Here is a 72,089-nt window from a genome sequence, read left to right as displayed (position 1 = left end):
TTAGATAAATTCTTGCTGTTCAGGGCGGAATCCCCATTATCAACATATATATATCTGATTTGAACACATTTGCGGTTACACATAGAAGTAGGAGAAATGATAATCACAACCTATTCTACCTTTTGCTTTCTCACTAGATTCTACTATTGAGATACAAAAACTTCCCATGCACAAATGATTAGCAACCTTGTGTCACTAAATCAATTTGCACATTTAAAGTTTGCTTGGCTTCTAACATTCAATGTATTCAAGAGCCCAGCCCAATAGTTTAAGAGGAAGAATGTGCAAGGTATAAAAGCTATTCAAGCTTACTTGAGAATGACAATGAATCACACAATATTTATTGTTATAAAGAAAACAGTAAAGAAATGTTCTTGATTGACCAGGTCCTTAAAACTTATGTTGGAGAAATGAAAAAGCACAACTTGCAAATCCCAGATGGGCCACACTGGTAGAGCATTATTGTTCCACGAAAACTGTCACAAGATTGAGGAGTACTTTGAGCAACATACAGCTTAGTTCCACAAACAATAAATCTGCATGCTAGATGTTCAACAATGAGAAGCCATAATGGCCCCGCCTAACTTTGCACCAGGGAGCACAAAAGTTTTCATTACCCATGTTCTAAACAACCCAATGGTCACTACTAAACTCTACTAAGATTCTTGAGTTGGATCACAGATTACAATGTGTTTCCCAAGTTGGGACCCAAATTTTACTGAGGTATAATATGGACATACAGCCTTGAAATTTTCCATGATTCTTTCATCCAAAACCACTATGATTCCACCTAATGAACCGAAAGCCAAAAAGCACATAATACTTCATTATCAAATAACATATTTCTTCCCATAAGAAACAACCCTTTCATTGAATAATAAAAAGGAATAAGGGTACAAGAAGCATGAGATGTTCTTCAAGCCAAAATCACAAACCTCAGACAAGGAATTGCAAATGGAGCTTCAGCATAATCTATATAATTACAAACCTAAAACACAGTAAATATTCTAAATATTACCAACTAGTGATCTAAAAAAAACATTCACGGGGAAGGAGTTCTCCAACTATCGTTCTCTGACAATGAAGATCCTTTCTTATCCAACTATCCACTACCTCATTGGTGAATCTTGCATATGGGAAAAGTTGCAACCCATTTTATTTTGAAAGATCTAAGATTTTCCATATCCATGCTTCCCTTCCAACTGGCAGTTACTGATCTCCATAGATCTTCCTCAACTGGCCTAAGTTCCCAACAAATAACTATTCCCATTTAATTTAAGACGTTATGAAGATTGTATTCCTTTTCTCCCCTTTCTTATAAGAAATTGTATTTGTATCATATGGGATAAAATTAAGAATTGATATAAAAGAAGTGGAGGTTCTCATACTCCCCAACCTAGTCTTATTACCAGCTTTAGCACTACATGCCTCTCTTCAATATGATATAAATCATGCCTAGAGGGATATCCAAGAACCATGTAGAATTAAGGCCCATAATGAAGTAAGGTAGTAAACAACCTCCAGGATTCGCTTGCACTCCAAAATCTCTAACCAAACCATCCACATCTGGTTTGGCTCATCTGAACAACATCCATGAGGGGAAGGCCCAAGGCAAGCCTGCCTCCTTGAGCAACATATTTCATGAACCACACAGGGCATAGTAGAAAGAAGTGGCCTGCTGTGTCACTGTTGTCTAAGCTGAGAACACAACCCTTAGGATTATGGGTAATGTAAGGCCTCTAGCCAACAACCATTCAATGGTATTAACCCTTTCATTGTGGCTAAACAAGGAAAAGCTCTAACTTCTGATGAACTTCAGAATTCTAAATGAAATTGGCCCCTGAAAAAGCACTGGAGAATCAATATTTGCAACAGCAGAAAACAAAGATTGAGAGGAAATAGACCAGGGGAAGATGTCCAAACCCTCTAATCAGAAAATGAGAGATGTAAACAAGGTATGACATGAGCAATGATAAGGATAGCTCATCAATTTCCTGCTCTAACAAATTAAGTCATAAATCAAAGTTGCAGGGAACACAGGGATTGAAAATTACTGATTATTCTTCTATCCACAGATCAATTTGATTCTTGAAACATACTGATCTTTGTGTTAATGGGCCCAAGAAAGAAGAAATAGCAAACCTCACAATATTAAATTTTAAATTTTCTACATTAAAATCAGAACTACAAAACAAAGAACAAAATTGTCAAAATAATTTTTCAAAGACTAATTGACCATTATAATTTGCTTAAAGTGGGAGATGAGACATCATACCAAGGTCCAACTACCATTATCATAGTGAAAGAAAATATTACCTTCAAACGTTGCAAACTGGTTGTAGGTGGATCTGAAATGGCTTTGAAAATCCTAGCCGATGATCCTTGTGTAGATGCCAGTTTCTGTAACACTTGTAGCTTGTCCATCCATGGTTTCTTCTCTGTAGGAAATAAATTTAGCTAATTATACTGCCACAGAAGAACTATTGAAGAGATAGCTGGTAATACTTTGCTTGAGATCAGTACAACAAACTCAAAAAACAAGATTTCATGTAAATCAAAATGAAAAACAGATTAGAAAGATTTGGTGAGTTGTTTAAGCTTCCCATACCTAAAAAAGAAAAGAAGCCACTAAGTACTCATACTTGTACAAGCAAGAGCTAATGCAAAAAATAATTAAAAAATTACAGAGGGTACTCAACCAGTACCCATGTGTAAGTGAAGCATACAGACTACAACCACCATACAAAAAGCTAAAATCTCTGGCCAATTCATCAACTACACATATCAAGCTGATTACCATTTAACAAGCAACACCAATCTGAACAGAAAAGCATCAAGAAAGTACCATTACTCGAGTGCAGATTGTACTTTCTGGTATTTCACAATTAAGCAATTACTGAAAGTTAATGTTCATTAACATAAGCATTCATCACTGTTCAAAAAGTAAAAAAGCTAACCTTCAAAGCAGGCACTGGGAGCAACAAAATCAAACCTGAAAAGTAGGAATACACCTCAAACAATTAATTGTTACCTTATCTGAGAAAAAAGAGAAGGATTCAAACAAAAGCAAACTTTTTTTACCTCAGTGCATCAAGGACAATGATAACAAGACGATCAACAACAGGCCTAGTCCAACATTGGAGTTGATGTAGATGGGTTTGGTTGAGATTTGAAGAATAGGAAGAAGGAGAAACACATGGAGAGTCGGAGATGTCAGAGCAAGTGCTGAAATGCGGAAGCTCCGTGCGAGTGAGGAGAAATCCTCTTGTGAACAGGAAAATGGCCATACCATGAAGTACCATTATCATCAAGAATGGCCATATCAAACTATTGTGCAATGCCACCATGTTCAGAGGCCTTTAACTCTGTAAGAATTAAAATAGTGATTACTATCGAAGAAGAATGGTGTTCCATCGGATCATGACGCTATATAAGAATCCTTAAAAACAAACTTCATCATGATACTCATGGAAGCTGAACCAAATTGATTACCTATGCAGTCCCTGTTTGGGTTGATTCACAATTTTCAATAATAACCCAATAAAAAGCAGGAACTGCAATACTTGATCACCTTGTTTTTAATCTGTTTTTCTCATCAACCAAACAAACGGCAAAAAACACTATGATCTTCTATCAAAAGAAAAGTAGAAGACCATAGCTTGAATGAAACAAAACTTGGCAAATGAGAATCAATATCAGATTTCCTTTTATTTCATCAGTTTTCCCAGCATCCAAATGCAGTGTAGTTATAATTCAACAATAACAAATAGCAAAAGAAACTGTTTCCAATTATGAGGGCATACCTTGGAGGAGGAAGCAACCACATACAACTTTCTCTAGCAGAATCTGAGATTGAATGAGCTTAGATTGTTTTTAGGAATGTGGCAAGTATAGAAAGAGAAACCCTAAGTTTTAGATCCATTTCCACAATAATTCTTCATTGCTCCAAATTGCGTTTTGGTTTCTTGAGGAATGTCCTTACATGGTAAATGTTTACATCATAAAAAAAAAATAATAAATAAATAAATAAGAAATTTTCATTTTTAAAACATATGTAAGTTTATCATAAAGTTTCAAATACAAAATCAATGTGATTACCGTATTTCACTGTCATGGGGTGCTCCCAACCCTTGGGACCAAGGATTGAAATGTCAAAAAATTTGGCGATATTTCCGAGAAATATCGCTTATCGGCCGGCTCCAACACAATATTCGTCACCGATTATCGGTCGACGGAAATTTCGGTAATTTTTTTAAAATATCGCCCATATTTCGGTATTTATCGGTATTTTTACCGATTTTTCGGGAAATTTCCCGATATTTCCTACCAGTCCAGCCCGCGCACAGGATACAAAATCTGTCCAATTTTTTTTTAAAAAAAAACAAAACATAAGATGCTATTTGGTAATCTGATCATGATTTGCAGGCAAAGGTTGTGCTTTTCAGCCTGGCTCAAAAATCGTGGATTTAGGGTTCGTGAAATTTAAATCCAATGGCACTACAGCAAAGAGACCCCTAGAACAGATCCAGAAAACACAGGGAGCAAAAGAAAAGCAATTTTTTTGGTTTTCCTTGAGATGAATTTTCCCGGAAATCGAATGGGGGATGGATTTTCTTGGGAATCAAACGGGGTTGCAAAAAAAATAATAATAATAACATGATTAGATTAGTACCTTGGAGGATTGATAGTGGCAGAGGAAAATAGGGCCTTTTAAGGGATTCTTTCGTCTGGAGGGCAACTTCAGACAGGGGCTTCTTAATGCCCGAGTGAGAGAAGTGGGTGGCACTTTTGATTTTTATATTTAGTAGAGATTAAAAAAAAAAAAAAATCATGAGAACAATTTTCCTCTCTTTATATAAATAATTATTAATTATCCATCTTAATTTTTATTAAATCACTACCATGGATTAAAATTTTGGTTTTATAAATTAAAATTAATTTGATAAAATAAATTATTAATAATTTTAATTATTTAAATAAATTAATATTAATTAAAAAAGTTATTACCACACATTTTTAATAAAATTTTAAAAATTAAATCTCAAATAAAATGTTTTATATAAATTAATTTAAATTTTTATTTAAAATGTAATAAAACATGTTTTAATAAAAATATTTTATAAATTTTTAAATAAATATTGTCTTCAAAGAGATGGACTCCCTTCATCTAACAAGAGTATTGCAATGTCATACGTATTATATTTATGTATAAATTATTTTTATTCAATAAAATCAAATATTTCTTAACTCAATTCTAACTTTATACACTTCCAAAATTCATATTTATTATTCTTAAAATTCAAATATTGAATCTAACGATGTTTTTCTTCTTGATCATATATATGTGAACTACACTTACAAAATAACTTTAAAATATGTATTCTTACTTATTTTATCATTTTTTTGGAATTTTTTCAAGTATTCCTATGGATTTTAAATAATTTTCACTCCATCAATATTTGTGAAAAAATATTCATCGATATTTCCGATATATCCGTAAAATTGAAGTACCGATATATTCGTAATTACCGATATTTTCACCATTAGAATGATTAGATTTCCAAAATTGGGTTTCAATAACCCTTTTAATCAAATAACCCTAAATAAATTTAGTGATTATTTGAATATATTTCTCATTTTTGGTTCTAAAAGCATAAATGAAGCTTCTATCTTTAAGAATTATTTTTAAAATTTGAGATTATAAAAAAAAAAATTAATACTCAATTTTTTAAAATAACTTTTAAAAATCATTATCTTTTATAATTAATTTCACAAAGTTTGTACATTTTATATAAGAATTACTATTATTTTTCTTTCTAAAAAATAGAAAATAAGAAATTATGGACCTCGTATTTCGGCTCATGCGCTTCCACTCGATAGCGAATTTGCTTTTTATTTGGAAATGATTTATTTATTTATTTAGAAAATGACTTGGAGTCGCCACTTTCTTTTTATTATTTTTTTTTAAAGGGAAAACAAAATAAGAAATAAAAACCCTAAGTGTAATTCCTTATTCGAAAAAATAGGTTTGTGAAAAACCAAGTCGGGGTTCAGGGTTAGATTACTTATTAGGAAGGTACGATAAAGACCATAACACCCCTCTAAGTCCCTAAAAACGGATCTCTACTAATGAGATGAAGTAAGCATAAGAATCAATAAGAAAATCAATGGATACCAAAATGAAATAATCAAATAATAAAGCGAATCATGCATCAGAATGAGCAAAGTGTGGGTGAGATCATACCTTAGCAACAAATAATAGTGTGCTTATTATGGAAATAATGTTAGCTTAAGTATAAAATTATCGCATACATGTCAAAGATTAGAACAAAAATCAAACAATATTCATTGAGCATAACAATTAACAATCAGAAGAGAAATCTTATATTTAGGGCCCCCACCAAAGCCCAATTGGTCTTGTATAAATTAATCTCACAAATTTCCTTATTTTAGAATTATGAAAATTGTCTTTATACTTATTAAAAATAGTGAAAAATGAGAAAATCATTAAAAATCGAAGAAAATCACAAGATGCATGCTTGAATGAAAAAATGGCAGCACGTTTATTAAAAATCAGGTTTTGAATAAACAAATTAAATGAATAAATTTAAAAAATCTTAAACCATCTGAAAGACAAATTTTTGGAAATCAAAATTTGAAACTAATTTGAAAATTGAAGCTTTAAGAATTAAATTAGAAAATTGGAATTCTAAAAAGATAATTTGAAACTGGAAGTCAAGAAAATCGCAACTTGGAAAAATTATTTGGGAATGAGATCTCTTAAAAATAAAATCTAAAAATTGGAATTTTGGAAATTTACTTGAAAATGGAGATTTCTAAAAGAATAAATTTGAAAATTGGAGTTTTGGAAAATTATTTGAGAATTAAAGTTTGAAAAATTAAATTATAAAAATTGGAATCTTGGAAATTACTTGAAGATGGAATTTTTAAAATAAATAAAATAATGATAATGATAATAATAAACAAATGTGAAATTTGGAATTTTGGAAATTGGAAATTAAATTAGGAAATTGGAATTTCAAAGAATTATTTAAAGATGGAATTTTAAAAATAAATAAATAAATAGAATAATAATAATAACGAAAATAATAATGATTAAATAAATAAATGTGAAAATTAAAATTTTGGAAATTGGGAATCAAATTTGGAAATCAAAATGTTGAAGAATTATTTAAAGATGGAATTTAAAAATCAATAAATAAATAAAATCATAATAGCGAAAATAATAATGATTAAATAAATAAATGTAAAAATTGTAATTTTGGAAATTACATTTGAAAATCAGAATTTTGAAGATTTGTTTAAAGATGAGAATTTTAAAAAAAATAAATAAATAAAATAATAATAATAAATAAAATACTGATGATTAAATAAATAAATGTGAAAATTGGGATTTTGAAAATTAGAAATTAAATTCGAAAATTGGAAAATTGGAATTTCGGAAATTGGGAATTAAATTTGGAAATCGGGATTTTAAAGAATTATTTAAAGGTGGAATTTTTAAAATAAATAAATAAATAAATAAAATAATAACAAAAAATAATAATGATTAGATAAATAAATGCGAAAATTGGAATTTTGGAAATTTGAAATTAAATTCGGAGATCGGAATTTTGAAAATTTGTTTAAAGATAGAATTTTAAAATAAATAAATAGAATAATAATAACGAAAATAAATAATTAAAGAAATGAACGTGAATATTAGAATTTTTGAAATTGAAAATTAAATTCGGAAGTCGGGATTTTGAAAAATTGTTTAAAGATGAAATTCTAAAATAAATGAATTAATAAATAAATAGAATAATAATAACGAAAACAAATGATCAAATAAATGAACATGTATATTAGAATTTTTAAAACGGAAAATTAAATTCGAAGGTCGGAATTTTGAAAATTTGTTTAATGATGGAATTTTAAAATAAATAAATAAATAAATAGAATAATAATAATGAAAATAAATAATTAAATAAATGAACATGAATATTAGAATTTTTGAAATGAGAAATTAAATTCGGAAGTAGGGATTTTGAAAAGTTGTTTAAAGATGAAATTTTAAAATAATTAAATGAATAAATAAATAGAATAATAATAATGAAAATAAATTATCAAAGAAATGAACGTGAATATTAGAATATTTGAAACGGGAAATTAAATTCGGAGGTTGGAATTTGAAAAATTGTTTAAAGATGAAATTTTAAAATAAATAAATGAATAAATAAATAGAATAATAATAACAAAAAATAAATAATTAAAGAAATGAACGTGAATATTAGAATTTTTGAAATGGGAAATTAAATTCGAAAGTCAGGATTTTGAAAAATTATTTAAAGAAGGAATTTTGAAATAAATAAATGAATAAATAAATAGAGTAATAATAGCCAAAATAAATAATTAAAGAAATGAACGTGAATATTAGAATTTTTGAAATACGAAATTAAATTCGAAGGTCGGAATTTTGAAAAATTGTTTAAAGATGAAATTTTAAAATAAATAAATAGAATAATAATAACGAAAATAAATATTAAATAAATGAACGTGAATATTCGAATTTTTGTTGTGCAATCTCATCATCTATATCAAATATCTATGATATGGGTGAATATGGTGCAGATAAAGTGATATCACAAGAGACAGGAAGATACTCGAAAATGCTCAAATCCATAAATGAAGTCATAAACATCATCAAAACGGAAGACAAATCCCGATAAAACATCAAATGAAAGAGGTAGGTCCACAAAGTCGGACGCTCTCTCAAATAGGCCAACAGGGCCATCATATAAGTCATCAACTACTATAACATCATCTGCAAACTCCAAAGGAGGAGTAGTCTAGATTTCCTTAGCAATCTCGATGACGGACACCCCAAATAGATCAAATGGTGAAGCAAGCTCAGGCTTAACTATCTTCTCGATCTGGCACATACTCATAGCAAGCATCTCGTTAACGTACTCGTCACGTGGCATAGCTTCGTCCACTATGTCTCTGATCTCGGCAAATGTCCCATGCTCGTCGATCTCATCCGGGAAATAGAACGTCATAAGGCTCACGCGATCAAGAGATGATGGAGCAGCCAATGCAAATATGGAAGTGCCCGGAGCTCCATCACTCAACTACAGTTGATGGACAAGACGTTGAAGCTCGACCTCTCGAACAGTGTTGAGCCCTTTAATGATCCCATCTGAAGGCATTTGTGGCCCCGACGCCCTCATGAAGTAATCTGTCAAGCTCATGGTGTACGGACGAATAGGATAATCAAACGGTGTATGAGTCAGTCGACCCCCCACCCGCTCCTTGCGCAATCGCGCCATAAATCTGTAATCGGCCTCAGTGGGGATGAACCCGAGTTTGAACGGTACATCGTGATTTGGGATAGTCATGAACTCACTGGGCCCGTGCTGACGCAACCCCAATCCCATGCAGGGAAGATAAGACATGCTCCTCATCATATCGAGCAAAGTGTATGTTCCTGCACGAATCTCAGCAATCACTTGTTCTGATCCACTGTGCTACCGTGCTGGTCGAACGACATGGCTACAAAGTCTCAACAAAAATCCTCCATCTCTAGAGTCTGTATCTTGTCAAATGTGAATCCAGTCAGAAGTAAGTTGTCATCACTGTGACTAATCTAAAGAACTGGCTCAAAAGAAATAAACATATCTCCATCAGACTGCACTGTGATGACCTGGCCATCGTGAATGAACTTCACCTTCTGATGAAGGGAAGAAGGAATAACCCCGGCTTTGTGGATCCAAGGTCGACCCAATAGTAGGTTAAATGATGTAGGAATCCTCAAAACCTGGAACAAAGTGGTAAATGTGGTCGGACCCATCAACAACTCAATCTCCAATGTGCTCATAACCTTCCTCCTGATGCTATTATATGCTTGGACTGTCTGAGTGGAGAGACTAAAGTCAGAGGGCACATAGCCGAGGGCGATGACAGTAGCTAGGGGACAGACGTTTAGGGCCGAGTCATTGTCCAAAAGGACAGATGGAACTTGGCGGCCTAAACAACCGATTGAGATATACAGTGGATGTGTATGGTCTGAACCATCGGGTGGCAAGTCGTCATCAGAGAATACTATGCACGTGGCTCTACTAGCCGTCACCATATGAATCAATCCCTTAGGAGTGGTGGTAGTCTCGACTCTGATCTGGCTCAAGGCTTGAATCAATGCATCTCGATGAGTACTAGAAGATGCCAACAAGCTCCAGATAGAAATGCGAGCCTGAGTGCTCTATAATTGCCTCAGAATCTCGTCATCCTCTCTCCGGACCTCCTCGGGAGCAAATGTCCCCTCTAAATGTCTAGTAGCTGTGGGAGGCGGCTGTCGCAATACTCTACCCCCTCGGAGAATATATTGCACATCAGGAGTCTGAGAAGCATCAATATACGGAGTCTGAACCTCCTCAACATCCGGGATCAAGACAAATGGTGTTTGAACACTATAATGTGGAAATGTTAGTGGCTCAACAATGGTTATCTGTACTTATGCCGCCTCGGGAACTAGTTTGAATGGAGTAGGCATCCGAGGTCCCAAAGTCACTCCGCCCATCTCATAAATCCCATCTGACACTATAGGCTCCTACTCTGTGTCATCCCAGATCAGCATATGGATGAAATTTATTTTGAGAATGGAATTTTGGGAAATTAGGTTTCGAAAATTAGAATGTTAGAAAATTATTTTGATATCCAAGTGTAAAGAAATAATAAAAAGAAAAGAAAAAAAAGGGTTGTTGTAATTCCCGTGTACGAATTACACGTCTCCAGTACAGTGGCAATAAACCTATTTTCTATCAACCAGCTCCATGCACTGCTAAAACCCATTTTCCATACCCTTTGTCCATCACCACCATCAAAACCCTTAAAAGTCTTATAACTAGTGCAGCCATGCATGGAACATTAAACCTATTTCCCATCCAAACTTTCTAAATCTTTCACTTCAAATTTTGGCATCACTGGTGCTAGCAAGCCATCATCCTTCCCATTAAGAAGCTCTTCCCTAGCCTGTTTGTCAACTTCAACAACTATGGCAGCAGAGATGTCACTGGCTGTCACAAGGGCATCCTGTTTGGCCAAAGGAAAAGAGAGACAGCCAGTGCCACACCTAGCGTCACATACAGTAACCCCTTCCAGCGACCTTTCGTCCGTCAACGTCTTCATCACATTTTCCACAGTCTTGGAGTGGCCTAGTCGAATATCCAGTTGACCTTGTTCACATCGTCGGTTTCTCCATAGATCTTCTTCCACCTCTGAAACCCCGAGTTGTTGAAATACTCCTTCACAACCTCCTCTTCACTAAACCCTTTTGATCGCCTCCAAATTCGTAAGAAACAAAACCAATACTATTGTCTTTTCCATTGCTAGTATTGATGACAGCCAAGAACAAACAAGCAAACCACTAAAGCTATAAAATAAGCAGCAGAGTGCGCCAGTCATTACCTTAAAAAATAATGAAACTAAGAGAGGATTGGAAGACTAGGAGCAGAGAGCTAAAGGTTCCAAAAAACAGAGCATCCATGATCCCAACCCAATTAACACCCCTGCTTCCTTCAAGTTGATAGTGGACTCCAGTTGTTTTATCAGTTACAAGAAGCCAATCTATATTTTCGGGTTTCCATTCATAGAAAGAAACTCAAGTACGGAAGCCAAAATAGAGACCCGGATTGGAACACCCACGTACAAAATAGAGAGAAATAGAGGATACAATGAAATGGAGCTTTAAAAGAGAATGAACATAGACCAAACACCCAATAAATATGAAGAGACCAGATTCATTTCTCTTTATATTTGGATTTAAAGGTTGGTAGATTGAACTAGGAAAATATCTTAAGAAAAAAAAAGAGGATGCAAAAAGGTTTTTTTTTTTTAAATATGAAATGACCAAACAAAGCACAATTAGATTATTCCAAAATGAAGTCAGAGAAACAGAAACTAACCGCCATGACCAACCAATGCGACCTCACGAACAATGCAAAATAATCACATGAAGAAGTAATAAGAGAATGTGATGATCATTAATAATCCATAAACTTGATCAATCTTACCAGGTAATGCATTCCTCCAACAGTAGTTTGTTTGGCTTCCGCTTCCCTTTTTCTCCTGACTTCCTTCAACTTTGCCAAAAGTCCTTTTTCTTTTGTTTCCTCCATATCTTACCCTAAAGAACCCCCATTTTCCCCACCCCGCTTTCTTTCCAAGCTGGTACCACCTTCTCCTACCTGCTCCATTGTTCCTGGTTCAACAAGTCTCCATCCATCATCTCTTGCTCAGAGATGTCTCTCTCATCAACCACCACCATAGGCAAGCTGCTGATGTCCGCCACACGTCCATGCATGGAGCTTCATGGGAGATGTCCCCCACTTCCAATGAAATGCTCCCCAACTCCTTAATAAAAGCAAATAAAAAAACTAATAGCATTTTGTTTTTTTAAAAAAAAAAGGTCTATAGAAATATATCCCAACAATACCTTAATTGTTTTATTTACATTTGTTAACATATCACTTGTATAATAAAATTTAATTAAATATCTTAAAAAATGATTTAAATCAATATCACTTCCCTCCGCATTACATTAAGTGGGCATGCTAAAGACATAAATAGTCATACATAATTATGAGATGAGATCCTTTCTAATGGGATAAAAGAATTCCTACTATTATTATTTATTTTATTAGTCTCTTTTGTTCTCTTAGTTCTTAATTGAAAAAATAATTCAAAAAATATAACGATAAGTACAAAAATGAGTAATAACCCTCAATAAAGACCAATACAATTCAATTCAACATTTTGTTTATTCGGGTTTGATTATTATTGATCTTAACCCCAAAAAAGAAATGGTAGGTACAACTAGTCCGTGAACAACCAACCATTGCACTATAAAAATTGGATAGGTTCGATCTATGGTCATTGGAGCCTCCTAAAAAAACCTACTAAATTCATCGAGTTGTTTCAAAGGATCAAAATGGTCGGTTATTAATGAAATTCCTTATCGACTCTTTGTAAAATACTCATTTGGTTGAGGACTTCATTATTAATTTATTTATTATCAAAGATATGTGAATAAGTATTTATTATTGAAATATTAATATTATGTAAACAATAAGATTAATAAATTTAAAATAGAACCTATATTTTTTTTAATTATTTCAAAGATATATGAATATGAATTTAATATTAATTTATATATTATAAAAAGAGGCATAAATATGTATTTATTATTAATTTATTAATATCTTTCCTATCAAAGAAGTATTAATATTATGTAAACAATAAGAGTAATAGATTTAAAATATAACCTATATTTTTAATCTTACATCCTAACAATAGTTCAACCTGATTTTTGAAATTAAATAAAGGTTGTAAAGCATCAGATTTATTTCTCAATAGACAATATCTAGATTTAAGTGAATCTCGAAGAGCATATAATATCTATAAACACCAGAAGATTGGGTGGGTGAAGGACCCTACAAATCTGAATGGAATAGTTGCAAAGTTGAGCATATTATGTTTCTAGAATTTTCATTTTACTTCATTTTCTCTGCATTCATTTCTCATTGAAAAGAACACAGGAAGAAACACTGAACCAGAAGGAAATTCAAAACAAAGATAAGAAAAAGATGGAAACCACACCCCATAGATATAAAGAACAAAAGGATAAATTTGACAACTTTTTCTTTTTCTTTTTCTTTATTTATTTATTTTTTCTAAAAATGACTTCTTCCTCCTTTTCCAAGAAGATCTTCAAGACATCAAATGGGAACAGAGAGCTTCTAGGGCTTCCAGGGTCTAATTTGTTTTGGATAGATTTTACTTAATCTTTTAAATTTTATAATATGTTCTCTAGTTGCGCCTTCACTCCTACTTAGACCTTTGAAGATTGGACACTATCCACAGGCCATCAAATATGTAAATCCTACTAATAATGACAAAGTATTTGAAAGAATTTTCCTAAAATCTAGTCAATAAGGTTGATATAAATAAATCCCTTATTTCAAATAGGTAAAATCTACAAAATATTCACTTGCTTGGAGGCAAACAACAATTCAAACAAAACACAAAAAGGGCTCTTGTGGTTTGGCAATGCTGTCATCAGTTCTCTGAAGCTGCTGCCTAGGCCCATCTTCACAGCCTTTTGAATGTGCTCCAAGTTAGGCTTCAACTGGCCAAAAGAAGAAAAACAGCATATTTACAATTTAGTCTCAGATGATAGAAGCAAGTGACCACCTGCTTAGGGTTAAACCACCTTTGTATAAATTTTGCAGTTACCAACTTACCACCTTTGTGCTGTACCACAATAAACCATATCTCTAAAAAAATTCCCAAGTATGCATGTCATTCTATGATTGCAAATTACAAGCATTGCACAAGAGAAAATACAAGAAAAAAAATATTGCAACAGTTTCAGATCTACAATAATGAATTCCAAATGCAATATGCAATGTAAGACCCTACTTTCTGTTTCATTTCCGGAACAATTATAAAAAACATTTTGCCATGGATCTACAGTACCCAACAGAAAGTCAAGGCAAAACTTCATCATCCAATTAAAATATTTGAATAATTTCTTCTTCTTTTTTTTCTTTTTTTTATATATTGTTCAACCACTTCATGCTACAGATTAAATAATGGCCGTTCAATCAACAATGATGAGTTGATGCAACCAAATAAATGATGAATGCAACAAGCTTCCTTTCCTTTTTTACCACTAATGATGCTATCCACATCAGCAGAGCCCATAGTTTGATAAGAGATTTTCCATGAACAACAAGGCTTGGTTTCAATTGAAACATGCACCAAGCATCTTTTCCAGTAGTTAGAATTTTTGATCAGATTGTTTTCTTATTAAGAACAAACTGAACTAACCAATTAAAAGACATTACCAAATAGAATTTCATGAATAAAAACATTTAAAAAAATCACCACAGCAAAGAGCAGAGGATTGTTAAACTTCTAGCTCATCATTCACAGATTTTCAGATATATGGATTTGAAAAAAAAAATTTACATTTAAATTAAAAAAAAAAAAAAAACACTGTTCTAGATAAAGTTTGAAGGAACTTTGGCATAATGGTGAATAAGATTTGATTAAGAAGCCTTCCTTAGTCAATTTACTAACTGACTATTGTCAGCTGATTGTTATCAAGTTATTTTAAGTATTGCCAGAAATTTAGCCAAATTACTCAACTATGGCACTTTTATTATAGAACACCAAACCAAGACATCTTAGACCAGTTGCTACTCATCCAAGATCTTAAACCTTTTATCAAAAGGAAACTTTCAAAAGGCCCTATATTTCTCGACTATCAGCACAAGACCCTTTACTAAATGTGCAATCTTGCCACCCAGGAATTAATTTTCATAACTAACAAGTGGGGTGGGGGTAGTGGGGTGTTGTAAGAAGAAAAAAGAAGCAGAGTATGCAGTGTTCATATGAATAGCTGGCCCTTTTTAGAAACAAGCTAGTATATCTGTCATCCATTAGCTTTATTGGACTATTGTGTCTTGCAGTAGAACTTAAGTCTACAAAAGTATCTTGAGGACTGGGTAATAGATATTTGTGCTTTCCACTTGATTGTTTGAGAGATGGCTTGTTGCACCAGATCTCATCTACCAGCTTTAGATCCCAAAGTTCAGATTCCCTCATTACTTCTGTTTCCAAACTTGTGTATAAGAGCTTAATTCAGGCTATCATCTCACCCTACCCAATAAGAATCTAGAGGGACTCAATGAATTGATATCCATAATTCCCCTAAAAAGGAGGCAGCTAAATTCCACTGAGCCAAGCAACCAGTTATGTCAAAAGTTGAGTATGACTATGTTACATGCAATATTATTTATGAGAACTATTGAACAAAATTATAGAGTTCAGTTCATTCAGGCTGTTTTGATCAAAACATTTTATGCCATCTTAAAAAGATATATTGAGAGCCTGTCTTGGGTCTCTAGGACGGTCCAAGACCACAATTTAAAAGCTTTAACAAGGGATTGTGCTCTGCAAAGTCTCTTCTTAGCCCCATATCTGAAGTATTCCTTTGTTTTTGTTCTTTTTTTTTTTTTTTTTGTCAATCAGAAACAAGAATGTATTAGGATGAACAAAGTGAATACATGAGAAGGATAAGGTATCCTTCCAAGATTTACAAAAGGGAAACAAAAGAGAAAACACAGTATAAAACCTTTCAATCAAATGAGGTTTTAAACATCTTAATCACCATGAGGCAATACAAAATCTCAATCAGATAGGATCATTATGAATCTCCTCTTCTCATTATTCAAACCCTCATGGCCTACACACTGAATATCAGTCGAGCTGAATAACACTGAGAGGAATGCCCTTGAATGCCATGATATAGGAGGCTGAAAAAGATAAATAGAAATGAATTAGACCTCAAATTGTCTTTGGATTCCTCCACTTGTCTTTGAAAATCCTAGTATTTCTTTCCCTCCACACAAGCCATATCAACAAAAGACAAGTTATTCGCCACAAGGCTTTGCCTCTAATGGAGCTCCTCAAAACCCTACATGAGATGGTCATCATATCATAAATGTTCCAAGGAGGAATGCAATCCAAACTAGCTAATCTGAATAGCCTTTTCCATAGGCTGAGAGTCACCAAGGAATATAAAAGAAGATGGCCGTCTGTTTCTCTACTCCTAGAGCACAAAATGCACCATTCAGGGCTTAAGGGTTTTGTAAGGTCTTCCTAATTGTGGCATGTCATTCATGTTCACCTTCTTATGTGTCATTAACCACGCAAAGGCTTTGGCCTTAGAAGGGACTTTAGATTTCCATATAAAATTAATTGCAAAGAAAGGAATTGTGTTTGAAGGATTGGACAAAAGCTAATTAAAAAGACTTTATCAAAAATAAACTAGTGAAAGACAATGACCAAGCTATTATGTCTAGAACAAATGATGATAAGTGTATACGAGTGAGACAAGACATTAGACTTTCAAGATCCTCAATCTCCAAGTTATTAAGGTTGTGGCAAAGAATTAGATTCCAAGGAAAAGGGGGAAAGGAACCAAGGATAGTTGAGATAGGACGATTTCTAATTGCAACAACTTTGAAAAGTCGATTAAATTGAGAGCATAATGGTTGGTCTCCCCACCACAAATCTTCCCAAGGACATTCTTGCCATCATAAAATGAGTACATATGGAAAAATCTTCAAAAACCAATACAATAGCTTTCCAAGGAGATCGATGTGACTACCTGACCAAAATATCAATGTCCTATCCATTGAAATAACCTGGTGGCAAAAGTAGAACTTTTGTTTGGAAACTTCCAAAGCCGCTTCCCTAAAAGAGTTCAATTCCTCAAAGAAAATCATCCTAAAGCCTAAAGCCCAAACCCCCTTCCATCTTTGGCTTGCATACTAGCTCCTAGTTAATGAGGTGATCTATCTTACACTCACCCACCCTTGACCAAAGAAAGTTCCTTTGTAATTTCTCAATCTTAGACTCATTTGAAAATGGAATCTTGAAAAGAGAGAAAATAGCTAGGAATGTAAGACAACTAGGACTAAATTAGAGTTATTCTTTCACTTAATGACAAAAAAGCCTTTTCCCACTCATCTAGTCTTCGTGAGATTCTACCAATCACTAAATCCCAAAAAGTGATGGTCTTTGGATTCCCACCTAATAGAAGGCCTAAGTACGATAAAGGCTAATGCCAACATAGAGATTTTGATCCTCATTCATGTTGATACTTGATAGAGTGCTTTTGTTTAAATTAATCTTAAGACTAGAAATCTGCCCAAAAACCAACAAGATTATATTAAGATTATGCAACTCTTCCATATAGGCTCTCGAAAAAAAGATGGTGTTGCCTGCAAATTGCAAATGAGAAATTCTAATGCTACTTCTACCCACCACTACGAAGCCTTCCAACAAAGTAGTCTCCTTTGCTCTTGACATCAACCTGCTTAAAACATCCATTGTTATAGTGAAAAGGAAAAGGGAAAGAGGATTTCTTTGTCCTAATCCCCTAGTTACATTAAAACAACCTTTAGCACTTCCATTCACTAAGACCATAAAATTTGTTGTAGACGAGCAACCCCTCATCTAAGACCTCCATCTCGTACTAAATCCCTTCTTTTTTAGTACATGATCCCAAACAACCTCATTCCGCATGATCTTAAGTCTTTTCAAAATCAATTTTGAAAACTACTCCTTCCTCTCCTAAGCTATTTTTCATATCTACCATTTCATAATTTGCCTCCCCTCAACAAAGACTCCTTGGGTTGTGTGGATGGTTTCATGAAGGACGCCTTGAAACCACTTTCTAACACTTTAGCTATGATCTTATACAAACTAGTGACTAAGCTAATGAGTCTAAAATCCAAGATTTTGTTAGCCCGACTATTTTTTAGCACAAGGTCAATTAAGGTAGCGTTGGTGCTTTGTTTATTACCTCATTATTATAAAACTCCAAGAACACCTGTACTAAGTGATCCTTGAACATCCCAACATTCCTAAAACACTACAAAAGTGAAGCCATTAAACCCGGGAGCTTTTTCCCCATCTAATTGAAAACAACTTTGTAAAATCTCCTCTTACATAAAGACGAGATGGTCTAGCCAATTACCACTCTCTACCAAGATTAGGGGCTAATCCAAGCCTTCTAACCTCCACAAATTTCCAAAGGGCCTAGAGGATAACTTTTCAAAAAAAAAAAATGCACAATCTCATCTAAAATGCTTTTAAAATTATCTAGAGTTGTCCCTTCTTCATTCACCAAGGTCTTGATGAACTTCCTATTCCTCCTTCCATTGGCCACCTTATGAAAATACTTAAGAGTTACCATCTGATTCTTTTACCCATCTCAACCTACCTCTTTGGACTCCAATGCATCTCATCCTGTAGCAATAGCTCCTCCAATTCCAACAATATCTTCAAGAATATTCTTCTTCCTCCCTTTTATATCTCCAAAAGACACCTTATTCCATTCTTTCAGTTTTGATTTAACAAATTGAAGCCTCTTCATGAATTTATGTCCTTCCTACCCTTCACTTTGAAACCCTCCACCAAAAGCTAAATTTTTCCTTCAAGTTTGGGCAGAGAAACCACATATGTTCAAACCTAGAATGGGTTAGAACCCACTTGAAAGGGCTGGCATCCAGAACAATCGGGCAATGATCAAAGGCCAACCAAGGGAACCAAGGGAGAACTTCTTGGAGACTTTGTGGGAAGCTTTGCTACCACTCATTTGAAAACACAAATCTACCCAATCTTTTGCATACAGGGGATCCTTGCGTGTTTGGCCAAGTACACGAAGCATTCCCTCATACTAAGGGTTAATCTAGAAACCCCTAACTTCTTTGAAATTCCTCTTATAACATTAAAATCCCCTCCCACACACCATTTCATAAAGGTTAAACCAAAAAGATTTAGAAGCACCATCCATAAATCCTTTCTAAAGGAGGAAAACTTGGGTCCATACACTAAGGTGAGCTAGAAAATCCCAACTATGTCTAAAAACAATTTGACCATAACTAAAAAGGATCCTACTTCCACCTTTGTGCAAATATACTTATTTGAGTCTCAAATAATCAAACTCCTCTCAATGGCCCACATGTTGTAAGATAAGCCCACTCCTTGTCCCTAGATGATCACACACTTCCCATGAATCTCCTATCACACATCTCTCTTTCTGTTTCTTGAAGCATTACAAGGTCTAGAGATTCATGACCAAGGAAATCTTGAACAACCCTTCTTTTCTTTCTAGAGTCCAATCCTCATATATTCCAAGTAATGATCTTCATACCAACTCTTTAGTCTCATCAACCTCTAAACTAGATTCTACATGTCACTAAGAACTTTGAGTTGTGGTCTGAGCTTTCTCTTGAAGCATGCCTTATCCAAAGACTTTACACTACCACGGCCCATGGAAATAAAATTCTCACTATACTTAACAAGCGCGATATTCATGATGGACAAACCAAACTAAACTTGAGCATTCTACCCATGCCCCATAAGGTACACCTTATTTGATGTATCTAATCCACTCCCCAAAACTTAAGCATCATTTCATAGGTCATAAATCAGGTATGTCTTCCATTTTTCATCTTCTTTCTAATCTAGGTTTTAAAGCCCATATAGGATATAGGTCCAAAAAAACAAACTTGTTGGTCCATTGGTCCTCCCTCCCTCCTTGTCAAAGGCTTTCCCTTTTCCTTCCCCCTTCCTATTCCTGTGTGGTCTAATACTAGCAAGTATGGTAGTATTTGAATTATTATGTATTTCATCTACCAAAAATAAATAAAAGAAAACAACAAGAAATGTGAATTGGCATAACAGAAATCAACACCGTATCAGCTTGCCGTTAATAAGTTTCTTGGTATGTATCCCCAATTAATGTTACAATTATGCGAACAACTGAAAGGTTTAGATTTGTCTTAAATCATGCATGCTTGTCACCTATTTTTGTCATGTAAAGTTAGAAAACCCAAATCATCAGCAGGGTGAAAGGAATGATTAAGTCACGGTAGAACACACTTTACACATATAACATTATATTCCAGAAAAAGGAGTCACATTAGCAGAAGTCAAACCTTAAGATGATGAAGGTGGTACTAGATCTTGAGTCTTGGTAATAGGTTCAGGTGGCACATAGATTCGTGCTTTCTTCAGAATTTCTGCAACAACCCAATGCTTGTGCTTGCTCAAGGGCCTAGAAGGATCCAACCTAACCTGGAATGACAGTGTTGTTTCACAAGTTATTTTATCCATTATGAAAAAACGGAAGTGGAGAAAGGAAGGAACCCATTGCTTTAACAACTGACTCGGTCACCAATGTTGCAGAGGTTGTGTTCGTCATGAGCCATGAACTTGCTGGTTCGTTTGACATAGCGGTTGAAGAGCTTGTTGTGGAAGAGACGGTCCACTGCCACCACTACTGATTTCTGCATCTTGTTTGACACCACCATCCCCACCACTGGCTTCATCTCGCTACTGAAGCCCTAACCTTCTATTCTGACAATATAATATTGTTACTGACCTGATCATCAAATTTTAACAAAATAAAAATGAATAGTGCTCTGTTTAGCTTCTGAGAAAGTTAAGGAAACAGAGAGAATACAGGAATAAACCTTTCATTTAATCAGTAACCAAACACAATCCTACTCACCCAAATTAAATATCTCGTCAGAGATTGATGCCAATGATGTTATTTGACTACAAATATTTTTGTTATGAAGGAAAGAGGGATAGGAGAGGAACCCCTTTCCCCTTTTCCCGTTACCCTTTTCTTTAATGTGAATATAATTGATTTAACTGAAAGATGGATAAGCCTGATCACCAGTCATTTTTCATGGCTGTCTCTCTCTCTCTCTATTGGTATTCTTCTAATTTCTTATATTAATGCACGGATGGGGCCCTGATCACCAATCACTGATCATGCTCAAGATTTCCTTCTTTTCCCCATTTTCAGCATAGCTCCATCTTTCTATTGGCATTCTTATAATTTTTTTTTTGTAATTTTCTTTTTCATTATTTTATAATCACATATAGATTTTGAAAAAGAAATTCAGGTATCTTGTTGGATATTAGTCCCAAAGGTTTTGATATTTCATTAAACTGTATTACACTTAACAGTTAACTAACATGAGAATTATAGCATTCAGAAAATCTTAAAATATTCCAAATAAACATATTTATGATTTTTCACATCATTCTTGTTCTTTTTTGTCAACAATTTTATTAAAAACTAAATATTCAAGAATCATAAATGCTAGATCTTAAAGTTAAAGAGCTTATCAGAACATTTGCATTTCATGTAAATACCAGCAAAAATCTAGTGCCACCACTTCAAAGTGTTTTAAAAATTCTCCTGAAATTCCGTAAAATTTCCATACACAAAATTCAGCCCATCAAGTTTCCAAAATATTCCACCAAACTTTCTTTGCTACCACTAGATGAAATTTTTGGGGACTCAGATTTCCCAATAACCCTAAAACAGAAATCTGCCACCACTTCAAAGTCTCTAAAAAAACTTGAATAACTTACCACCATGGTTCCTCCACAAGATCAAAAGTCAAAAGCACAATCGTAGAAACCTCAAATGTTGTAGCAAATCATCAAAGAAACAGTTTGCAAAAAGAATATTTTTATATGCTGTTTCAAACTTTTTTTCACTTATTTGACTAAAAGATAAAATAATTTAAAATATATATAAATTTTTTAATAATTTCTTTTAGTTGATTTTCTTTTGCATTGTTTTTAATGCTAAAAATCATTTTCTTTTAACATATTTTTTCGCCTAATACCTTAAAATCAAACATAATAAAGGATTAAAAGAAAGGAAGGAAAAAAGGGAGGGTTTGGAAACTAGTCCTCGAAACACAGAAACCTCTTCCTCAAAAAGCCTAAGCACTACAGTGCACACTATCCGCCTCTTTCTGGGTTCTCATTTCAAAAAGACGAGGAGGAAGATCACAATGAGGTGTGTTCATACTGTTGTATGTGGATGTAGTTTTGTTTTTGTTTTTGCAGCGGTATACTTTTGTCGCATCTTTTTCTGGTATTTGTTCCATATGAATTTATTCTTCATGAATCTTCATTGTATTCATTTTAATTTCCAATTCCCTCTGAATGGAGGAATATATATATATATATATTTTTTATAGGAAACGAAAAAAGAATATATTGATAGAAAAAAGAAGTACAAGAGAAGGATAAGGAATCCTCCCACCAAAGAAAACTAAACTACAAGAATACGAAAACAAGAAAATACAATGTAATAACGAACAAACTCTCTAGACTAGACCAACCCAAAGGAATTACACGCCGCTAGTCAATCAAGTTGTAACACATTAAGGGGAGTCCCCTTAAAAACCTTGGAACAAAAAGCCCAAAGAGAGCAAGGAAATGAATAGAATCCCAAAGATTCTCTGAATTCCTTGCTTTATCATAAAAAATCATCGCATTTCTTTCCTGTCACACAACCCAAATTATAGCAATACACACAGCTTGCCACAAAACTATCCCTCTCTTAGATAAACCAAAACCATTGTAATTGATGGACAACATGTCAGAAATGCTCATCGGGGGAACCCAATCCGTCTTGGCTAACTGAAATAATCTATGTCACAATTCCATTGTCAAAGAACAATGTAGGAAAAGATGATTTGCTGATTCTCCATGCCTCATGCACAACTTAACAAATATCAGGACTAAGAACTTTGTAGGGTCTTCTCAATTGTAGCAAGTTATTAGTATTTACCTTCTTGTGTGCCACCAACCAGATAAAGGACTTGACTTTGAAAGGGATTTGAGAATTCCAAACGAACTTAGTAAGGAAAACTGGAGGAGAACCAGAACATTGGGATAAGGCAAGAAAGAAAGATTTGACTATTAAAAGCCCTGAAAAAGATAAAGACCAGGATCTTGTATCTGAAACCGAAGATGACAAATGCAGATAATCAAGTGACTGCATGAGACCTCCTAAATCTTCTATCTCAGAATCAGATAGGTTGCGGCGAAAATTAAAGTTCCAAGAAGACGAGTAGAATCGAGAATTGAAGAAATAGGAATATTTTTATCCGTGACTATTCTAAATAGTCTTGGATATTGGGATCCCAAAGGGTGGTCCCCCCACCACAAGTCTTCTCATAACCGAATTCTTTCCCCGTCTCCTACCACAAGCCAAGTAAATTTGAAAAACTCCTGAAAGACTTGTGCAATAGTCTTGCAAGGACAACGATGTGACCATCTGACTATAGTGTTGGCATCCCAACCATTAAGAGTGTGATCCGTAAATGTTTAAAATAACCTGATGCCATAGAGTTAAACCCTCCCTAGGGTACCTCCACAACCATTTCCCTAAGAGAGCGACATTCCTTAGAGCAATCTTCCCAAATCCCAAACCCCCTTTTGCCTTTGGCTTACACACTACATCCCAACTAACAAGATGATCTCTTTTACGTTCCCCAACTCCTGACCATAAAAAATCCCTTTGATATCTCTCAATTTTTACAGCCACTGAAGCAGGTATCTTAAATAAAGAAAGGAAGTAGTAATGCATGTGGGTGAGGTAAGATTGGATAAGAGTTATCCTACCTCCAAAAGATAAATAAGTCTTTTGCCACCGATCTAATCTTCTTGAGATCCTCTCAATCACTGGATTCCAAAAGCCACAAGCCTTGTGATTCCCTCCCAAAGGAAGACCCAGATAGGGTAGAGGTCAACCAGAAGTCTTGCAATCAAGCAACTCGGCCAACCTAGAAAGATGAATCTGTTCAAGATTGATGCCGTAAATATTACTCTTGTCAAGGTTAACCTTAAGCCGAATGGAGGAATATTAATGATTGAATGAAATCGTTGTTTTTGTTTCCAGAGAATGGATTAGGTTCCGCTCAGTGGAGGTTTTTTCCCCTCTTATGGGTCTGGGTTATTTAGGATTGAAAATTTAGATTTCTTTAATTATTGTTGGAAACCTAATTATTGTGTTTGCTGTTTATCTTATCAAGTTAGTGGACTGGGATAGAAGGCAAGATGGGAAATGTGGATCCTCCCTGGCTCTCCACAAAGCTCACCAGAATTCAGCTCCTTTCTCTTCTATTTCTGTTTATTTGCAAGCATTTTTTCATGTTTTGTTTCTTTGATGTGGTTCTGCTTCTTAAAAAATTCCATGTTTCTAGGGTTTTGTTGTACTTCTCATCAATCTGGGGTTCACTATCAAGTCAAAATATTTTCATTATGTTGGATGTTTAGCGCTGAAATTTGAATGAGTATTCTGATAATGTCAGAAGTAGAATACTGCAAAATTTGAATTTGCCTGAATTTTGGGTGGTGAGTGAACGTTGTCTCAGTTATGCTTGGTCATTGCGGCTTTATCTGGTGTGCCCATTTTCCAGTAATGAATATTTGAACGCAACAGATAATTTTTCTTAGTTGCGATCAAGTCCAGAAGTTGTTTTCAAAATTAAGCAGAATCTTATAAAATTTTGGGTTATTCTCTTAATTGATTCACTATATGTGCTAATGTTAACTTATTTTGCTTCTCTGTAACAAAATCTTGCAAGAAATTCTGATAAAATAAATAAATAAATAAATCTTGCAAACAACTGAAATTTGTGTGTACCATAACCTCTGACATTATTAAACTATTTAGTACTTTTATTGGTGTTTGTGACGGCTAATGCTTACTTTGGCATATAGTCTTAAACTGGTGATAGTGGAAAAAAGGTTCAGTTTCACTATATAGATGTGTATATTCAACTTTCTGGACCGCCTTCCAGTTCAATTTTGGATATAGGATCTTGAATTATGCATATTGGAATATTCATTTTATTGAGTTTGTGCAAGACTGGCACAATCTACTCATTTTGGACTTTTGCTTTCTAGTGAGAAGGTATCTTCAAATGTGTTGGCCCTATTATGATTTTAAAACACATGGTATGACATTAACTTGTTTTCTTAACATTCTGGCTGTGATATAAGATGAAAGTCCCTCTAAATTGACTATTTACCTTGGGCATGATAAAATTTATACTATGAGTGGATGTTAGGCTGCTGATCTAGGTACTCCTTTATGCCAACAACACCTAAAGACAGTTTATAAAAACTGTCCAAAGTCCCTTAAGATGATTTTTTCTAAAGCACCCAAATATGGACATGCAGAGAGAGGAAGGTAGGAAAGGTGGGAAGCATAAGGGGTTGGTGAGAAACCTTATGAGAAAACAACACTAAATGGTAGCTAACTGGTTGTGAGAGGTAAAGCGAGAAACAGACCCGGTAGCTCAGAAACTTTCTACAAAATCAAACACATTTTCATAGTGTCACTGGGAGAATCTGCTCCACTAAAGGGATGTAGTAGTTGGTAGGGTGGGAAAGTGGAAGAAGTGATTGGAGAAAAACATATGGTTACAAATTAAACCCAGGTGGCTCAGTGCTTCTTTAGAAATATGTCACAAGCAGTGCTGAATGGTGATGGGAAAGCCTCAACTCTGTGTTTGGTATTGAATTTGAAACTGTCTGGGGCGCAGCCACAGGAAGCATGCTCCAAGCTGTCACCACCTGAAGTTGGTGAAAGACCCCACTAACAACACAACTTGAAGAACTTTCCCAGAGAGAGCAAGAGTTGATGGAACCCTTTTTGGATTCTTCACACGTTGGAGGAATCTTTTTCTTTTTTCTTTTTCCATTGCAAAGGACCTAGGTACTTACTAGCATTTTGACTGCTTTTGCAACATCCTTGGTGCCTTTGGGTCTTATAAATTACAGTTGATTATTAATGCCCTCCTAAGAAAGATTGTAATTACACCTATTGCTCACAGAAAGAAAAGGAAAAGCCCACTTCCAGCAAGGCAAAAGATTCACTTAATCAACCCAAAAGCACTAGGCTGAGAGAGAGCACAAAGCAAATTACAACACTTTGTGCTTTGGCATACATGTACATCAGTCCATATCAGTAAGTAGTGGAGACAGGAAAGAATAAAAACTTGTTTGCAGCAAAGGAGGACTAAGTGCACAAATCATAACGAAGTCTTTAGTACAATTGCTATACTATATTGTTCTAATAGAACCCTCTTGTGGTTTAGTCAAACACAAGCCATCAGTGGCCTCAAGAAAAAAAAAATGAACAATGCATAGAAGCAATCCAACTCAACCTGTACCATGATCAGTTTTCTGAAATGAATTTGGAATGGTTTTAAGATCAAGTTACTATTTTCATGGTAAAGCAATATTGTTAATATCTTGGTTAACTGATTCTAAATCTCAGTTTCCGCTAGGTGTTAAATGACAACTAATGCAAATTCTGAATGCTTGTGAGGGTTCCTTTTCCTGATTTTCTTTTCGTAAAGATTCTGTTTCCTTTTATCAAAAGTTTCACCATTGATGGGCTAAAGACTTGACCAAACTAGAAAATGATTGAAGCAGAATTGGGTATTGGCTATCCTCTAGCCTTGGAAATTCCTTGACTGGTCTTGATTTGATACATAACACCAACCTCCAACCCCCACACCCATATAAAAACTGATAAAAGTTCTTCTAATGGAAAACCAAGGTCCCACTCTCTTCCTTTGTTGTCTTAAAGATATGGAAAACAATTAGTTCTTTTCTGCCTTTATGATTTCCCCAAATTTGGTCGTACCCAAGAAAACCTTATAGAGCTTCTTACAGGTAAACAACAAATTGAACATGATTATATGTATTGGACCCCACCAGAGCATCTCCATAGTGCAGCATCATGCGTTATGGTTGCCAAGCGTCGTGCTTTCTTTCAACTTAATCGATTACAGCAATGACTATGAGAAGAAAAAGTGTAACTTCACTAGTGTTGGGCTCAGGTGCATTGTGTTTGTGGAAAACCTGATTCATATGTTTATTAGGGCTTCATGTTCGTGCAAAACTTGACTCACCAAGCAGCCACTAAAGTTGTTTCTAAGGGAAACCAGGAAAAAAAATCCTACAGATTAAAACAAACAAGCCTCAACTTCCTCTTTTTGAGGCTCTAAGGAATAAGGACTTCAAATGTGGTAATATCAGACCCGGTAGCTCAGTAATATCAGAATCTGGTGAGGACAGAGCTTCACATTGCTCATTGGACAAGTGAATGACACAGTACAGGGGCAACAGAAAACAGCCCAAGCAGGCAGAAAATGGATTGTGATTTTATCAAAAGCAAACCATTACGGCACATGAAGATGCAATAAGTGTATAAAAAGGTCCTAAACAATTAAACCCATCAAAACTCAGTTCCTCAGAATCAAAATTCAATCATAACAGCACATGGAGATGCAAGACAGAGAGTGCATATCAGAGTAATGGGAACTGTAGAGAGTAAAATTTCTAAACATCAATGGTTCCTCGAAGCCAGAACCGAATCACACAAATGCATCCACAAACCCATGAGCATCTCTACAAAATTTGTTGAACCTGTAAACCCACCAAACCCACTCCCACAAAATCAAAATTCCCCACAAAACCCCAAAATAAAACATTGGCATGAGAATCATAAAGAATCGTACCAGAGAAGATATTAATTTTTTTTTGATAAGTACCAAAGAAGATATTAATAAACCATTTCCGAACAGAAAACAATCATTCTACCTATGGTTTAATCCCATTGCTGAGAAAGAGCAAGAATGAAAGCTGAAACCTAAATAGAGAGAGAAAATGGGGAATAAATTACCTTGAGAAAGCTTGGTAGTGGTCGTGGAACCAATGAGCTACACAGGGATGAGATGACGGTTGGGGATTGTGGTTGCAATTGAGACTAGAGAGCTATATGGGATGGGCTAGGGTTGGGGGTCGGGGTTAATTGTGATTTGGGGGAGGTTTAAAAATCTTGCTTTTTCTATTTAGAAAAAGCCAAATATTTTGGTTTTTTTTATTTAGTCAAAAATTTTAAAAATTCAATAATAAGTCATCAAAAATTAGAAAAACAAACAACCTAAATTCTGAAAGCAAATTGCTTTCAGCAAAAAGCCAAAAAAACAAACGCCACCTTAGTAAGTGTCAATGTAACCCAATTTTTTTTTTTTTATATATGTACAAGTGCACAACGTGTTTCCAAAATTCTAGCTTGAGTTGTAGTCCAAAATGAAACCTAGGATTCAAAACTTCCAACAATAGCATTGTAAAACTTAAAAGCATTCAAAGAGAAACCCTAGCCCTATGTTTGGTTCCAAGAAAAAAGAGCAACAAAGAAAACAATATTTTCATTTTTATGTCATCTCTATCTTTTGCTTCCAAGAAAAAGTTATACATAATAATAATTAAAAATAACATAAACCCAAGTCAACTAAGCAAACATTCAGTGTGAGTTTTTAAGTAAAATGACATTTTTCTGTATTCCCAAACAGCAAAGACCGTCAAACTAACAAAAAAAACTCAGTATTAGCTGTAATCTGAACTTGCAATAGTTCCACGTCTGTAAAAGAGAAACCCTAAATTTCAGAACTCTCAGCAATAGCTTTTCCAAGTTATAAAGCGTTTAGAGTGAAATCCAACCCCCTGCTTGGTTACTAAGAAAATGAAGAAAAATAAAAGAAAAACACGCTTTGATTCCTATGTTATCTCCCTCACTTTCTTTGCTGCCAACAATCCAAAAGACAAAAAAAAAATAGAAAAAATATAAATTTACTATTCTTTTTTTCTTTCCATTTGTCTGAGTATTTTCTCAGCATCCAATGAATTATATCTAACCTAGAAGAATTTTCTCAGTATCCAAACGATTGTCGATTGATTTAACTGGGAATAGAGATTGGAGCAGTACCTTAACTCAGAGATCGACCAAAATGCGGTGTTTGGGGAAAAATGATTGAATGCTCTTTGTGGACATTGATACCGGCCAGCAAGCCCTAAAACGGAGTACACGTTAAGTTTAGCACCAGTCGATTGATAATGGGGTCAGCTTGGGCCCATGCCGCCCATCCAATTTTTGAACTATTGGGCTGATTTCAACAGATCAAAAACCTCTGGATCAAATGTTGTCACTCAAATTCAACTCGACAATACGCTTTAAAGATTTTCAATCCACGATTATTTCAATTACGTTTAAGTCAGGTTTTGGGTATCACAAATTTGATGAATAATCTCATTTTCAATCCATGATAAGTTTGGTGAGGTTTAAGGTTTCATAAATTTGATAAATAAATGAATTAATTGGTTAAAATGGATGAAATAATATCATATTGTGAATTTAACATCTTCCGTGTTTTTTCTTGAAGAGTAACTATTTTTGACATAAATGCCCTTAACTATTTTGAGTATTAACATGTAGGTTTTAAAAAAAATATTATTTTTATAAAAAAAGAATGAGAACATTTTTATCCAAATGTAGTAAAAAAATGATGGAATGTTAGATTTCCAAAATAAGGTTTCCAATGACTCTTTTAATCAAATAACCCTAAATAAATTTAGTGATTATTTGAATATATTTCTCATTTTTGGTTCTAAAAGTATAAATGAACTTCTATCTTTAAGAATTATTTTTAAAATTTGAGATAGTAAATAATTTTTAATACTCAATTTTTTAAAATAATTTTTAAAAGTCATTATTTGTTAGAATTAGAACCCATTTGGCAGTGATTCTAGTGGAAGTGTTTTTATTGAAAATGTTTCATTCAACAGTGTTTCTGTGAAAAACACTTTTATGAGAATCAGAAAAAACGATTCTAATAGCATTTTTTATAATATGTTGTATAAGTATAAAAAGACTTTTAATATTAATAAATTACCAAAAAGAACATACAATTTTAATTACAAAAAGAAAATAGTATGATAAACAAAAAACTTTTCATTACAACAAAATATATAAAAATCTATCTTAAAAGAATATATATATATAACTAAAAATAATCTTTTTTATGATTTAAATAAAATTTTGAAAAATGTTTAAAAAAAGAATTGGATTAATAAATAAATATCAATCATGATATAACAAATTAGTTTAAAATTAATAATTTTTTTATCACTATAATAAAATTTTTAAAAATATTTACAAGAAACATCTAAATCAATAAAAAAAGAACATTGAATAAAAGATAATTTTCAAAGTAAAACAATATATGATTACCTATTAATTTCTCAAAAAAAAAAAACTTTTCTAATTAAAATTAATAATTTTTTTTATCACTATAATAAAATTTTAAAAAATATTTACAAAAAACATCTAAATCAATACACATCTCATTTTAAGGAAATTCTTCAATAATACAACTTCCCTACAATTACAAGGATACACAACCTAATCTCATGAAATATTCAAGCATTTTTATTTTCAGGTTCCATATGGAAACAAGGGAGGCCACAAGTAAATATGCTTCTATGATGCTCCCTTCAACACCAGGATCCCATTTTACCTAGTTTAAAAGGACAATTTATAATAAACAAGTAACAAGCAATATCAATGAAAATTATTCCCCATCCTAAAACTTTGAAAAGTTTTAAGATGGAAATTTTTTTCCATTTGACACCAGGCTCATGTTTAACTAGTTTAAAGCCAGTAAAAAATAAAGAACAAATCATCATTTTCAAAATTATCGCAATACTCACAAACAAGTCAACAAGCAATCTGAGAACTTTATTGCCCATCTTAGAATTTCAGGAAGTTACTAAATCATAAGAGAGTCATCTTGACAAGCAAAGCTCATTTTTTAAGATTGAACACTCCTAGCAACTGAAAATTACATATCTACATAAGAAAAAACTTTAAATCTTTTGTAAACTTAAATTTTATAGATGCAATGTAAGTCAATAATTTTTTTATACAGAAAAAATCAAATTTACATTCAGCGGTGCTGATAAATGATTGAATGGTATACAACTGATCAACTTTAAAGATCTCAGCTGAGAAAAGAAAACAGAGATAAATGAAGAGTAATCAACACTATGGGATGGATTTATACAGAAAATCCAATGAAGGTAAGCCACTAGGCCCATTCTTATGTGCTGATAAGGAATAAGCCACTACAACACAATCAAATGGTAAGCTGGGTTGTGTGGACCCTACAGTAACTATCATATGCCCCAATTCTTCGGGATGCCACGGTAACAACTCTCTGTACCTGTGTCCACCAACATCATACATCAAATCAACAAAAGAAAAACTCATCCGAACTATCCTAGTCCACATAAACTAAGCATACTTTGCCACTCAACTCCAAGGCTTCTTATTGAAATATTGGTACTTGTGTCTTTTCTCAGCCCTGTCCACATAAACAGAAAATCTCAAATTGAGGTTTTTGGGCTGGGCTAGTAGATATTGGAGTAAAGCACTAACACCATTGATTCTGTGCACTTTGTATGTTGATGAAACAATGAATTGGCTTTCTAGTTAGACACAAGTAAAGAGAAAGAAGAGCATCAACTCATGATTTAATTAGACTTGGCCTCTATGAAGTATAAATTCTGTGCAGTTTAGCCTAATACCATAACAACATAATTCGACATAAAAAATTATCAGATGGAAAAAAGAAGCAATCAAACGCTTGAAAATTCTCATCAAATATTCCCTGCTCTTTCCACCCGGAACATAAGTTCTGATTCCCTGACCATTTACAACAAAGAGAAAATAAAAGCCGGGTCTCCAGGAACACGGGCAAGATTATTTCCTATAGGTAGGTCTCCACAAGGTCTAAGAACTCTCATGGGCATCCTAACAAACAGTTTGAGCGCAAATGCTCTACCCAACAAACTATAATATGAAATTCATAAGATTAAACCCAAAATTTTCTTATATTTTCCTTTAGGTTTCAACAATCAAACAAACCATAAAATCCTAATAACCCAACAAACCACAAAAATCACAACAATCAAACAAACCACAAAATCCTAATAACAATGAGACAACAACCATATCAAACGGGCTCTAAATAACAAGATATTACCAAACAAAGTTTTTCTTCCTTAAAAAAGAAACGGACCTGCAACACTTGAACTCAAAAACCCTAAACAGAGCACTAGCATAGGTGAACCAGAATAGAGAATGAGGGTTTTAGAGAGAGAAGTACTGGGAAATGAGACTCGACTGCTTTATTGAAATCCTAAAACCCAAAACCCTAACTAACATCTCAAGACAATCAGACATTAAAAAAAAAAAAAAGGAAAAGAAAAACAAGAAAAGAACAGAGGGTTACCTTCGATCAGATCAACGATGTCGGATGAAAGTGGAGTGTCTTTCCAACTGTTTAGTCTCGGATGGAGAGCGATGGAGGGGAGGAATGAAGGAGAGAGGTATGAATGAAAGGGAAAGGGAGGTAACGGGAATCACTTGGGGCATTTTTGGAATATTTTAAAATTTTTGAAGTGTTTTTTTAAAAAATGCATCTGTCAAATTCCCTTTTTCCGAATTTTTAAAAGTATTTTTTAAAATTTGCCACACAGCTTATTTTTATTTCAAATTTTTAAAGATAAAAATACTTTTAAAAATCAGGACTTTTAATTTCAAAATATTTTTATATTTTATACTATAATTATTATTATATTTCATTTTTAAAAATAAAAAATATATCTAAACAATAACTTATTCTTAACATATCACTTTTATAATAAATTAATTAAATATCTAAAAAATGATTTAAATCGATATCATATCAAATTTATGACATTTTATTTAATATTTACAAAAACCAATACCTTTATTTATACCATCTCATTTACAAAACTAATATTTTTATTTCAAAAATTTTATGTTCTCTTCATTCACATAGAGAATATTTTTTTTTTATAATATTGTATTTATATTCCAAAAGACTTAATCCCCTTTTAATATTATTATGATCTTAACTTTAAAATAATTATATAATAATTTGTATTTCATTTTTAATTTTATTTATTAAAATGAGGTAGGCTATATTTAGGAAGTATTTTTTGAAACACTTTCAAAAAACACTTCTTAAGAATAGTTTTTTTTTTTTGTATTTATTAAAGATAAAATTGCACTTGAAAACTTATTTTTGAGAAACAATGGCCTAAGAACATTTTTAACAATAGTTTTCAAAAATAATTCTCTACCAAAGAACTTCACATTCTCAATATGTTTTCTTTGTTTTCAAATATTTCTTAAAAATAATTTTTATCTATATTATTTTATTTTTCAATCATTTTCTATATTTGTATAAATATTTTTTTTCTTCAAAAAGTCCTTATAAAACATTAATTTCCATTTATAATAAACACCATATTGTCTTCTCAATCATGCCTTTCCAATTCATACTTTTTTTCATTTCCTCTCATTAAGAAAAACCCTCAAACCCATTTAGTCCTTGTTTGAAAGACAAGCTTATAGCAAAAATGGATGATTCTATGCAAATTCACACTTCATTCATCTCTTAGTTTTTCTGTTATTTGTATCAATAAGCATTCCCATGATTTACCATTTTCTACTTTTAGGGGGTGTTTGGTACACGGGAATAGGGAGTGAGAATAGACATCTCATTCATTTTCTCCCTTATTCCTATGTTTGGATAAATGTTAAGAAGGCGGAAATGAAATAAAAAATTATTCCGGCAGAAATCAAATCCAACTTATGAGTCGGATTTGCATTCATTAAAAGTAGGTGGTATTCTGATTCCTTAAACCTATTTGATAATATAAAATAACCTAAATTACTATTTTACCCTCTTATCTTGTTCTTCAAACCCGATGTTTATCTTCTTTGTAAAGGTAGAGATTCATTCATCATCTACTTCTTATCTTCTTTGCAAAGCTAGAGACCCACTCATCATCCAATTCTCTGCAACAAGTGATTCTTCCAAATTGAATCAATTAAACCTTCCACGATATTTAAAAAAAAAAAAAATCAATTTCTAATTTATAAGGTTTTGGATGTTCATTTTTATTGTTGGATCTAGGATTCGTCATTGTTTGCTACAACTAGATTCTGAAAACTCTCTTCTACATCTTCGATCAGGTTTACCTTATTTTCTCTTTCTTCTTCTACTTCTTTATATGTGTTTCTTCTTCTCTATAAATCGATTAATATTTTTTTTATTAATTTATGTTTGGAATCTTTGATGTTTCTTTATCTTGTATTAATGGAAACTGGAGAGAAAAATTGAAATGGTTGGAAAAAGATTTTTCAATTTCACGTGTTTACAATATTGAAAATTTTTAATGGTTAGGAAAAAAATAAAAAGAAAAAAACAAACAAAAACAAAACTTTTGAAAAATATAATTTTATAACATGACAAATTATTCAAATTTTAATAAAAATAATAATTGAATATTTGTGCATTAGGGTTATACGATTTTTTATGGTTAATTTTTTATTTATTGAGTATATATATATTTTTAGTCTTCTTATTTAATAACAAAAAACCTCTCAAATTTTATTTTTTAAAATAAAAGTAAAAATAAAAAAATATTTTAAATTATATGTAAGGATATTATTGTAAATTTATTTCTTTTTCATTTCCATTCCTATTATTATCAAACATTGGAATGGAAACAAATAATCATTCCAATCTTGCATTCCTAAGTTCATCCAAATGCTAGAAATGGAATCATTAAATTCATTCTATTCCACTAAGAAATAGGAAAGGAAACAAAATATTATTTTCATTCCCTATTCCGACGTACCAAACACCCCCTTATTGGTTTTTGTAAGCAACACCTCCAAGACAAAGATCTGGTTCTTATTATTTGGATATATCATCAAATAAGAATAACAATATTATAATTTTGAAATAAAAATTTAGCTACTTATATATATACAAGGATGAAAATATTGGTAATTATGGATATATTGGTATTTCTATTTTATGGATATATTGATAGATATTATGATACAAAATATCGGTGAACCTAAAATTGATCAGAAATGATAAAAAATAAAATTAGAAGTATAATAGAATTGTAATTGATATATATAATATAATTTATTATATTTAATAATAATATAATATATGCTAATAAAAAAATATGAATTTCATAAGCATACATTTATTATTAAATTATATCAAATATCATTTGATAATAATATTGTGATATTTGATTATAATATGTCCAATTTAAAAATATATTTAATATTAAAATTATAATTCATTTAATTCAATTGTATTAAATGATATAAAATAAATAATAATATTAATTAATATATTAATGATATTAAAAACACTATAAAAAAATTATCACGATAATTTTAATATTTTTGGTATTCAAATAGATGAAACTTTTTTATTTAATTATAAAATAATTATAATTAATTTATTCTTTAAAACATTTAAAAAAAAAATTATGTTTATATGTTGAATTTGAGTATATATGTATTTGGTGCAGTTTATAAATTGCCACAGTGGTTGGCACAACACATTGCAAACCTTTTGGCGGCCGATAATTCTGCCCCATGTATCGTGTCGAGGATCTTTTAGATATGTGGTCATCAATGGGAACCAAAAAGTCTATTAAATGACTTTCAGTTGTTAATATTTAGGAATTCCAAATCCCATCTTAGGTGGACAAGTTTCAGATCTTGCTCTATCATGGGATGTTGTTGCAACTTACAAATTAGTTATGGTTATCTCTTAGCTACATTAATTAAAATTGATCTTAATAAATTTGAAAGAATCAATAGCAGGAAAGGAAAGGAACTCCAAAGGAAAAATTCTGTGACCCTGTATCTCCCTCATGTTTCTCCTATTCTGACTTCACTAGAGCCTTCGATAGCACAATTGAGACAATGATGGGTTCTCTATCCCTTTAGGGGTGGAGCGACAGGTTTTGAGAATTCAAGAGAAGGTCATCGTGAGATGAGTCGTTTATCATTATGATAGGTGTCAAGTGGATGTGGAATAATGTATGCAATTGAGGCATCCTAACAAAACGGTAGACTTCAACCTCGTTCCTACATGACCCAATCAATTTCAATCATGCATTCGCCATCTATTTTCATTGTTCAACTCTTTGACAACATAAAAAAACCAAAAGCTCTGCCCCTAATGAATGTACATTTATTATTAATTAATTTATTTTCAAAGATATGTGAATATATATATTTATTATTGAAATATTAATCTTATGTAAACAATAAGATTAATAAATTTAAAATAGAACCTATATTTTTTACCTATTTCAAAGATATATGAATATGAATTTATCATTAATTTATATATTATAAAAAGACACATAAATATGTATTTATTATTAATTTATTAATATCTTTCCTATCAAAGAAGTATTAATATTATGTAAACAATAAGAGTAATAGATTTAAAATATAACCTATATTTTTAATCTTACATCCTAACAATAGTTCAACCTGATTTTTGAAATTAAATAAAGGTCTGTAAAGCATCTGATTTATTTCTCAATAGATAGATTCAAGTGAATCCAGATGAGCATATAATATCTATAACCACTAGAAGATTGGGTGGGTGAAGGACCCTGCAAATCATAATGGAATAGTTGCAAAGTTGAGTATATTCTGTTTCTAAGATGGGAACAATCTTTATTGAAATTGAAACTGGAAAAATTTACAATTTGACAAAACGAATTTTACAATTTTCTAATGATAGCCTAATCTATTGTGTCAAAGTTCATATACTGACATACATGAAGGATGATTATAGAAGAAGCAAAAACTAAAGGCTTGTGCTCCTAGATGTGAGAGATGGCCAAGTGTGGATTGAATGGAGCAACTGAAACAGAAAAATAAGACTGCCATTCTTTTGAGGGATCTACTTGAGGTTGGTCAAACACATATGGTCCATCTTTAAGCTTCCCTTCCAGTAGAATTGTTTTAGAAACCTGATCCTTGACAAAGCATGAATTAGCATGAAATTCAAAGAAGACATTATTATCTCGAGCAAATTTTGATATACTAAGAAGAGTTTAGTAATCTCAGGTATGTGTAGAAGATGATTTAAAGAAAGAATATATATATATATATATATATCATTGCAATTAAAAAAGGAAAACACATCATTTGCGGTCCAGTTGAGATCATATGAAGGCTATCAACACACAAAAGATAAAACAGCAGCCTCTTGTGAACAAACCAAACCTTCTATTCTATGGTTAAATCTGAGACAAATGCCCAATTCTTGCTACTTTTTCTCAGATTAAACAACCTTTGCAGCACTACAAAACTTTACACTGCATGGAATTTTTAGTCATCGTTGATTTCTGGGGGGACTTTCAAAGCATATGTAGACTAACATGAAATTTTTATTTGAACGAGCATATTTAAAAATGAATATTTTTTCTTATACATCTATTCATTAATTTTAATTTTTATATTAATATCCATTTCCTATTTATTTGATGTAAAACCAAATATTCATTATTCATTTTAAATTTCCATTATCCATTTAAATGTAAATGCTCACCAAAAACTCATTATTCGCTTAAAGTCAAATACTCATGATTCAAAACCCAATTCCATCCTATCAAATACCCATAATTCATACACCCCACCAAACACCTATTCCCTTTCCTTGCACAATACCCATTTTTGAAGCCTCTAAACTAAAGATGAAACAACCATATAAAGATGCAAACATAGGGGTGAAGATGCAGAGGGTTCGAACTCTCTATACATCATGGTTCAAAGTATCGACCGAGTTGTATCCACTTTGGCCCTTTTTGTGTCAAGTTTGATACCTGATACCATCTCAGACTCAGACTCGATTAAGACCCATTTAAACTCAGTTGACTTGATCGAGATCTCGAGGGCTCGATTGAACTATTCACGTTATTGAAAGAAATCATTTTTTTTCACTTCAAATCACAAGCAAATCAACAACAAAACAAGATCCAAACCTAAAAAATCTATGAAAAATCAAAGATTTTCTTCAAAAGGAATGGCTTTCCAAGAATCAAAACCCATGACCCATGATGAAGAGGAAGAAAGATTACCCATGACTAAATCTGGAAGTGTATAAGAAGAGGAGGTTGAGAGACATCATATGGATTTCCTCCATTGACAATAGTTGCCTTTGGTCTCTCATCTCTCTATTTTGGGTCTTTGGTGTCATGGGTGTGGGTATACAAGCTAACACAACTGCCCTTATCTCTTTCTTTGCTTTTGTCAACCCTTTTCTCTCTTCCCATGGGTGTGCATTATGGTGAATTGGCGATTTGAAGGAGATAGTCATGTTAACTCTATATTTTATCATTTTATATATTAATGTAGTATGAATCAATATGAATTGCATTAATCCAAGGTAATATATTATCATATTTTATAATCAATTATTTTATATGTTAATGGTGTGGTATAAATTATATTAGTTTAAGTATTGTATTATTTTATATGGTAATGGTAGCATATATGATATATTTATTTATTATTAAATATATATTGAAACCATTCAATTTATTATTATATTAATATATGAAAATATTTAATTAACATTATATTGTACTTGGTTTGACAAATATATTTTTAATTCTATATTTAAACATAAAATGTTGTAATCACATAATCAAAAGTAAAAATGGAATTGATGATTGAATTATATGTCTTTTAGTAAAAATATCATTGTATTTGAAATAAAATCATGTTTAATTCTTAATATTATCATAAATTACATTCTACCAATATTTTATAACTATTTAAATAATGTTAAATGTGGGAAAAATTTGTTTGATTAGTTTTTTAAGCTTATTTAATTATATTTATTTTTCTAAAAATTTCATAATATTATTAGAATTTTTTGAACTTTTGAACTAATTTATTTTGAGTATCATTTGATTCCAAGCCGAGACACCAAGATCGATGCACCTCAAGAGCCTCTAAGTCAATGATCAATACCACGACTTTGAACCATGACTATTACCAGCTTTAGTACTACATGCCTCTCTTTGATATGATTTGTATCATGCCTAGAGGTATCCAAGAACCAAGTAGAATTAAAGCCCATAATGAAGTAAGGTAGTAAACAACCTCCAGGATCTGCCTGCACTCCAAAATCTCTAACCAAACCATCCACATCTTGTTTAGCTCATCTGAGCAACACCCATGAGGGGAAGGCCCAAGGCAAGCCTGCCTCCTTGAGCAACATATTTCATAAACCACAAAGGCATAGTAGAAAGAAGTGGTCTGCTGTGTCACTGTTGTCTAAGCTGAGAACACAACCCTCAGGATTATAGGTAATGGAAGGCCTCTAGCCTACAACCATTCAATGGTATTAACCCTTTCATAGTGTCTACACAAGGAAAAGCTCTAACTTCTGATGAACTTCAGAATTCTAAATGAAATTGCCCCCTGAAAAGGCACTGGAGAATCAATATTTGCAACAGCAGAAAACAAAGATTGAGAAGAAAATAGACCAGGGGAAGATGTCCAAACCCTCTAATCAGAAAATGAGAGATGTAAACAAGGTATGATATGAGCAATAATGAGGATAGCTCATCAATTTCCTGCTCTAACAAATTAAGTCATCAATTAAAGTTGCAGGGAACACAGGGATTGGAAATTGCTGATTATCTACAGATCAATTTGATTCTCGAAACATACTAATCTTTGTGTTAATGAGGCCAACAGAGAAGAAATAGCAAACCTCACAATATTAAATTTTAAATTTTATAAATTAAAATCAGAACTACAAAACAAAGAACAAAATTGGCAAAATAATTTTTCAAAGACTAATTGACCATTGTAATTTGTTTAAAGTGGGAGATGAGACATCATACCAAGGTCCAACAACCATTATCAAAGAAAATATTTTCAAACGTTGCAAGCTGGTTGTAGGTGGATCCAAAATGGCTTTGAAAATCCTAGCCGATTATCCTTGTGTAGATGCCAGTTTCTGTAACACTTGTAGCTTGTCCATCCACGGTTTCTTCTCTGTAGGACATAAATTTAGTAAATCATACTGCCACAGAAGAACTATTGAAGAGATAGCTGGCAATACTTAGCTTGAGATTAGTACAATAAACTCAAAAAACAAGATTTCACATAAATCAAAATGAAAAACAGATTGGAAAGATTTGGCAAGTTGTTTAAGCTTCCCATACCCAAAAAAGAAAAGAGGCCACCAAGTACTGCTATTTGTACAAGCAAGAGGCAATACAAAAAATAATTCAAAAATTATGTAATAGTTAAGAAATGAATCTTGACTCGTCAGCTCTGAGCTTCTAAGGACTTGATGCTTTACTTCATGTTCCATGCACTTTCAGATATCAAGATCTTTGCAGCAACTCAACATCCTATGAGAAGCTAGGATTAAATACTTCCTTTATCAAAGCCTCAAAAGCCTTTCAACTCTACAATGGGGTTTTCACTACTTATATTTCCAAATTCACCACCTCCACAATTCTGACTTCAACAATGTTGGAAAAACCTCTCAACAGTCTGGAGTCTGCAAGCAAACCCTCATGCTCTCACTCAAACATTTTAGTGAAGAAACTTCCTCCAAAAGGGTACTAAGTTTATCATGCTTCTTCTCCAGTATATGTTCATATCAAATGCTTTAAATGACTTCATAGAGTACAATAATTATGTTTTATGCATTATATGATTAACCAGAAATGCTAATAAAATGCGGGCCTTCTTCAAGAGGTCCTTTCTTAGCACAACTCAATCCTTTCAACCAATTGCTCTAAACGAATTCAAAAGCATCTATTGAAGTATCCGATATATCCGATATAAGAGAACACATCACATGAAGCCGATTAGATAACCAATCAAAGCACAATGAATAACATTCTAAGTAAACAATGATTCTTCACCAGCTGGAAAATATGGCACTGAAAAAAGTGGAGAAATTGAAAACAAAGCGGAATCCAACATCTGTTTTCATTTATTTCCTTCTCCTACACTTTCTCGGGAATCAAATAGACTCGATTCGTACGCTCAAACTGACCTGAAAAGGCTCGGTTGGACTCAAACTAGCGAGACTCCTGGAACTTGATCCATGGGATCGGGGCGACGTGAGGATTTCCGCAGAGAAAGAGCGAGGCAAGCGATTAGAACGCCGAGGAGATCGGCGAGAGCGTCTTTAGGGGAGGCGCCGGCAGACTTGAAGAAGCCGATCTCGTCAGCGACTTCCTTGGCGGCACCGGCGGCGAGAGAGAGGATGGAGGCAACCCAGACGGAGTAGCGACGGAGAAAGGGGTAACGAGTTCTGTTGGCGAGGGCTGAGAAGATGAGAGTGAGGGCGAAGCAGAAGAGGATGTGGTACACTTTGTCTACAGCTACCCAATCGTCACCGTTTTCCATGGAGCATTGTTTTCAACTTTCCGTTTCCAGCATTTCCTGCCTCGGATCAATTTTTGTTTTCCCTTTTTTGAAGTTTTGAGATGTACTTATGTAAGCAAATATCCTACGAAAGTCAATTTATTTTTTCCATTTAAAAAAAAAAAGTCAATTTACTTTTTATATTAAATTAAAAAGATGAGTTTAATATTTTTATATTTATTTATTTAAAAAAAATGAGTTTAGCATTTTTACATTAAATTTGTTTTTTTTAATATTGGATTATATTTTTTTAAAAATGGTATAATATAAAAATATTAAAAAAAATTGCATATAAAAAATCAATTTCCTTTTTATAAGAAAATCAAAATTCTGATGTAGAATGGTAGGATTTATGAGATTACAACAATTAGTATATATGATTCAATTAAGTTTTGAATAAGTAGGAGTCCTATCTTTTTTTTTTTTTTTTTACCAAAAGATTCTCAAATGATAAATTTAAGAGTTTATTTGATGAAGTTTTTAAAAAAAATTTTTTGCTTTTAAAAATAAATTTTTGTTTTTAAAAATAGAAAACAATTTTTAAAAAATTATAACAATGTTTGGTCATTATTCTCTATTTCTAGTTTTTAAAAAGAAAGTAAAATAATGAACAACTTTTAAAGAAGAAGTAAAAGTTGTGTTCACTGGTTTTTAACAATAATAGAAAAACGTACGCACCTATTATTATTATTATTATTTTTATATATAATCATTATTTTTTGATTTTTTTTAGGTAAATTAACTCTAAATAAAGCAAAACTTAATATGTTAGATTTGTTAACAAGTCTATTAATTTTTTTAAATAATTTAAAACTCAAATAATAAACTCATTAATACCATAAATTTAGGAACAAAAATTGATTTAAAATAATTCTATTGTTTCTCTTATAAATAAAATTATTATATTTCATTTTTTTTTCACTAGGCAAATGAATTCCAAATTAAATAAGACTTAATGTGTTTGATTTATTAACAGTCTAATAATTTTTTAAAATAATTTAAAACTCAAATAATAAACTTATTAATACCTTAAATTTATGGATAAAAATTGGTTTATAATGACTATTATTTCTTTTTTTTTCTTTTCTTCACATAATTATACTTTTCTTTTCCATTAGAAAAATGAACTTCAAATCAAATGACACTTTTTGTTGAATTTATTAATGAGTTTAATAATTTTTAAAATATTTTGAAATTAAAAAATAAATCTAATCATTGAAGAAATAAAAAAAATGAGGTTAAAGTACTAATGGTTTTATTAAGCTTAACATTTCAATTTTTAAGGAAATTAAAATAAGTTAAGTGTCACATATGGATGAATTTGAATTGATGAAGACTTAGATGCATTGAAGACCTTTACAAACTTTATGTAAGATTATTTCATGGTGCACTCAGGTTATTTATTTAGTTCGTGCACTTAAATGTTTTCAAATTCGTCATACCCTTAAAATTGAAATCGATTCTTTTAAAAAAATAGATGAATTTAGTTTTAAATGGACTTGAGCTTAAAATTTTTAACTAAAGCATACACACAAGTAGGAAAAAAAAATTTTTTTAACGTGGTTTGACGATTAATATGATCCCTATGTCCATGGAGTACATCAATGCTAAAAAATCCACTAATTAAATGAAAAAGAAGGGGTACAATGGTGAAACTCTGACTCTCCTCTTAATTACAACAACAATCTCTAAAAAAATAAAACTTTAATTCATAGAAGAGTTAAATGTCCAATGGTGACAAACTCGTCATTCATCAAATAAAAAAAATGAAATTCTACGAGGTGTAGTCCCCTTCAACCCCTACGAGCTAACTAGGTACCTCGATCTCTGCGAGGTCAATAGAGAGATCAACTCTTAACATCCTTTGCAAAACACAACTAAATTTATTCAAGTTTCACAATTCAATAGAAACTTCTCAAAATCAATTAGAAAAGGGGTTTATTAAGTGTGTTGGAAGCATAATCGTTGTTTCCAATTTAAATTGGTCTTAAACTTGTAAAATCATAAAATTCATAAGGAACTAGGGAACATTGCTTGAAGTTTACTACTCAAGGGTGTTGGTATGGTGCTTCTTGGCAATGCATACTAGTTGAGCCTTAAACCTTAATTGGTTGAGCAATTGATCAAATTAGATACTCTATTGGAAGAACTTTATGTCCCAATAATCACATACAATTGCATTAAATGCCCAATTGCTAACTAGTCCAATTGGAAGGTTGATTGGTTGAACCTTGATTATGCCTAACCAATTTTTTGAGCTTCTCAACTATATATATCAACCAAAATTTGAATTTATTAAAATGAGGGCACAATGTATTTATTATATACCAACAAAAGAGCTTTCAAAACTCATTTTTAAGGGCATTTGATCATCAACTTGCAAACCCTTAGTGCACTATTGTTTTAATCTTAGTTCCCATTGTAATTTGTGAACAAGCCTTGTATAATAGGATTGTATCGATTTATTCTTTCATTTGAGAACCTTGAGAGAAAATTCAAGTATGAGAATTCACTTGAGGAAACAGTGTTAACGGCTCATTGGAACTATAACCCAATTATATAAAGGCTTGAGTTGAAGCCTTGAAATATAGAAACTCTCAATGAAATGGGAACTTAAGGAGATTGGACATATGCCATGATTGGGTGGAACCACTATAGAATTATTATTTGTCTCTCCTCTCCCCCCTAGCCTCCTCCCAAATCTTGCCTCTTTTAGTGTTTTACTTAAGTTAGATTAACTAGATGTCATATTTGGTATTAAAGCAAAACCTCTTATATAAAACTTCACCATCTAAAAGGAAATGGTTAATCTCTCAGACTCATCCCATATGGAATGGTTCTTTGTCAATAAACCTCAATTTTTTTTTCAAGAATTGATTATTCATATTGGAAAACTAGGATAATTAAGTTATTAAAATCAATTGACTATCATTTATGGGAAGTCATCCAAAATGACCCCCACGTTCCAATCAAAATTAAGAACGAAGTGGCTATTTCAAAACCTAGCCAAGAATAAGAGGAGGTTGAAAAAGAGAAAACTCAAATAAATGTTAAAGCCATTTATTATTTATATTGTGCACTTGATAAAAATAAATATATCCATATTTGTCAATGTGAATCTGTTAAAGGTATTTGAAAGCTTTTAGAAATAACTGATGAAGGTACAAATCAAGTTTAGGAATCTAAGATTAACCTTTCTACATAGTTGTGAGTTATTTTCCTTAAAAGATAACCAATCCATTATTGATATGTTTATTAGGTTCACAGATATAATAAATAGACTTCAAGCATTGAAAAAGATCTATACTGAATTTTGAGAAGGTGATAACAATCTTGAGGTCCTTTCCTAAGCAATTAGGGGTGATAATAATTCAAAATGCGAAGGACATCACTAAACTCCTACTTGAAGAGCTAATTGACTCATTAATGGCACATAGAATCACCATGAAGAGATATAGGGAAGTTAAGGATAAAGAGAAGAAAAGTAGAACACTTAAGCCTCAATAGATGAAGATGAAGAGGAGGCACCAAGTGAAGAAGGTGAGGACTTTGCATTTATTGCAAGAAAATTCAAAAAGTTAATGAAGTTTAAGAGGAACAAGAGGAAAAAGTCATGTCCTAAGAAGGAGTCCTTAAACAAGAAAGAATATTCAAACAATGACAAGAAAAAGAACCTCATATGCTACAAATTCAAGAAGCCTAGACATATAAAATATGAGTGTCCTCTATATAATAATGAGACTAAGAAGGGAAAGAAAAAAACAATGATATTAACATTGAGTGACAGTGAAGAAAATGTCTACACACTTAATTGTTTTCTATTTTTAAAAACATAAAATAATAATTACTTCTATATTGAATATAAAAAATCTTAGAGACTTGCATTAAAATCATTTCTCAACTTAAACTAGCACTCTTAAGAGATGGTATTGAAAATTTTATAATATTTTAGGCTAATATCAATAAGGTCAACCAACGAGCATGGATATTCATGTAGTTTGATCAAAGACCTTTTGAAGTTTAAGGTAATTTAAAAAACCATCCATATGTCAATGTAATTATTTAAAACCCCAAAGATTATAAGTGTAATTATCGTACTTTGAAATTCATGATATATAAACATTTTCTTATTTGTTAAATACATAATTATGCTTAAAACATATAATATGAGCTAATAGATCTATCGTGCATTCTTAAGAAATATAAGTATGGTTGATATATTTATTAGATAATTTATAATAGAAAATATTATGTTATTCTAACCCAAAGTTGAATAATTAGAATACACTAATTTATGTCTTTTTAATATAACTTAGTATGTCATTAGATATACTTCTACTTTTATATTTTAAGATAAAAAATGATATAACTTTTATATAAGATATAAAAGCTTGTAAATGTTTATAAGAAAAAAATAATTTTAAAAATATTAAAAGAATTGAAGCATCCAAAAATGTTTACTACTTCAAATTTTAAGATTTCAAAAAGAATTTCTAAAAATATGAAACATATATATATATATATATATATATAGGATCTTTTGCTTTTATAAAGAAGTTCTTAATTTTAAAAAAAAATACACTTAATTAATTATGAACTAAATATATTAGAATATAAGCTATATAATTAAAAAAATGAACTATTTATCAAATTTGTAAACCAAACTTAAATTCCATTAAATCATTAGTGGCTTGAAAATCTTAATGTGAAGTAAGGTTAGGTATCAAGCAATCCAAGGTATTTATGAAATATATTAAAAATCAAATCAAGTCACTCACAACCTAGTAATTCAAAGATTGGGTCGACATAGGCTTAGCCCATTATCAATTGGTTGAAGTCAACAACAATACATGCCTATTTTTTTTTTTCACACAAAGGCATTTACTATTTATTATTTCTTTCCAAAGATTACATTTGGATCACTATTTGATTTCATGGTATTATTTTGGTCTCTCTTCCCAATTTTGTCTAAAAAGTATCTTTTCATACACACCCTTGGAAAAAACTCACAAATTTTAAAAAATCCATATTTAATACATTTACAGATAAATAATTAGGATTTATGCACTTTTCAATCAAAGATATTACCTTTAACCATGTAGGTATTATTGTAATTATCCTAGGTGCTGTTTTTGATTTTAGAATGTATGAAACTTGAATTACTTTGAGAAGATTCTCATTTGTTATTATTTTCTTATGTGAATAAAGCCACACTTTTCCCAACATTATATTCTTTATAGAGCTAATATCTCATATCCATAAGAGAAAATAGTTTCTTCAAATATATGAAGCTTATTGAGTGAATAATATTCTAATTAGCAATGCAACGCACTTGATTCAAAACTTCTAATTCTACAAAGACACCACAGAACTTAAAACAAGGAAATTATAAAAACTAGCAAAGATTTCTACTTTTGAATAAAAAATCAATTTAATAACCTAAAAACATTTGACAAGCAACTTGTATATATCTAAAATGAAGTAGACCAACCTCAAACTTGTTTTAAGTTTATATATCTAAAATGGTTCCCATGCTTAAGTAGGCACTTGAACCTAGACCACTTGGTTATATTTTAGAACAAGTTGAATTACATGTTTATGATAGGTTTTACTATCTTGGAAAGGTTTGGGTTTGATTAGCCTGTATTTTACTATAATAAATAAGGGTTATTGTCATTTACTTCCCCAAAGGCTTTGGTTAAATTCACCTATCTTATTGGTTTGAAATTTCTTCAAATACCTCATTTATTTTGAATGAGAGATGAGATGAGTGAAATAATAAATGAAAAATGATAAATAAGGTATTTAATAAGATTTCAAATCAATGAAGGTTAAGTGTATTTAGCCAAAATCTCAGGGAAGATGAATGAAATTAACACTAATAAATAATTTGGAGGCGAGGTGAATGAAATTAATCCTAACAAATCATTTGACTTCTAAATTTTGAAGCACCGTAATTTGATAGAACTAAAATTATTATTTGTGTACATCAAAAGTGAAGGTTAAAATCTTTTAATGTATTATAGTCTAGCTCAGTTCCAGTAGTCATCTTCGTGTCATTTTTCATATCAGTTCTAGTTTGGGACTACACCTATATCAATTAGTCATTTTCATGTTAGTTTAGTTGAGTTTCAGTTAGGGACCACACCTATATCAATCGGTCATCCTCATGTCAGTTCAGTTCAGTTTTAGTTTGGGACAAGGACCTTAACAAAGGTAGTGCCATAATCAACTTCTAGACAGTGTTGAATAACAAACATTTTCTGTAAATTGAACTTGACTTCAGATGAACGAACTGGGTTTAATAAATATAAAATAATGAAAAACAAACAACTTAATACTATTAAGTTGTGTTTAAAGTTAAATTAAATTAAGTTCTATTTAAATTTAAGTGAAAAAAACACCAATTATATTTGGTTGACGGATAGGATAGGATATGATAAGTATATCTTAGGATATTATATTTCATTGAAAATCATATTTTACGATTTCATATCTTGTTAAAATTCATATATTAGGATATGCATTTTCTATCTAATGATCATCATTGGGACTCCATCCTAGGTTCCATTTAATTTTATTCTTCCTTCCTTTGGTTTATCATCATTGGAACTCCACCCTAGGTCTTATCTTAGTTTGTTCTTTGTTCCTTTGGGTTCTCATTATTAGGACTTCATCTTAGGTTCTATCTAAGTTTATTGTTTGTTCCTTTGGGTTCTCATCATTGGGACACCATCCTAGGTTCCATCTAAATTTATCTTATTTCCTTTGGTTTCTCATCATTGGGATGCCATCTTAGGGTCAATCTAAGTTTATTGTTTTTTCCTTTAATTTATCATTAATGGGATGCCATCTAAGGTTCTATCTAAGCTTAATAATTGGTTTCTCATCATTAGAAGACCATTCTAGGTTCTATCTAAGTTTATTATTTATTTCTTTTGTTAGGATATTGAGTCTTGTTTATATGTTGACACTTTTGTTCCTTTCTATGTTTGATTGTATACGTCTTTTTAGATAGTGACTTGCTCTCCATTGAAGATTAAGTGTTGCTATTTCTCTAACTAGGAAGTCACAGGTACATCTAAAGAGGTTTGGCTTGTGCCAAATTAGGCTCCTCTACAATATAAAAAGGTTTGGTATCATTTTGGTACTTAACATGTTTTAAAATGATTTTTCAAAAGAAGTAGGGGTCGCTTAAGTGGTTAATCCCGCTCAAGTGGTTAGCCCGCTCAAGCGGTAGAAGTCTGCTCAAACAATCATGATAGTCCTATAGAGTTTAGAAATTAATTTTTAGATGAATTTTGCTCAAACTCTATTTTGGAAACTTAAGATACCGAAACTCTTTGTGGTATTTTCCTATAAATACCTCATAACCCCTTATGAGTTAGAGATATCACTTTAGTAGAAAGAGTTTCATTGAAGAGATTTTTTTAGAGATCCTAGAGAAAAAACTTAATATGTCACACCATTCCCGATCTCTCATTCAAGGATTCGATATTTGAATCTTATGTTGAAGACCATAATCCTTTCGGAGTGGTTGAAGGATCTACTAGGGAGTAACAAGAAGTTGCTTTGTCGCGGACGTGAATCAAGTTCTAGGTGCCAGAGAGTAAGTCTTTAGGGTAAAACGGTTAAGCAAATTTGTGTAACTTGATTTCAAATAGTGGATTTAGATTAGTAGGTATTAGACCTCATGGTTTTTTATCTCCACAATTTTTGGGGTTTTCAACATAAAAATCTTGTGTCTCATTGCATATATTTATTTTCCTTCTTATATTCTGATTGATTATATTAATTTCCTTTAATTGATTTGTTGGATTGTTATTGAGATTGTTAGAGTGGTTATCTTCATGGTTGTGATTGTTATTTCTAACATCTCTCAAGTTATTTTTTGGATATTAATAATTATATTATTTTATCCCTAAGTAATCACAGGATTTTCTCTAATAGGTAAAAATCAATTCTTTATATATCTAAAATTTTTATGTATAACTCATTTAGTTATTTAGGATACCTTTGATATCTATTGGGTTAAAAAATTGGATAAAATATATATATTTTTATTGAAAAATTTTAATCACCTATTCACTCTCCCTTTGGGTGTTTCCTATTAGACTTTCGGTGGTTTTTCACCTTTGGTTTTTCATATTTGGTTTTTTACCTTTGGTTTCTCATTATTGGAATGCCATCCTAGGTTCTATATAAGTTTATTCATTCGTTTTTTTGGTTTCTCATCATTAGGACGCCATCTTAGGTTTTATTTAAGTTTATTCTTTATTCTTTAGAGTTTGCTAAGCGATTCTTTGTGTCTGGAGTGAGCGTGGACTGTAGTCCTAATGAAGAGAAGCAAAATGAACAAATAAATGAGCTTAAATAGAACCTAGGATGCGTCCCAACGATGAAAAACCAAAGGAACAGACAATAAACTTAGATTGAGCCTAAGATGACGCCCTAATGTTGAGAAACCAAGGAAACTAAGCATAAACTTAGATAGAACCTAGGATGGTCTCCCAATGATAAGAAACCAAAGGAACAAATGAATTTGCTTAGATTGAACCTAAGATGACGTCTCAATGGTGAGAAACCAAAGGAACTAAGAATAAACTTAGACAAAACCTAGGATGGCATCCCAATAATGGTCTTCCATTGGCCTTTGATCAAGGTTCTTGTTAGTCATAGTAGTCGTCATAGAATGCCTCATTCTATACTAAAATACTACTTTAGATGAATGAGGAATTACATTGCTCTTTAATTTGAAAAATAAGGTCTACGAGCTCTCTATTTATGGTAGAGATCTCTCCACACCAAATGACATAATCACAATGGATCGAGGCTTGATTGACGATAGAGAAAGGTTGATGTCCACTAATGAAAGGTGCCCTGATGATAGATCATATGACACATAAATTTCTCCCCTAATTAACATTTAATCGCTATACTACTTTTTATTAAATAGAAACCTCTCTTCTTTAGTTCCATCTATGATGTCTCCTTGAAATAATAAATGAAAATGATAAATAAGGTATTTAATAAAATTTCAAACCTATGGAGGTTAAGTATATTTAGCCAAAATCTCAGGAAAGATAAATGAAATTAACCCTAATAAATAATTTAGAGGAGAGATGGATGAAATTAACTCTAATGAATCATTTGACTTTTAAATTTTGTCCAAGTTGGAAGGGTATTCCAAAACCTAAAAATATTTTTGCATGCTTTTATCCACAACAATGTATTAGTTATTACCCATTTCAATCATGTTCAAATCAAAACACCCCATCTATTTAGTTCCAAAAGAGTTTATAATTGTCCATGACCTTTTATTTTCCTGATGCAATTACACATTGGATGGTGCCTAAGTTATGCAAGTAAACAATATGGGTGTACAAAAAACTTTTCAACTAAATTAATTAAAAGAAATTAAGAAAATAAGAAAACAAGAGAACAAGAGTTATGTTTGGTTCCTAAAAAAAACTAAAAAAAGAAAATGATAAAGAAAATAATTTTCTTATATTGGTTGAACTATAGAAAATACCAAATTAAGAAAATTAAACACAATTAAAAAAATTAATTAAAGCCTTATGTATTTTCAAATTATTTAATCTTTGTATCAAAAAGTTAAAATAAGTGAAATGAGTTTGAAATAGTATATAAAAATAATTTATTAATTTTAAATCTTTTTTTTTTAAAAAAACTTTTCCATTCATGCGACTTTTCCTCTTTATTTTCTTTTCCTTGTAGTTTCCCTCAAAGGAATGTGAAACTCGAATGGACAAGATGTATTCAAAGAACACCAAAGGCAAACAACAAAAAGACCTTATTTTTTATCAAGAAAGTCTATAAAATCGGGAATGATGTTAATGTTGTAGAGATAGAGCCCTTAAAAGCAAGACATGATATAACATAGTTAGAATTGAGTTTCCACTTCTTTATCCATTATTTGCATTGATATTGATTTGAGTATTCAGGCCTGCATCACTTGCATTGTACATGACTTAGGTGCATTAAGAGTTGCATGAAAGACAAGTATTGATTCCTTGTATGATTGATTAGTTATTCACAATTGGCTCATGGACTTAGATAATTTATATGAGTCTATAATGCACTACCTTCTAATTGGAGAGATGATTAGTCTTGGTTATTGGGGTAGGTTTCCCATAATGTGTACTAGTGTGTACGATTATTCATTGGATAGAACCTAATGAATAATAACTTTAGTTATCGAGTTGTTATGATTCACCAAGCTACTATATTGCATGAACTCTTAACCTTGAAAGAATATTGAGCTTGTGTTAAAAATAGTAGGAGGTTTTGACCTATATGTTGGACCTTAAAGTGGTTATATATTCCTTACAAACTAATTCACTATTGATAGAGATTAAAGACGCCATGATATTTCATGAGATTGAGACAATATGTCCCCTTAGATGATTCTAAGGACATGTGATCATGAAATACATGATCGTTGTAATTCCTTAAGTGGAATTTGATATATGATCTTGAGTTAGAGAATGTTAGTTGATCAAATAATATAAGAATCTGTAACTCAAGGATTAGAGAGGATATTGAGCATGTGCCAAAGTTAATAGGAGACTTTGACCTATGAGTGAGACCTTAAGGTAGTCATATATCCCTATGGATTGGGTCACTAGTGATAGAGGTTGGTGACAATAGGTATTCTCAATAGAGGCACCATGATATTTCATGAGACTAAGACAGTGTGTCCCATTGGGTGATCCAAAGGACATCTGAAATAGAAGACTATGACCATAACATTTCCTTTAGTCATATGCTTCTTAGGGCTAGAGTATATTAATTGATCACATAATAAGTTAGATCTGTAATTCAAGGATTAGAAAGGTAATCTTGATAGATGATAGCACTACCTTGTTAGATTATAGACACCAACTCATGGGGAGTTTACATATAGTAGATAGTAGGTCACAGACTTGAACTTTGTATTGTTATTATTTACATAGGGTACTGGAGTGCAATTGAATCTCTTTAATGACATATTGAATCAACTTCAGAATTGGATTCTAAGGGAGTAAGTAATCTTATGGGTTTTAATGGTCCCTACTTTAATCTTATATATCATGATGACATGTGTTATGAGAGTTGGATTGACTCTAGGTTCACTCTTGTGCATAAGGACATTTTTGGTAATTACGTAAAGTTGCACAAGAGATAATGAATAAGGTCTCTAGATTGGGCTAATTGATTAATTAGATGACTCTGTATGGTTAATTAATCAATTAGGACACAATTTAGGTTAGCTAAAGTGACCTAAGCCTATGTGGGGTTCAAGTCACTTGAACCTAGTAAGATAACCATATAAATTCTACTTAGGGGTTTAGGTTTCCTAATGATTTCCAAAAAGTTGTCATTCACTTTTACACAGAGAGAGAAAGAGAGAACCAAGACAATCTTCCTTCCAAAGCTCACATTTTGGAGTGCCAAGGTAGTGGTAAGAGTCATTGGGTGGAAGACTTTGGGTGTACGAGACTTCCAAAGTATTCAAACACCTTCTTCACCATAAGGAATCGATATGGGAACATCTGTATCTAGGTAAAAACATCTATAACATTGTTATTCTAGTCCTTGATTGTTAAAAATCATATATTTGCTTTCATTGTTAGGATCTAAAGGCCATATGATTAATTTCATGCACCTAACCTAAGCTTAGGATAGAGAATAGAGAAATTCGAGGTATACCTACAATCACAAGGACATTTGGATACCTACATAGGAATCTTTAATCCTTAATTGGTTGATGAACACCCTCATCTCTTCTAAAATATGTCTCTTATTGGTTTGCTATAAGATTTGAAGGCTAGTGGGATGTGGACCAAGCAGGAAGTTTACAAGTTGTCATTATATTAGCTATTAGTTAGACAATGGGCTTTTTTTATTTATTTAGGTTATGTTTGGTTAGCAAGATAGGATAAAATATGTATATTTTAAGATATCATATTTCATTGGATAAGAAATGTATCTCATAGGATATAATTTCCAATAGGATATGATATCCTTGGATATTAAATCAAATGAACATTATATTCTAAGATAGCATATCCAATATGATATGTAATATCATGCTTATATTTAGTTTGTAAAATGAATAAACAAATAAAATAGAATATATATTATTTTCAATGTTTAAAAATAAAATATATATTGCATTTCAATATTTTCTGTTTAAAAAAAAATGAAATTTCTCTTATCATTTAATAATATTCATGATTAAAATATTTAAACTTTATGAATAATTTTTTATATATTATGTTATTCAATATATATATATATATATATATATATATATATATATATATATATATATATATATATATATATATATATATATTAAATAATACATATATTAATATAATTATTTTATATTTTATAAGAAAAGTTTGGTTTTGGGCTTCTGATATCTAAATATTATGAAAATGAGAACCTACTTTTACTATTTCTAATTTTACAATGTTGAAAATATTATGAAAATATTTTGGGTTTCATGCACTTTGGGATGAGGTGTTTTTTAATGCCTAATATGCTTTCTCTTACTTGCCAGGTTAGCCTAGCCTCCACACACACACACACACACACACACATACACACACATATACATCTAAAAAATAAAAAAACCAAAAAAACTTAAAACGTTTGCCTCGTTCACCTTCTCCACTACATATTGAAATCCAAATAAAAAATTCTCCAATTGCTCTTCTCCTTTTCAAAACCCAAACCCGGAAAAATCCTAACCTCTCAGAGTCTCCCTTTTCCTCTACCTTTGTCCCTGTTTCTCTCGCTACCTCTCACACCTATAACTAGCATGCTCCCTCTCTCTTTTGTTTTCTGTGACGAGGAGGCCAATAACCAAGGGGTGGAAAATGGGAAAAGAATTTTGGATCACGATGAAGATGAATCATGGGTAGATCGGCGTCGCTTCTTTCTTTACTCCTTTGTCTATGGGTTTGTCTACAATTCAGACCCACAACCTGTTCATTTTCTCTTCCTCTTCACACTAATCGAGTACTTTCTTTGCCAAAACCCTACTTTATTTTGCAATTTATGCTCAAATTTAAAGCATTTACGAAACAATGCTTAATGAGTTCTATCAACTGAGAGTTGAAAATCGCATAAGAAACCCTAGTGTTTGTAATTTGATACCCAAATACCTGTTGGTCAAGTTATAACCAAGGAAGAAAATGTCGCAATATTTCGGCAATATATCGCCGAAATATCGTGTATCGAAGGGTATTGACATGATATTTCATGGAGAAATATCGGTCCGACGATATTTTGGGATAAATCTTGATATATCTGCGATTTCTCGCGATATATCAACGATTTTTCCCGATATATCGCATGATCAACGCGGGTCAATGAAAGTCAAACGTGCTACAATGCCCTCCCATTTGGTTGCAATCAACGCGGGTCAATTAAAAGGTTTGGGGTTCACCCACTTACCATCTGGGCTAACTTGCCATTTGATATATAATATGCAATAAATTTATATATACTTAAACTCATTATATAAAGAAAATATTAAAAGAATATTTTAAAGAGCAAATTAATTATAATTATTTTATAATTAAATGCAAAATCTTTTAATTAATTACCAAAAATATAAAAATTATATATATATATATATATATATATATATATATATATATATATATATATATATATATATATATATATATCATAATTTATTTTATATTGTTTAATACAATTGAATTAAATGGATCATATTTTAACACTAATATATATTTTAAAATTAGACATATTATAATCAAATATCATAATATTAAGTGTAATTTAATAACAAATGTACAGTTATAAAATTCATATTTTTATCGATGCATACGATATTATTATCAAATATGATAAATCATGTTATACATATATCAAAAATTTCAATAAAATAACTTTAAAATTTCTATTATACTTCTAATTATATTATTATGAGGTTTTCCTTACATTTTCATGAGTTTTTAACAATTTTAAGCTTACCGATATTTTTTTCCAAAATATCCGCCGATATATATCCGATATATCCAATATATTCGTAAAATCAAAGTACCGATATATCCGTGATTATTGATATTTTCATCCTTAGTTATAACATCATGTTTTAGTATTACTGGAAACAACATATCAAAAATTTGAAATTTGGTTTCAAATGTGTTGGAACGATGTGTTTTTTTGTTATGTTGCTTCGTATGAGGTAATGGGGTTTACACTCTTTATGAGTCTGTTTGCGTGTTAAACTATGCAGAGTTTCAATGATAAGAACAACCTAATGAATTTAATTGAATTGTGTCTTGATGTGTTTTACATTTAGGACCATGGTTCTCTTTAGTTTCAGAAATGGGGTTCACTCTGAGCTTGGAAGACATATTATGGAAATTACTTATCTTGCTCTGTGACTTGTGTCTAGTGTTACACTACCTATGTATGATATGGAAATTAACATTCTCATGTAACCTTCTTTCTCCAATAAGGCTTTAACCTATTCTTAGTGTTTTGATAGGGTAATTGACAATATTGTTGGTAGAAGTTGATGGGACGGTTCTTGTTTCTTATGTTGAAACGGTCATATGATGAGGGAACTTGTATTTTAAAAAGAAATATGATGCTAGTTAAACTCTCTTCTTGCATTTCATAGTCTTCAGATGCTTGATTGAACAAATCTTCATCTTTATTGTTGTTTTATGTTTCTAGATACAACTTAATATTACAGATGTGCATCAAAATATCTACACTCTCTTGTATCCCTCTTTGTCTTTTTGCTCATGTCTAACTATCCTTGCAATCTAGGAACATTTGAGATAAGGGCTTTATCAAGTTGAATTCAATTACATAGCATAGGATGATAGGAGAAAGTATTTTTCGGAACTTGGGCAAATTAGGAATGTGCCCATTTTCTTTTATTGGTTATTCCTACATTCGAAGAACAATTCATATTGCATCTGACAAAGGAATTTGAGTCATTTATCTTCAAACAATCAATCCCTATTGGTCCTGGAAAAAAAAAATTTATACAGTCTCTTTTAAACTGCACTACTAGAACATTTAGAGCCAATATTTCAAGATGTTGTCAAGAAATTTGTCAAGGACTCTAATTTTCCTTAACATCTTAAGGACTTGAATTAATTTCTTTATTTTCTCAAAGTATTTTATGGGAGTAGAATTGGGTACATTCCCTCTTCTTATTTTTTTTCATTCTATTCTTAGTATGATTTCCAAGGCATTCTAACTGTTTAGATGAAACTATAGGCCTGCATTGGGCAAAAAGGATGTGCAATCCTTATCTCAACAACTAGGCTTGGAGACCATTGATGCATTTCTTTTAACTACATTCCTTTTTACAATAATTCGGGATTGGCTTTTGCTCGAAGTCTAGAAGAATTTCATGGCATGAAAATTGGAAAGTTTTATCCTTGTTTTTAAAGTTTCCCTCTTTCTGTTTGTGTTATTTTATTTTGCTCTTTCTTTTTTCCTCCTATGCTAATAGTCAAGTGGTTTTTTCTTAAATAGTTCAAAAGAGTTGTTAAAGAATCCCTCTATGATGCTTAAGTTTGCATTGAACAATAGCTTTATGGTTCACAATCCTGTTTTTGTGGTCCATGGCTATCATATGACAATTTTAGATTTTGTTAGATTTTATTCAACTGAGCTTGGAGTTCTAAACCGGTCTTTGGTCCATATGTGGTGTATTCATTTTGTTTTGTTTTGTTTAATCAGTTGTTGCAATATATGTAGTGACTAGTTGAGGGTATATGTGGAATGAACCCCAAATTGTGCTCATGGATTGGGGGAGGGGGAATTAAACTAGGATCAATCACACTAGTCTTGGAGCAAGGATTAATAGTCTCACTAGTGAACTAGCATGACCCTTGCCAATTTATGAAATTCTTAAAGTAAAATCAATGCCATCCTCAAACTATTTTTTTTTAAGTTAGACTACATCCTCACCTAATTTGGAAAGTAATATCTATTCTCTATTTGTGTGTGTGTTTTTTTTTTAAAATTTTTATTAATCTTTTTGATTCAAATTAGAGAATCAAGAACCATAAATTCCTTTTCTAACTTGGCGCGATAAATCAAGTTGAATACCAATGATTGCTTTACTCAGTGTAAAACAATTGATCTCTTATATCTAAATGTTGTCTCCTTTGCGGTAGTTCTGGATGAGTAATTAAAATAGTTTTAGATTGTTGTTGCAGATAAAATCTTAATATGATAGATTTTATGGTGTAGGGAGTTGTTGGATTTTGTTTAACCATACAACCAAACATATGGAGATATTGGAACCCTTGGACGTAAGTGCATTGTTTATCCATTGCAAAATTTGCTACTTAATCCCATTTCTTTTCCCTCTTTTAAATATTAATTACAGTAGAAGAAAACATTTCCATGCAGAGAACTTTATGACTGGATACCGAATGGTGTTTGATCGAGAAAACTTGAAGCTGGGATGGTCTCATTCAAATTGTGAGTTCTATGGCCTTTCCCAATCTATGTTTAGGGATACATCCTAATCTTACTATTTATAATGTGGCCTATAAGTAATAACCTTTAATAATTCATAATTTTCTTGAAATAATATAAATAGTTTAGTAGTAAATAACACTCTTTATATGCAATTATAATTTTTTGCATTAAATATAGGTTCCTTTAAATCAATTTTAACTCTTTCCCCCATAAAAGTGAGTTTTCATCCCTTAAATCAACTTTAACTCTTTGCCTCATAAAAACTCTCATGTCATCTTAGAAGAACACCTTAATTGCTAGGGAAGAAACCAAGGCACCTCAAATAGAGAGGAAACTAAACTTCATAAATCAAAAGACCAATGATATTGGATTTTTTGGTTATTAGACAATTCTTCTTTTTCTTTTCTCAAGCAAAAATAATTGGGTAAGGTTCACACTTGTTTTATAAGATGCTCTAATATATGTTCTAGAGAATAAAAAAAAGGGTATAAAAACTTTCTAATTAATCTTAAGGATTACATTAATATTATATGCACTTAATTAAAACGAAAACATAAAATAATTTGTCAAAGTTATGTATTCCTAAATCCTACTAATGATACCTAATCCAGGCTTTCCTAAACAAATTCTGCTATGGTTGAGCAAGGCGCTACCTAGGATTGATAAACTAACTACCCAAGGTTCACGGATGAATTGCCTAAGTTCCATTAAGGTAATACCTAAGGTTCACAAAGGTAGTACTTAAGACGCATTAAGGTAGTATCTAAGGTTCACTAAGGTAGTACCTTAGGTACATTAAGGTAGTACCTAAGGTTCACTAAAGTAGTACCTTAGGTATATTAAGGTAGTACCTAAGGTGCAATAAGATATTACCTAAGGTGAACGAATTGGCTAACCTATTACAACATAATTATGCCATGGTCAATTAAGGAAATTGTGTACTGAGTCCCATTTCTTAATTCATCTTTCAACTAGAATGGAATTAATTGCTAACGATATGTCCTATGATTGAGCACGGTAGTACCTAAGATTGATAAAGTAACTACAGTTGGTTCACAAATATAGTAGAAAAGGTTCACAAATGTAGTACCTAAGGTTCACTAATATGGTACCTAAGGTACATTAAGGTAGTGCCTATGATACATTAAGGTTGTACCTAAGGTACATTATGGTAGTACGTAAGGTACAGTATGTAAGGTACATTAAATGCCTTCACACCATTAAGGTAGTACCTAAGGGTCCTATCGACTAACCAATTACAACATAATAATGTCATGCTTGTATTTGAAATGCAATTAAAGAAATTGTGTATTTCAATAGAGAAATGCAACGTTTCTCAAATCATCTTCATCTAGATGTTTTCTATTCTTATTGAATGCCAAAGTAGGTCTTATGATTGACAAAGGTAGTACCTAGGATAGGATTGATAAAGGAACTACCCAAGGTTCAAGAATGAAGTACCTAAGGTCCATTAAGGTAATATTTAAGGTTCACTAAGGCAGTGCCAAAGGTGCATTAAAATAGTACCTAAGGTGCATCAAGGTAGTATCTAAGGTGCAGTAAGGTAGTACCTAAGATATATTAAGGTAGTACCTAAAATGCATTAAGGTAGTACCTAAGGTTTGCTAAGGTAGTACCTAGGGTTCACTAAGGTAGTACCCAAGGTTCATTATGGTAGTACTCAAGGTAGATTTGACCATGACATTCATTTTCTATTGGTTTTTCCTTCTCGAACCTCAAGTATTAGATGTTTCAACCTTAGGTGCTACCTTATGGACCTTGGGTACTATCTTAGTGAGTCTTGAGTACTACTTTAGTGAGCCTTAGGTACTACCTTAGTGAGCCTTGTGTACTACCTTAATGAGCCTTAATTACTACCTTAGTGGACTATAGGTACTACTTTTATGAACCTCAAGTACTATCTTTGTGAATTTATGTACTATCTTTTCCTTGTGTGGTTCAACCTTTAAGTTGCTTGGAAATGAAATACAAGGTTGTTTCTTTTTGAAAGGAAAGAGACAAAAAGGATATGTTTTGCCAATATTTTGGAGGTTGTTCATTCCAAACAATTTAATAGTGAAACACCAACTCAAGGATTCCATGGTGTGTTTTTTACCACTCATAAATTTGAAGGTACCACAATTCACCTATATATTATCCATATTATTTATTGATAAATTTTTTTTTTGTCGTTACTAGACTTTATTGTTTGGTTGGCTTCTAGTTAAAGGGATGAAGGTTTATTTGTTTTTACATTTTTTTCTTGGTTGTTTAGTGGTTGTCTTATAGTACTTGTATACTTTGGTTGCACCTTTTTTGTTATGCTCTTTTAATAGAGTGTTTGTTAATCAAAAAATATTTTAGCATACCATGTTTTTGGATTAAACTGAAAATTTTTATTACAAAGTGATGGACTTAAGAATTTTTGCATCATATTCCTTACGACATCTTTTATTCCTATTTTTTTCTTGGATAAATACTTTATAAAGCATTTTGTATGCTCTATCTCAGCTCTCTCTCATTGACTTATGATAGTTTTGTTGTGGGATGAATTTACATGTTTTTTTTTTCTCAACTCTATGTATTTACTTTTGATCTAAATTTATATGTTCTTTTTCTCAACTCTATGAATTTATATGTGGTTTTGGTGCTGATATAGGATGTAAAATTTTCTATTTGAGACTTGCAGAAAATCACAGAAGGCTTTTGTGGTTGCTAATTTACTCTTGCAAGAGGCAGAAGATAGGGAGAGTATCACTTCCATTAGTCATTTAGGTCTTAATGGTAGTATATATTAAGTCAACCCTATATATATAATGTGCACTTGGAATAAAGAAGAAAAAAAAAAAAAAAAAGGAAAAAGAAGCCAATTGGACCAACATTTGGAATCCATCAAAGGGATTGTCATCCCTCTCTGTACATGTGTACAAAAAGTGAAATTGATTTTGAATTTTGTAATGTATTCTTTTAATGTCCAACTTGTTATTGTCTTGGATAATGGCATGACATATTCCTTAGTTTCCATATGGGTGATAAGGACTTTCTGTATTGCTACCATTTATTTGAATTTTTAGTGAAATAGAAAATCAAGTTCTTAGGGAATATTTCTTGTATATAAAAACCCTTAACTATGTTGGCTTGCCTTGGTTTAAAAACTATTTGAATACATACATACATACATATATATATATATATATATATATAATATTTTATCATTGTTTTGGGAAAGTTCCTCTTTGCCCTCATGTTTTCTAATGTACAAAGTGTGTTGGTTTTATCTTCTTTGTTTTGGTCATATTTATAGAACTCTCTATTGCTTCAGTTGGAATTTAAATCATTGTTTTCAATAAGATAATAAAGAAGCTAATATGGTCAAAACAAGAAATTTTGTAATAACCTACATGGAGTCTTGGCACATTGAGATTTTGGCTAACTTGAGTTTTCTTTACCAAGGTTAGCAAGGTTTTGGTTTATGGCATTGAAACAAATTATATGGACCATTACTATTTACTCAAAATCACCAAACTACAAAAAGAAAACCCATTATATAATACAGGTACCCATGAATGCATTTTCATTATAGGTAATTAAGTTTTTATCTCCTTGAACTCTTCCCATTTGCTTGATATCATGTTGGACCATATAATCTGGATTTTAACTGTTTGGGAAGATTCATCTTTGCTGCTATCATCACCTACACCAACTTCTATATATATATATATATATATATATATATATATATATATTATTGGCAACAATTAATTGGAATGTAAATCTTGAATAACTTTATATAAATTGTAACACAATTTATCAATGTTGTTTTTTTTTTTATTTGTTACTACTTGATGAAAGTTTTAATCTAATCTTAAATTAAAAAGGATACAAAAATGGTATAGGAAATTCACACCACCACCAATGGAAAATTTCACACTCCAATAAAAAGAAATGGAAAATTTTATGGAAAAAATTTAAATTAAAAAGGATGCATCCAACTTTGGGTAGTGGCAATTTGCTTGCTGGACATGGGAAACACACTCCTAACAACACCTGTATGCCCACTTTCAAGGGTGACCTTATCGCTTCCATTCATTGAGAAGTGACAATCAACAAAACAATCAACCTGTAGAAACATAAACACAATAGGAAAAGCTAAGGTGTTTTCACTTACAAAATCTAGAAAATTTTACACTAAATAGCTTGAATGAATTCACACATTAACAATAAGTCCTTCCCAAGAAAACCTAAACTTGGAAACTCAAGGAACCAGCCCCAAAAAACTTGTCACTTCTTTCTGTGTTCCAAGGAGCCATAAGTAAATTTAGGGCTTTGCTTTTACTTAAGATCATGTTCATATAACAATTCTAATATCAAAATCAAAATATGCAAATCTTCTGACCATGATAGTGTAAGATCATCAAGATTGCTATTAAGTGTAGAATGAATGGGTAGAATTGCTATAAAAATTCTTATGCAAATTATTTCACCTGTTATGAACAAGTGTAAGGGTACATGTTCGTATAGGCAGTAACATAATAAATAAGGAACAACCTATAACTTGGTACCACTTTTCAAAAAGAAAAGACCAGAAACACAGAGAAATGAAAAATATATAAGCAATAGAAAGGAAGTCCTCAAAGATGGGAATGTTAACCTAAGTTGCATGCAGAATGAAGCAATACCCTAAAGTTCTCACTTTTGCTTTAGAAGAAGCAACACCTATAAGCTGTTGATCAGATGCATTAGTATGGATGTCCTCATGCATCTTTGGTGCCTAACAACATATGCTCAATAATGAATTCACCAGTAATCAAAATGAAAATTTAAATTAATTATAGCAAAGGCTATCAAATAAGCAACAAAACAAAAAAAAATGTGTCCAAAATGGAGTCATAAAAAGCTCAACTAGGTCACTAGAACATCATTGCTTGATTATTGAGGCCATTTCCTAGGCACCATAATGCTTCATGCTGTATGGGATTGATTACTTATGCCTCCTTTAGTTTTGAAATGGAAATTGCAGTATTAGTGATAATTCCCCACAAAATTGTTATTACAAGCAGTGATAGTTCTCTACAAAATTATTATTACAAGTTAGTATACCGTAAATCACAATCATTGTTTGTCACATATATTCAACATAAAATTGAAAAAATAGCAACAATTATGTTAAAAGTATATGAAGAAAATCAAATACCTTATATCATTTTCTCTAAATCATGACCATTTTGAAAGTGTGATAATTCAAGCAATGTTCCTCCTCATGTTGTTACATTCTGAAAAAAAAAAAGGATATCATCACAAAATCTAAAGAAAGAAAAAAAGATAAAGATATCATTATATCATGAAATTAGAACTTCAAACACCCCAAACAATTAATCATTCAGTCTAAATGAGATTTCACTAAAGCAATAATGAATGCAAAAATTTGAGAATGAATGATAGAAAAAAATGGAAAGGGCAACAAAAAGGGTAAAAGAATTCCATGCCATGTCATGCATGTAGGGAGAATGAGAACTTAAAGAAAAGAAATCCTTTTGGCTGCTGAGAAATGTAGGAACAAGAAAATCAATTTTGAAACTTGCATTAGATAAATTCAATGGGTAAACAAAAGAAAATGCCTAATATGGATGCATGCAATTAAAAAGAATGTGTATCATAATTTAAAAATAAATTAGAAGTATTTGCTTGGTTAGTAAGAAAACAAAGGTAAAGCAAAAGACTCGGAAACTTGCAAAGGCAAATTCAAAGACAAAATACGTGCTTATTTTCCTTCAAGAAAACAATATCATGGATATATAAAAAACAATATAAGATATTAAAAACTTAAAAACTTCATTTTTTTTAAAAGACATTTGCCCTTACATACAATAGCTAATTCAACCACAACATTTTCATTTATTTTCTTAACAATTTATCAGATGAAAAAGTTGGAAAATCTTAAAACTTTTTCTTAACAAATGTTTTCTTCTCACTTAGCAAAATGAAGCATGAATTTATTAAGTATTCTTGAAGCATTAAAAGAGTAGCATCCTAAATATCTAGTGACATCAGAAATTTGCCAAAGCCACTTTAGCATTCTTCAAGAAATAGTTTTAGGGATCTCATTGCCTCTAGTAACTATATGTTGCAAATCACCCATAAAAATCAAGCAAATAAGCAAATCAAATTGCATGGTCCTAGGTTCCTATTAAAAATATATGAGAATGAGCATGGTGGAAGATCCAAGGCCATATAAACCCACTCACTAGGCTTAAATAACAGTGCATGAATCATTGCATAAGAAAAATAACTAAAAAAAAAAATAGTGGTAACAAGAAGTTCTAACAATCCATGGCTTCAATTAAGCATAATCCAAAATAAACAATAAGAGTGCAAAAAAGAATAACCATCCACAAAAAAAATAAAAATAAAAACCTTCTGTTAATTTATTAAACACTAATTTTTCCATAATAAATCCAAAAACAGAAATGCCAAAATTTCCCCCCCTTTTTCCCTTACTCCCCCATCCACCGAACAACTAGCGACACATCCTTAACACACTTCATCTGTTCTTATCCAACTACATCCAATTTCATCAACATACCAAAAACAAACCAAAATAATAATAATAATAATAATAACAACAACAACAAAACAAAATCATAAAATGAACGATACAAGCATGATTAGAATAGCTATGAAAGAAGATCTTCACCTGTTGATGGTGATGAAGAGAGAGATTAACATTTGGAGCCTTGGAGAGAGAACGACATAGCACCTACAACTCCCCATGTCCTTGAATCTACATCGTGAAGTTGTGAGCTGACAATTTTCTCCATTTCGATCACATGAATCTTACGATTCTAGAGGGTTTTTGGGAAAAGAAGGGTTAGAGTCATGAGATTTGGGTTTCTAGGATGAAAGGAAAATGAGGCAAAGGTCAGGGTTTTTCGAGTTTTTTGGGTAGCTATGAATAAGAAGAAAACAAACCGTTAGGGTTTGGCTTTGAGGTTTCTGAAGAAACTTTTGAGGGAAATTTCATATTTGGGGTTGGAGCAAAATGAGAGGAAAAAGTTTTGGGAAAGTGAGGAAATTTCAAACGGTTCTTGGGTTCAAGTGGTGAGGAAGTGGAGAGAGAGAGAAATGAAACCAAAACATAAGATTTCCTATTTTTTTTTGTTTTTTTTTTCTTAAACCTTCCTAGCAATGTGGATACTGACATGGAGACTGGGTGAGAGCAAAGTGGGTATAAAAAGCCCATTTAGCACAAAGTACACAAAATTATATTATTTTGCACATAAACATGGGAATCTTAAATTTGCAATTCTTCAATTTTGAAAACCCAATTATTCCTAAATGGCCGGCCCAAAACACAAGTTTCCCTATTTTATAAATATTTTTCAGTTCTTTTTTAACCCCAAATTTAATTTTATAATAATTTTTTTTATTTTATAAAATAAGTAAAATAAAAAATAAAAATTGATAAAAATAAGTTTATGATAGATATGTATAAGTGACAAGATAATTTCTTCTATTTCATCATTAATTAAACATAGAATATGATATATTATCCTCTCTCTTATCTTATATTATGTTATATCTCGTCAACCAAACATAACCTTAAAATAGAACATATCATTTGAGACCACAATTCAATGATAAATGAACATCTTTCAGTCCCTTTTAATCATCTGATTTGCAGACTGCTAAAATTCTTAGCAGTTTCTCCATTGGGTGATTTTTAGGCATCTGATTTGCCTACAGCGATGGTTATTAGAAGCTTCTCCTCTACTCTAAGAAGATGAATGAATGAATTAATAATAGGCTAACTGGTTCAAAAATTTTGCTGAATTACTCAATAGGGTCCATTCAACTCCTTGAAATGAGCATATTATTTGTGCTGACAGGTGACTTGATGCAAGGACTCCAGGATTTTCAACTGGATAATCTCCCTGGCACTCAACATTTCATTCATCTTCTCTTGACAAATCTCTTTCTGCCCCACCAAAAAAAGGAAAACAAAAAGTGTAAAATATGCCTGTATAAGCTATGAAGTTCAAATGTTTTCAGGTTCATGATTTAGCTTGTAAGTTAACCATCAATTGAGTAAAAAATGGTTGAAATTGGATGAATTCAGTTTTTTTCTTTGGTTGATCAGACCTTTATGCTTCCTTTGTTTGCTGAAAGGAGAGAAAAAAAATAAAATTCTGAATCACACTTATTTATTGTTTGGAGGCCAAGAAAAGGAAAACCTTCAAAGCTGAGCCATGTACAGCTTTTTGGCCTAGATGAGCCATGAGGTGAAATGCAAGCCAGGTGAACCTGGAACTAAAGTGAGGTTCAGACTAAAGCCAGTTGCTACACAAGACTCATTAGAAAGTGACCCAAAATAAAAACTACTACGTAAGCCAAAAGAGAAAGGGTCAATACATGGGCCATCCCCTTATTAACCACACTTAGGTCCTGAATCTAAACTGACCATGATATGCCCAATATAAAGTTCTTAAAAAATGAATACTAAAATAAACAATGAACTAAAACTTAAAACGCTTCATTGTGATGGGTAAGCTGGGCTCTGACAGAGCATCTTGCATTTATCCTTGAGTCAGGCTTCCCCTTATCTCCTGTAGAATTTTCTGTTTTTGTTAGGCTCTGGCCGTGGTTATTACGCCCTGTGGTATTCTCCAAACCAGCTTTAGCATATCGCCTGCATCACTTTGGCTGGTTGGACCCAGAATCTCTGACATACCTACCCCTGACAGGTTTGGGGTTGGTAAAATAATAATTTTGATGCCCAGCTCTACAGTGTTGGAAGAGTTAGTTTGAAAATTCATCAACTCGGTCGAGTAATTAAGGACTCAAACCTGGATTCCCTAAAGGTCTGTATGATCATCCTCATGTGTTAATGTTCCAAATCTTTGGAATTTAGAAGTTAAAGATTTTGAAAGCATGATCACTAAAACATGTATTCAATGTTAAACTTTTTTGAGAGGGCTCTATGGATAATCTACGTGTAATAGAAGGCAAAATGTGCCCGTGCAAATTTTCAAATCCCAGGATTCGGAGTTTATTTGACGAGAGACAATAGAGAAAGATGAAATATCACGAATTTGTTGTAGAAATATCACGAATTTGTTGTAGATTGGCGAATTCATATAATGGTTTTCTTTTTCAGTTTTACTTGGACTATGTTTGGTTCCTAAAAGTTAGTAGAGAAAGAAAAAAAATGGTAAAAAAAATAATTTTCTCATGTTTGGTTTTACTATGGAAAATATGAAAGAAAGATAAATATAATTAAAATTATTAAGAAATTCATATATTTTCAAATTATTTAATCTATATATAGAAGAGTTAAATCCATGAAAAAACTTTGAAATAATATATAAAAATAATTTATTGGCTTTAAATCTGTTTTTTATTTTCCTTTACTTTTTTTTTTCCTTATACTTTTTCTCTTTATTTCCTTGTTCTCACATTTTCTTTCAAATTTTCTAAGAACTAAACATACCCTTTACCTTTTATGTTTTTTCTTTCATTTTCCTTCCATTAAGCATGGGAATCATTTTTTTGTATGCTTGCACTTTACTTTTATCACTGAAATTCTGAATTTAGGCACATTACATGACTGTGATTATTTAGTATTTTGCTCTGCTTTTTCCCCCTATGTCATTCTAATCCTCTAGAAGGGTCACCTTGACTGGTGGGGAGTTTTTAACTTTTGATCCATCTATCTAGGATGATGAATATCAAGTGCATTTGATGCACAATGTAAACTTGTCCCAAATTTACCACCCTCCCAATGTAAACTTGGTTTGGAGCCCTTTAGGTTATATTTGGTTTTTAGAAAGTTTGAGGAAAACGGTGAGAAAAAGAAAATAAAAAGTGAAGAAAAATAAAAAAATAATTTAAAATTAATAAATTATTTTTATATCTTATTTCAAATTCATTTTACTTATTTAATTTTTCTATATAAAGATTAAATAACTTAAAAATATATAAGTTTTTTATTAATTTTAATCATATATGACTTTTTTTTATTATTTTTCTTAGTATATCCAAATATGAGAAAAACATTTTTATATTAATTTTTCTTTTCTTTTTTTAGTACTTTTAGGAGAATCAATGAAATCTTTCTTGATTCTAAGAATGAACATGGGCATTATTGGAGGGGGAAGAGGAAAAGAATAGGATGCCCTTGTTTAGTTTCAAAAGACAGGCATCTTAAGTACATATGTTCTTTGACTGAATGTTAACCCTAAAAAAATTGTAAATTTAGCTCAAGATTGAGATGAACAAAACAGAAAATCGGTCTCAATCCACCATCAACTTTATTGATTGGGCATATCTTGCAGGGCTATTATATATGAAAACACACATACATGCAAAAGAATGAGAAACAAGATGAATAAATAAGGATAACAAACAAAGCCTTAAAATGGAGTTGACCTTTTATTAAACAGCCCCACCTCCACCCTTAGCCTAAAACAGAAAACAGAACTAGTAAACCTTCTTTACTCGATTCCCAATTCTTCCATTACACATTTGAATGCAGGTCACCTCCCATTGCTTATACTGGGATTTGAACAAATGAAATCTTGGGTCTGGTCTATGTATTGTATGTGCTGACCGGCCGGATCTCCATTGGGCTGTTGTTTCTGATCTCTTCAAGCATCTGCCTTACCTTTCTAGTGAAGTTTCTGAATTTAATGTTGTAGGCCTACAGATGACATTGACTGGTCACCTTCTGAAGCTCTGCACCGTCATGGACTTGTTGAGAGAGTGAGTGTTACCATCTTCCTCTGGTAGCTTCACGGCTGTGTAGACACCTGCCCCACACAGAGCTCCAAGGATGGGTGCAGTGAGGTAAACCCATATGGCTTTGAAGTTGTTTACAGCTATGGCTGGCCCCAGTGTTCTCACTGGGTTCATGGATGCTCCAGTGGTTTCCCTATACAAGTGTACACACCCAATAGGGTAGCATTCAGGACATCATCCCTAAAATGCAACTCACACTGAAATTTTGTGTGAGAGGATCCATTGATTGTGGTTTGAAGATGGTTTCATGTGTTGAAATATTAATTTTCCTAAAAACTTAAACTTATAAAATTTTCGCTCAATATATACCAAACAACTATAAATAGAGAAACAAATATGTAAATTATTGAGAGATGACTTAAACCCATGACTTCTCGCTAATTCAGACTCTAATGTCACATTGAATTAATAATTTTTTAAATTTTTAAGAAAATTGATAATTCCACATCACATAGTGATACAACTCCACGGTGAAATGACTCAATATGATTTAATTTCTGAGTTTCTCCGAAATGATTGTTGAAGTGATACATATATTTCTTGTGTTCTATGGAATATTGTAATTGTAGTTGATATGACGAATTAGAAAAATAGTATGAGAACTAGAAATTTAGGAGTAGGCTAGGGATAGACATAGACATACCCGGCGATGAGAATATTGAGCATGACAGTGCCTCCCACCGCGATGCCCGCCAGCGATCCCACCTATCACAAACTCACCCACATTACAAGATTCCCCTTTCACCTCCCTTTTTTCTTCTCCTTTGCCCAACACAAATAAAAAATAAAAAACTACAAAATTTTCAAATGATGATTAAGAAAGAGTGAGGGTCGGTGCCCCTTCTCATCTCATCACAGCTCATCTCATCTCCCTTGTTATGAGTGCTAGAAAATTGGGCAAATTTATTAAATTGAGTAGAGGGGTCAATCCCAAAGAACCCGGTTTTTGTATTATTATCATTCATCATACCCATCATGGGGAAGTGGAGTTGCATGTTACCCATGTTTCCTCCGTTGACTCCTGTTTCTTTGCTTACAAATTAAAAAAGATCAAAGATAAAGCTTGAAAACGACTCCTGTCTCTTGTTTATGTTTTTTTTCTACAAAGCGTATGTATTTTTTTTTTTTCAAGAATTATATTAATGCACTTTTTTGCTTTTAAAGGCAAAAATTATTGAATATGAATTTGAAAAATTGATGAGTAGTGTGGAAAGAGAGTTGGTACATGAATATGCATGGGTTTAGGGACTTACTGCTCTGGTGTCGGTGGCGACAGCAGTGACAACAAACATGAGGAAGAAGGAAATGATGAACTCCAAAGCGAAAGCCTGACCGTACGCCCCTGAATGAGAAGGAACCGTCACGCCTCCATCCATTACTGGGTTGAATATCCCTTTCAGTGCAAATGCAGCACACAATGATCCCATCAATTGTGATCCTATGTAGACTGGGACGTGCTTCCATGGGAAGTGCCTTAGCGCAGCGAAGGCAATGGTCACAGCAGGGTTGAGGTGGGCGCCTGAGATGTGACCGGTAGAGAGTATTATGACCATCACCGCCAGCCCGGTGGAGGCTGCCAGCCCCAGGAGGGTCTCGGAGCCTTGTGTCTTTTGGTTCACAATTCCTGTGGCTGTCCCTCCAAAAATCAGCATGAAGGTGCCTATGAACTCAGCTCCCATCTGCTGGGCCATATGTCATCAAACCAATCAAGAGTTACACATCATGCCCGGAAACATGGGTCTAGTACAAAATCATATATATTATATCAAGAAATGACTTAAGAAGTAAAATGAAAGGAAAGTTGTGCATTTCAAAAGGGTATCTTTCTCACTCAGATATACCTTTCTGGCAAGTGAGACAGGAAGTGGTGGAGTAGGCCATGAGCAAGAGAGAGTAGGCAAGCTGCCTTCTTCCATGGCCCACTGTTCAACACTGAAGCACTTGCAGCTCCTGAGAAAAGATCTTCTACCATTGCCACTACTGGTTCCGTGTGCCTTGAACCCATGGAAGAGAGGAGCCCCAGGTGTGGATGGAGTTACAGGTGTTGAGGGGGCTGATGGAACATCATGGTCTGTGTCCATATCTCACCACTATAACTCAACACTCCAAAATCAAACAAAAACACAGAACAAATTAACTAGGAGCTTTGAGTTCTCACTTGTCTCCTTGTGTCTAAGGCCACAGACCAAATGTGGTATTTATAGTGGAAAGATGGTTGACTTGAGAATCAGGGAGGAAAAAGAGAGGAAGGGAGTGAGTGGCTGGAATTGATCAAAATGGGATTGAAAGTGGGTGGTGGGACATCTGTGAATTGAAGAGAGGGGAACTCATGCACTTAGGACTCTGAACAATTCATTGAGACATGAATCATTCTTTTACTGTGTCTTCACTCACTTCTCTCACACTTCTCTTTTTGCTTTTTTAGCTCTTTTCAAAGCTTGACCATATACGTGAGAAGAGAGTTGCACCAGTGTTGGGGTAGTTTCTGGACTTTTCCTGAGTAAAATGGCTACACAAAGGTTGAGTCTACATGTTTGGAAGAGAAGCAACAAATCTGGGTCTTCTTTTACTTCCAATATATTCCCCCCCTAAATTAAAGGATTTGTTTTATTAATTAATTAATTAATTAATTAATTATTAATCTTTGAAGGGAGTACTAAACCCATGTCTTGTTACGAAGCCAAACCTTTTGTAATGTTTATATACTATAAGTATGGTCAAGTGTAGGCATGGTACTCCATATCTCTTTAATTTTAATGTTATTTTTCCATTTTTTTTTGGGATGGATGAATATATTTATTTATTTATAAAAGAGGTGTTAAGACAAGTTTTTTTATAAACATATTTTTATTAATATATGACACTTTTATAAAAAGATCAAATAGAAAAAAGAAAAAGAAAAAAAAATGAGAAGCTTTTACAAAGATTTTAAGGGACTATTTGACAATTGTTTTTTAAGAATAATTTTTTGTTTTCTAGAATAAAAGAATAAGAAAACATATTTGACAACTAGAAATTATTTTATATTTTTAGTTCTTAAGAATATAAAATATGATGTTTTCAGATAATATCTTTTAATTGTTTTTTATTGTTTTTACTTGTTTTCGGAAAACTATTTTAAAAAATAATTATTCAAGCATATAAA

General features: G+C 32.1%; 4 protein-coding genes across 13 annotated transcripts in view; all 4 read right to left on the bottom strand.

Moving 5' to 3' along the window:
- Window positions 1–4,715, bottom strand: part of LOC117922336 (GPI ethanolamine phosphate transferase 3-like) — a 26,592-nt gene extending 21,877 nt beyond the window's left edge. Inside the window, exons 1-5 of one of the 3 annotated variants that reach the window (XM_034840449.1) lie at window positions 4,673–4,715; window positions 3,804–3,977; window positions 3,082–3,365; window positions 2,958–2,992; window positions 2,317–2,438 (exon numbers count right to left, since the gene is read on the bottom strand). In XM_034840449.1, the coding sequence (XP_034696340.1) occupies window positions 2,317–2,438; window positions 2,958–2,992; window positions 3,082–3,347 (423 nt within the window). In that variant the 5' untranslated portion in view covers window positions 3,348–3,365; window positions 3,804–3,977; window positions 4,673–4,715. Of the gene's footprint in view, window positions 1–2,316; window positions 2,439–2,957; window positions 2,993–3,081; window positions 3,366–3,803; window positions 4,067–4,098; window positions 4,357–4,672 lie in introns of those variants that run through there. The other 2 variants (XM_034840448.1, XM_034840447.1) reach the window with 2 other exon arrangements.
- A 9,241-nt stretch (window positions 4,716–13,956) lies between these two features.
- LOC117921520 (30S ribosomal protein S17-like) lies at window positions 13,957–32,707 on the bottom strand. 6 transcript variants are annotated; one of them, XM_034839411.1, is made up of 5 exons: window positions 32,607–32,707; window positions 29,243–29,327; window positions 20,805–21,019; window positions 20,574–20,712; window positions 13,957–14,182 (listed from the first exon to the last, which is right to left on the bottom strand). In XM_034839411.1, the coding sequence occupies exons 3-4, from the start codon at window positions 20,964–20,966 to the stop codon at window positions 20,575–20,577; spliced, it is 300 nt and encodes a 99-aa protein (XP_034695302.1). In that variant the 5' UTR covers window positions 20,967–21,019; window positions 29,243–29,327; window positions 32,607–32,707; the 3' UTR covers window positions 13,957–14,182; window position 20,574. The 6 variants fall into 6 exon arrangements, with proteins under 6 accessions (XP_034695302.1, XP_034695305.1, XP_034695304.1 ...); XM_034839414.1 differs by having other exon boundaries at window positions 20,805–20,994; XM_034839413.1 differs by having other exon boundaries at window positions 20,805–20,989.
- Window positions 32,708–36,872: 4,165 nt separating this feature from the next.
- On the bottom strand, window positions 36,873–41,674 carry LOC117921652. Of its 3 annotated transcripts, none has more exons than XR_004652401.1 (3): window positions 41,277–41,674; window positions 40,105–40,258; window positions 36,873–37,221 (listed from the first exon to the last, which is right to left on the bottom strand). XR_004652401.1 is itself a non-coding variant. In XM_034839602.1 (2 exons), the coding sequence occupies exon 1, from the start codon at window positions 41,630–41,632 to the stop codon at window positions 41,297–41,299; it is 336 nt and encodes a 111-aa protein (XP_034695493.1). In that variant the 5' UTR covers window positions 41,633–41,674; the 3' UTR covers window positions 39,434–40,258; window positions 41,277–41,296. The 3 variants fall into 3 exon arrangements, 1 of the variants encoding a protein (XP_034695493.1); XR_004652400.1 differs by having other exon boundaries at window positions 36,873–37,215; XM_034839602.1 differs by lacking the exon at window positions 36,873–37,221 and having other exon boundaries at window positions 39,434–40,258.
- Window positions 41,675–68,434: 26,760 nt separating this feature from the next.
- On the bottom strand, window positions 68,435–71,463 carry LOC117921712 (aquaporin NIP6-1-like). Its single transcript, XM_034839672.1, has 4 exons — window positions 70,786–71,463; window positions 70,198–70,623; window positions 69,588–69,649; window positions 68,435–69,077 (listed from the first exon to the last, which is right to left on the bottom strand). The coding sequence occupies exons 1-4, from the start codon at window positions 71,023–71,025 to the stop codon at window positions 68,867–68,869; spliced, it is 939 nt and encodes a 312-aa protein (XP_034695563.1). The 5' UTR covers window positions 71,026–71,463; the 3' UTR covers window positions 68,435–68,866.
- Between the last annotated feature and the right edge of the window lie 626 nt (window positions 71,464–72,089).

The sequence above is a fragment of the Vitis riparia genome, chromosome 9, assembly GCF_004353265.1.
Source record: "Vitis riparia cultivar Riparia Gloire de Montpellier isolate 1030 chromosome 9, EGFV_Vit.rip_1.0, whole genome shotgun sequence".
Lineage (NCBI taxonomy): Eukaryota > Viridiplantae > Streptophyta > Magnoliopsida > Vitales > Vitaceae > Vitis > Vitis riparia.
This window is presented reverse-complemented; position numbering and strand designations above follow the sequence as displayed.

Bases quoted from the DNA above. Each gene is read 5' to 3' on its own strand.
- LOC117921712 (XM_034839672.1), bottom strand. From the start codon at position 71,025: ATGGACACAGACCATGATGTTCCATCAGCCCCCTCAACACCTGTAACT. The intron at 70,624-70,785 runs GTATATCTGAGT...ATGGCCCAGCAG, and splicing joins CTGTCTCACTTGCCAGAAAG to ATGGGAGCTGAGTTCATAGG. The intron at 69,078-69,587 runs GTATGTCTATGT...ACACTTGTATAG, and splicing joins CTCAATATTCTCATCGCCGG to GGAAACCACTGGAGCATCCA.
- LOC117921652 (XM_034839602.1), bottom strand. From the start codon at position 41,632: ATGGAAAACGGTGACGATTGGGTAGCTGTAGACAAAGTGTACCACATC.
- LOC117921520 (XM_034839411.1), bottom strand. From the start codon at position 20,966: ATGAAGCCAGTGGTGGGGATGGTGGTGTCAAACAAGATGCAGAAATCA. The intron at 20,713-20,804 runs GTCAGTTGTTAA...CTGTCATTCCAG, and splicing joins TCTGCAACATTGGTGACCGA to GTTAGGTTGGATCCTTCTAG.